This window comes from Theobroma umbraticum, unplaced genomic scaffold, assembly GCF_002168275.2.
Source record: "Theobroma umbraticum cultivar Fairchild unplaced genomic scaffold, ASM216827v3 scaffold_4.1, whole genome shotgun sequence".
In the NCBI taxonomy this organism is placed as follows: Eukaryota; Viridiplantae; Streptophyta; class Magnoliopsida; order Malvales; family Malvaceae; genus Theobroma; species Theobroma umbraticum.
The window spans coordinates 4568830-4637911 of record NW_018397258.1 but is presented as its reverse complement, the minus strand read 5'-3'; the positions used below and the strand labels follow the sequence as shown (position 1 = coordinate 4637911).

General features: G+C 35.3%; 10 protein-coding genes and 1 pseudogene across 15 annotated transcripts in view; 8 read left to right on the top strand and 3 right to left on the bottom strand.

Annotated features, from left to right (window-relative positions):
* Positions 1 to 472: 472 nt before the first annotated feature.
* LOC110413903 (ATP-citrate synthase beta chain protein 2-like) lies at positions 473 to 5270 on the top strand. 2 transcript variants are annotated; one of them, XM_021424927.2, is made up of 17 exons: positions 473 to 686; positions 800 to 916; positions 1023 to 1125; positions 1238 to 1303; positions 1411 to 1534; positions 1767 to 1901; positions 2188 to 2248; positions 2320 to 2396; positions 2820 to 2975; positions 3057 to 3185; positions 3287 to 3419; positions 3510 to 3637; positions 3738 to 3843; positions 3968 to 4044; positions 4142 to 4212; positions 4495 to 4779; positions 5056 to 5270. In XM_021424927.2, exons 2-17 carry the CDS (start codon positions 817 to 819, stop codon positions 5129 to 5131), a joined length of 1827 nt encoding a protein of 608 aa, XP_021280602.1. In that variant the 5' UTR covers positions 473 to 686; positions 800 to 816; the 3' UTR covers positions 5132 to 5270. The 2 variants fall into 2 exon arrangements, with proteins under 2 accessions (XP_021280602.1, XP_021280601.1); XM_021424926.2 differs by having other exon boundaries at positions 474 to 712; positions 5056 to 5269.
* Positions 5271 to 6213: 943 nt separating this feature from the next.
* Positions 6214 to 7926, bottom strand: LOC110414390 (Pectin lyase-like superfamily protein). Its single transcript, XM_021425543.2, has 5 exons — positions 7694 to 7926; positions 7409 to 7568; positions 6877 to 7092; positions 6525 to 6775; positions 6214 to 6379 (listed from the first exon to the last, which is right to left on the bottom strand). The coding sequence occupies exons 1-5, from the start codon at positions 7924 to 7926 to the stop codon at positions 6214 to 6216; spliced, it is 1026 nt and encodes a 341-aa protein (XP_021281218.2).
* Positions 7927 to 12530: 4604 nt separating this feature from the next.
* Positions 12531 to 15429, top strand: STS (stachyose synthase). Its single transcript, XM_021425330.1, has 4 exons — positions 12531 to 14012; positions 14112 to 14289; positions 14388 to 14755; positions 14839 to 15429. Exons 1-4 carry the CDS (start codon positions 12531 to 12533, stop codon positions 15412 to 15414), a joined length of 2604 nt encoding a protein of 867 aa, XP_021281005.1. The 3' UTR covers positions 15415 to 15429.
* Positions 15430 to 30639: 15210 nt separating this feature from the next.
* Positions 30640 to 33255, top strand: LOC110413304 (WRKY transcription factor 68-like). 2 transcript variants are annotated; one of them, XR_002444932.2, is made up of 4 exons: positions 30640 to 31204; positions 31500 to 31643; positions 31770 to 32242; positions 32537 to 33255. XR_002444932.2 is itself a non-coding variant. In XM_021424068.1 (3 exons), exons 1-3 carry the CDS (start codon positions 30825 to 30827, stop codon positions 32161 to 32163), a joined length of 918 nt encoding a protein of 305 aa, XP_021279743.1. In that variant the 5' UTR covers positions 30640 to 30824; the 3' UTR covers positions 32164 to 32377. The 2 variants fall into 2 exon arrangements, 1 of the variants encoding a protein (XP_021279743.1); XM_021424068.1 differs by lacking the exon at positions 32537 to 33255 and having other exon boundaries at positions 31770 to 32377.
* Positions 33256 to 34137: 882 nt separating this feature from the next.
* Positions 34138 to 41003, bottom strand: LOC110413303 (flowering time control protein-related / FCA gamma-like protein). Of its 4 annotated transcripts, none has more exons than XM_021424065.2 (14): positions 40488 to 41003; positions 40241 to 40311; positions 39962 to 40040; positions 39698 to 39780; positions 39542 to 39593; positions 38545 to 38612; positions 37854 to 37920; positions 37181 to 37260; positions 37014 to 37078; positions 36438 to 36497; positions 36006 to 36345; positions 35019 to 35168; positions 34758 to 34928; positions 34138 to 34481 (listed from the first exon to the last, which is right to left on the bottom strand). In XM_021424065.2, the coding sequence occupies exons 1-14, from the start codon at positions 40819 to 40821 to the stop codon at positions 34419 to 34421; spliced, it is 1683 nt and encodes a 560-aa protein (XP_021279740.1). In that variant the 5' UTR covers positions 40822 to 41003; the 3' UTR covers positions 34138 to 34418. The 4 variants fall into 4 exon arrangements, with proteins under 4 accessions (XP_021279740.1, XP_021279742.1, XP_021279741.1 ...); XM_021424067.2 differs by having other exon boundaries at positions 34734 to 34928; positions 35019 to 35177; positions 40488 to 41002; XM_021424066.2 differs by having other exon boundaries at positions 34797 to 34928; positions 35019 to 35177; positions 40488 to 41002.
* A 2013-nt stretch (positions 41004 to 43016) lies between these two features.
* Positions 43017 to 45724, top strand: LOC110413851 (Zinc knuckle (CCHC-type) family protein). The gene is given in 7 exon segments (XM_089783228.1): positions 43017 to 43324; positions 43848 to 44010; positions 44013 to 44231; positions 44234 to 44290; positions 44652 to 44950; positions 45174 to 45210; positions 45213 to 45724. Coding segments are annotated over 7 exon segments (1512 nt in total). The 5' UTR covers positions 43017 to 43021; the 3' UTR covers positions 45647 to 45724.
* Positions 45725 to 46282: 558 nt separating this feature from the next.
* LOC110413852 (Polynucleotidyl transferase, ribonuclease H-like superfamily protein) lies at positions 46283 to 48556 on the top strand. Its single transcript, XM_021424848.2, is given in 3 exon segments — positions 46283 to 47542; positions 47641 to 47870; positions 47872 to 48556. Coding segments are annotated over 3 exon segments (684 nt in total). The 5' UTR covers positions 46283 to 47536; the 3' UTR covers positions 48320 to 48556.
* A 1040-nt stretch (positions 48557 to 49596) lies between these two features.
* Positions 49597 to 50202, top strand: LOC110413853 (3'-5' exonuclease-like). Its single transcript, XM_089783045.1, has 2 exons — positions 49597 to 49701; positions 49846 to 50202. The coding sequence occupies exons 1-2, from the start codon at positions 49597 to 49599 to the stop codon at positions 50200 to 50202; spliced, it is 462 nt and encodes a 153-aa protein (XP_089639171.1).
* A 1427-nt stretch (positions 50203 to 51629) lies between these two features.
* Positions 51630 to 55137, top strand: LOC110414441 (uncharacterized). Its single transcript, XM_021425632.2, is given in 5 exon segments — positions 51630 to 51986; positions 52526 to 53312; positions 54646 to 54784; positions 54896 to 54926; positions 54928 to 55137. Coding segments are annotated over 4 exon segments (774 nt in total). The 5' UTR covers positions 51630 to 51986; positions 52526 to 52753; the 3' UTR covers positions 54973 to 55137.
* A 1462-nt stretch (positions 55138 to 56599) lies between these two features.
* Positions 56600 to 57462, bottom strand: LOC110414462 (pectinesterase/pectinesterase inhibitor PPE8B pseudogene; annotated as a pseudogene).
* A 9536-nt stretch (positions 57463 to 66998) lies between these two features.
* GPAT3 (glycerol-3-phosphate acyltransferase 3) overlaps positions 66999 to 69082 on the top strand; it is a 2234-nt gene continuing 150 nt past the window's right edge. Inside the window, 3 exon segments of the mRNA XM_021424774.1 lie at positions 66999 to 67760; positions 68104 to 68611; positions 68614 to 69082. The exon segment at positions 68614 to 69082 is cut by the window's right edge and continues 150 nt beyond it. Coding sequence (XP_021280449.1) covers positions 67041 to 67760; positions 68104 to 68611; positions 68614 to 68996 — 1611 coding nt within the window. The 5' untranslated portion in view covers positions 66999 to 67040 and the 3' untranslated portion in view covers positions 68997 to 69082.

Sequence of the window (69082 nt, the reverse complement as noted above, 5' to 3'; positions counted from 1 at the left end):
CAGGCTATTTTGCTAAGAAAAGATCTACCTATACCCAAAAAAAAAAAAAAATTACTACGGGGATATTTGATACATATTTAATGAACTTTAAATATAGCTTTCGAGATAAATTTTATTTAAACTAGAAAATTTTCTTTCACATATCCAAATTTTGAAGTTTAGAGATGAAGTCACTGCGGATTAAACAAATGTAAACACTGGACTCCGACTCGTAAGCGTAATGTATGCAAGTCTGTGGGCTTTGGCTAAATGGGCACGTAGCCATGGCCGCAGGTTGGGTTTTGGGCCCTTCCCGTCGGCCCGTTCTGCTCTCTTGGTTCCAGTTATGGCCCATAGAAACACGAAGATTGTCCAACGTTCAAAATTGAAACTGAAATGAAAGGAGTGCGTGCCTAACTACCGCGGGAGAAGAGATCTACCAAAGATGAACCAAACCAACCGACCCTACCCCGCGTAACGGCCATCTTTCCTATTATTCTTGTTTTGGTGCTTCAATATTTCTTCACCTTCCCTTCCCTTCTAAATCAATCAACTAACTACTCATAAACAACCTCTACATTGTTATTTACTTTTATCTCTCTCTGTATTCCAGATTTTCAGTCCACTCTGTTTTAAGTTCCATCTCGGGGTCGATGCTCTTTATTTAATTCTCCTTCCTTCATTTGATTGTTCTAAATTTCTCGCTGGTTGTTCCTTTTACCTTCATGCTAAGGTTGTTGCAAACTGATTTAACCTGAGAGGGGGGTTTCTATGATTTCTTCTAGTCCTGAACATTCCTAGAACATTGTATGATTTGCAGGGATCTGGTCTTAGAATATGGCGACAGGGACACTGTTCACCCGGACTACACAGGCATTGTTCTACAACTACAAGCAGCTTCCAATTCAGCGAATGCTTGATTTTGACTTTCTTTGTGGTGTGTTCGTTTAATCCTTAATCATTGTGGGGTGGTCTGAGTTTTAATATTTGATACTAATGAGCCAGGGAATTAAGTTGTAACTTTCCATTTTTGAATTTTCTAGGTAGGGAAACACCCTCTGTTGCTGGAATTATCAACCCAGGTTCTGAGGGATTCCAAAAGCTCTTTTTTGGTCAGCAAGAAATTGCAATCCCAGTTCATTCAACGTATGTTCCCCTGCTCTCTCTTTCAACCTGTAGTATTTTCTTCAGTTACTCACTTTTTACATTTTCCCCCCTTGGGTTCTATAAATTTCTCAAATTTGACTATTACTTGCAGCATTGAAGCAGCTTGTGCTGCCCACCCTACTGCTGATGTTTTTATCAACTTTGCATCATTCAGAAGGTTGGCCTTCAAACTTCAAATCTTGAATCAGATTGTTTCTTTTTTTTTTCCCGGATAACCAAATAAAAAAATGTTGAGTGTATTTCAAATTTTCAATACATATGCAGTGCTGCAGCTTCATCATTGGCTGCTTTGAAACAGCCGACCATCAGAGTGGTGGCTATAATTGCTGAAGGTGTTCCGGAATCAGATACTAAGCAGTTGGTTGCATATGCTCAAGCAAATAATAAGGTTTTGTCTGAATTGATGTTGGATGGACACGTTAATCATTTAATTTTGTAGAAGCAATCTCTAGGCCCTTGATTTTTAGAAATAACAGTGACTCGAAATTATATGAAGGAATTTAATGAATGTTCCTTATTTGTACACTTTGTACCTTCCCTTCCCTCATTCTTCATTAAACAATGTGAAACTTGACCAAGTAGTTTGTACCTGATCTTGGCAATGGCATATATGGTTTCAGGTTGTTATTGGCCCTGCCACAGTCGGCGGTATCCAAGCAGGAGCTTTTAAGATTGGTGATACGGCGGGAACAATTGACAACATCATCCACTGCAAACTTTACAGACCTGGGTCTGTTGGATTTGTCTCTAAATCAGTATGTTCAGTTTTCTTCTCAAACTTGTGCAAATACTATTTTTTTTTTTGAAAGGCATGCAAATACTATTTTGCATTTGTCATTTTTGAATCTTACCAAATTAAAAATTAGTGTTGCACTTGAACTTTGGCTGCAATGGCAAAATTATAGAGCTCTTTTATTGATTTGTGACTTTGTGCTTAGTTTTTATGCAAGGGCTAAGCATTTAATTCAATTTTAAGGCCTTTTCCACTTAACTGTGGGTAATGTTTCTCCTTGTTCTGAGAATCGTCTTTTCCATGCACAGGGTGGCATGTCTAATGAACTTTACAACACAATTGCTCGTGTTACAGATGGCATCTATGAAGGTAAGTGTTCCTTATCGATCATGTTTTGTTCTGTTTTAATCAGGACTCACAAAAGCTCTGAATTTCTGAAGGGATTGCAATTGGAGGAGATGTCTTTCCTGGCTCAACTCTTTCTGACCACATATTGCGATTCAATAACATCCCACAGGTGTTGTAATCTTCTCAATGCACAAGTCATTTTGGCATATAATTGGAAGAGTTCTACTGACAACAAGATTTCCTGATATTTAACTTTGATTTCTTACAGCATCCTTACCTGGGATCATAGAATTCATCATCTGAATGTATTCAAGGATAGGTCATTAATGGTTCATGACTTGCGCTTTCTTTCCAAAAAATCTATCAGTAATAATAAATACTCCAACAGGGACATTTGCTGATAAGTGCTCAAAGTACCAAAAGACGTCTAATTGTCTAGTTGATATTTACTGTCCAATGCTGTATAGTTGTGTTCTTTAAACAACAGTTATGAGCATTAACTTAACACCCAAAAGATCTTATCTCTATTTTTATCCCTGTATTTTAGATTACAAGTCTAGTTAATGCAAAATTATGACGTGTTTTCTTGCAGGTCAAGATGATGGTTGTTCTTGGGGAACTTGGGGGTCGAGATGAATATTCACTAGTTGAAGCTCTAAAACAGGGGAAAGTAAACAAACCTGTAGTTGCTTGGGTTAGTGGAACATGTGCAAGGCTATTCAAATCAGAAGTGCAGTTTGGTCATGCTGTGAGTTACTATCTCAAAGCTTTGATTTATTGTGTTTAGCCTGAACAGGTTCAATTTACCTCTAAAACTGTCATTTTAAAGGGTGCTAAAAGTGGTGGGGAAATGGAATCAGCACAAGCAAAAAATCAGGCATTGAAAGAGGCCGGTGCTGTTGTTCCCACTTCATATGAAGCATTTGAGACTGCAATTAAGGAGACATTTGAGAAACTTGTACGGGTTGATCACTTGTATTTGTATATCTTGTCTCTATTGTTTCTTCTTGTTATGCTTTTAAACATCCCAAGGAAGTTATATCTGACTCCTATTTTTAGGTTGAAGGGGGGAAAATTACTGCAGCAAAAGAATTCAAGCCTCCCCCGATTCCTGAGGATCTTAATAGCGCAATTAAAAGTGGGAAAGTTCGAGCTCCAACTCATATTATATCTACCATCTCTGATGACAGAGGTTTGAACCTATTTTTCTCTTGTAATACTTTAGTTGCCTTCATTTATGAGCAAGAATACTGGCATCCTCATTTTGTTTCTGGCTATGCAGGTGAGGAGCCATGTTATGCTGGTGTTCCAATGTCCTCCATTATAGAACAAGGTTTAGGAGTAGGTGATGTCATCTCTCTTTTGTGGTTCAAGCGTAGTCTTCCTCATTACTGTACACGTTTTATTGAGGTAGGAGTTTCAAATTACTATTTTTCAAGGAACCCTTTTCCTTCAATTTCTATTCTCACCATCTTTGGAATTTTAGCACATTAATGGTTTCTATGATCAGATCTGCATCATGTTATGTGCTGATCATGGTCCCTGTGTCTCTGGTGCTCACAATGCTATAGTCACTGCAAGGGCTGGAAAGGATCTTGTTTCTAGCCTTGTCTCCGGTATATATCTTTGAACATAAGTGGCTTCTATCCTTGCCTAATTGTCTTTTTTATTTATGCTTGATGTAGTGTTGGCATATTGGTTGCATCTCATGGCTAATATGATTGATTTTTCTGGTAACAGGTTTGCTTACAATTGGTCCCAGATTTGGTGGAGCCATTGATGATGCTGCTCGATATTTCAAGGATGCTTGTGATAGAGTGAGCTATCAATCAAATAATAAACAGTTCATACTTGACAAGTGAGAAAAAATGTAACAATCTTAAGATGTTATCCTTTTCTGTTTCTTGCCCTCAGGGACTTTTGCCATATGAGTTTGTTGAAGGCATGAAAAAGAAGGGTATTCGTGTTCCTGGTATTGGACATAGGTGCAGTATTAATCCATTTTTTTTACAGTCTACTATTTGCTCATAAGGAATTGTTTTACCCCTTCTGTTCAGTCATTTTTCACTTCCTGTGAGATGAAGATTAAGAATTCATGTTTCTTCTCTAAGATACGTGTTCATTGATCAGTGATAATGAAATGATAAGTGGCTGACAATGGATTATTCTAAAATTTTGTGTGCGTGTTTAACATCTCCGGACTCTTTTAACATTCTGTCTAAATTTTACATTTTTGATGGTTTATTCTGTTTGTTGAAAATATGAAGGATCAAGAGAGGAGACAACAGAGATAAGAGAGTGGAGATACTACAACTGTTTGCACGCACCCATTTTCCTTCAGTGAAGTACATGGAGTATGCAGTTCAAGTTGAGACATATACCTTGTCAAAGGCCAACAACCTTGTTCTCAATGTAGATGGTGCTATAGGCTCTCTTTTCTTGGATCTTCTTGTTAGCAGTGGAATGTTCAGTAAACCCGAGATTGATGAGATTGTTGAAATTGGTTATCTGAATGGACTATTTGTACTAGCGCGCTCCATTGGTTTGATTGGGTGAGTCGGAACACATTGTTATATTTTTTGAGTAGCTATATATATGCCAACGCAGTGGTGCTAGAATTAAGACTGTCTATCAGTAATGGTCCAAGTACTTTTTGGTTTAAATCTGACAGGGTTTTAGGTGTAGTTTCTAAGGGACATAATTAGAACTCCACCGGTGTTTTCTAATGTTTTTATTTCACATTAAATACACACATACAATGATAGTATTCCAAAGACCTTTTATGCAGTTATCTGGTTCTTGCCTTGATTTTTCTTTTGAACACCCAGGCACACCTTTGACCAGAAGAGAATGAAGCAGCCGCTGTACCGCCATCCATGGGAGGATGTTCTCTACACAAAGTGATACATAGCTATATTAGCCATTTAAAAATTTAAGATAACTATTTTTTCTTATATATAAAACTAATTATTTTTTTAGTTTATATTTTGTTGTTATATTGTTTCTATTTTATGTAATAGTTGATTTATTGAATTAGAAATTTTGATTATTGATTTATATTAGCCATTTAAAAATATAAGATAATTATAAAAAAATAGCCAATAAGTGTTGTTTTGTTTTTGAAAATTAAAATTAATAAAATCTTATTTAAGATAAAAAAATGTATTAAATCAATTGGTTATATTATCAATTAAAAAAGAAATATTAGAAGAATTTGATTATAAAAGTTTAATTAAAAATTTTATATTTCAAAAAACTTAAAAAAATAAAAAAAATTTAATTTCAATAAAAAAAGTCACATTTAAATAATTAACTTTAAATCTTTAATGATATTGAGCCATACCTGATTCGTTTCTTAGCTGTTACTGCCTACAGTTACTACTTCGTTATTAGCCCTCCTCGTTGGCTCTGTGTTTGTGTCTGTGGTTCCTTCTCATTGGTGGCCCTCTGTTTTTAGGCAGCTAAGCTTTGTTAAATTGTTACTGAGTAGCTTCATTTTGTATGCAGGTGCCCTTAACTTTTAGTCCATGGTTATGGATGAACCCATTGCACTGTTTCTTCTCACTGATTTTAAAGTAAATTCAATTGACTGGCTGAGAGAAAAATGGAAAGAATGTAACTTTCTCATCGAAAGTAGTTTCAACCTGTCATTGTATCTCAAATTCACAATTATTCAATTTATCATGAGTTATATGAGGCTTTTCCTTTGTTTATTATTCTTTGATGCATATACAATACACATGTGAGTTGTGATAACCAAAAGAAAGAATCAATGCAATATGGGCCTTTAAATGTCTCCAAGTGAAACACCTAAAGAAGCAAGAACGAACTTCCATGTTTGCATTTTCTTGGTAATGAAAGAGTAAAAACTAAATAAACTTTCTCCATGTATTTTCTTTGTTTCACCCTATAATAGGCAGAAATATATCACTCATTATATCAGGATACAGTCTTTCACGAAGCTAAAACAATGAATTCATTAGAACTTAGGAGACCTTTGGTAGTTTGGCAATCCATCCTTCTTTGTCAATATATGATATGTTCAGAAATTGATTGAGCTGAGAAGCACTGAGTTTCCTCAGCCAAGGCACACGCTTCGAAGTGTTTGCTCCCGGTCCCTTACAATCAGCCTCCACATAGATCAAATTTTCTCTACAAATATTAGCCAGAGTTGCGCTCTTACTTCCATAGCAAAAGTAACTATTTCAAGAGTAATTTTTAAAGGCGAATATATATATATATATATGTATATGTATGTATGTATGTATGTATGGACTGAGATAATTAAATGTCATACTCATGATGGACATAGTGCCAAGCATCCCAACCAGAAGGAAGAATTGCATCAGATAGCACTGAATTATATATAATTACTCTTGAATAAGCCCCGTAAGCTCTGCCCAGGTAAGTTTTACCAGATCCTGTAAACACACAATATTTAAATACGAAGCCGCTAGGATCAGCTGATGAATTCCTTCCTTGCGCTGTTATGTAACCATTAGGATATGCTGGTGCATATTTTCCTGCTGTAAGATTTATTTCGCATCTCTGCAAATTACAAGAACATTTTCAGTACTTGAAATGAAGTTAAGAATGAGAACTGTATCTCATCTTCTTATGAAATTAGCAAAAGTTATTGTCGCACATACCTCATAGATAGACTGGCCACCGCCAAATATAAAATCGACAGCACCTTCAATATAGCAATTGTAGAAATAGTGGCGGCCTTGTACGTCCCACAAGGTATCTTGCAGCCCAAAGAAAGCACAGTTATAGAAAGCAGATTTATCCCCATATATTCTAACCGCTAGAGCTGGCTCCATCTTTTTCTTCGCATCATGTCCTGGCTGTATGTTATAGATATTCTGATCATGTTCAGAGTGAGGACAGAATTATTCCAAATGATAAACGCTAACCAGCCAAAAAAAATTCACAAAAATGTAATGCATGGTGCTGATTTTATTTCTGATCTGTTATCTTTTTTAAAAGATGCATAGCTTTAAGCACAACGTTACGTAGATTAAACTTGGGAGTCTTTTTGTAGCTGTAACAAGACCTGACGTTGAATCCCATCTTCATTAGGCATGGTGGTGAGGGGAGAGTTACTTCAATTTGTAGCCCAATTATCAGCAAAAGAAAATTTGGGTAATCAAGAAAGCAAAGAGGACCTCCATTTTCTACCTTGAACGTAATGCCTTTCGCAACAATGTTATCAGGAGATGAAGTGAAAGTAGCGCTGTCACAGGTATCCATATGATCCCCCCATTCAATACTGGTTAACTTGGTCCCAGCTCCTCTAAGAAAAATGCAAGGTTTGTTCGCAGGGATTGTAACCTTCTCCCTGGACCGATCCAACAGCAGAAGAGAAAAATCAGAATTTTTAATTATCTCTAATTTCAGGCATAAACCAAACAAATGAGACATGAAATTGTAAACTAGACTGTGTGAGCAGACATATTGTAGTACCTGAAGTTTCCAGGGGAAATAAGGATACGTATCCACTTATCGTTGTTAGATGGGATTGAATCAATAGCATTTTGAATGGTTTTGAAGTCTCCCTTGCCAGACTGATCCACCCTGATGGTATGTGCGACGTTGAATTTATTGGCATTATTCAATTGACATTCCAAAGCTTTAGAGATACTGAAATAAAGCAACACAATAAAAATCAATGCAAGCACATGCTGGAGGAACCGCATTTTCTGTGAATAACGGATCTAATGCTAACTAGCTGCTAGATATTCTCTGGAAGAGTCGCCTCGTTCAGTCTTCATGACTGAATGCTAAGAATCGTGGTGATTATAAAGAAACATATTTGATTAAGTGGTAGCACTAGCACACATGAAAGTTTCCAACGACAATCAAATTTCTGGGTAACTGGCAAAGTTGGTATTATTACCTCATTGTATTGCAATAAATGAATCATTAATCATAATTATGGGCATGAAGGGTGATTTTATTAATTGTCAAACTTAATTAGCTGGCAGTGGCCTGCATGGCGCTTTAATCCCTAATTTAGGCATACTATAGCAGTATACATCTAAATGACAAAACTCTCTGAGACTTTTGAGAGTACCACCTCCAATTCTTTACATAACGGAAAATGCAAAGATTCCACCATAATTAATTAGTGTGACAAATATTGTTCTTTCGTTTATTTTTTTTTCTCTTCTGTTTAATGTTTGAATTTTGTAATAATCTGTTGTTTCTTACTGGGAACTGGGATGTAGCTTATCACAGTACATGACTCCTCTATTTCTTGTTCTCACATCTCTATCTCAAACTTTTACAATATTTACTCAAGTTGATAAATGCAAGGGAGAGGAGTCAGGAGTGTAGTAAAGAAATATATAATATGCAAATAGAATGGAAACTCAGGTTGGTGTACAAGTAAGCTTGACCCGAACAGTTCATCTGAGCTTTTGTTCAGTGAAGCCCATTAGCAACTTGAAATTAGGGTGGTAAGCCCGTCATTTTTTTCCTTATAATCAGACACAAAACGTAGCAGGGAGCCCATCAGTTTTAAAGATCCTCTGGAATTCCCTTTTTTTAAAAAAAATTTCTTAACATCAAGCCATCAACAAAAATATAATGAACATGTTAGTGATTGATGCAAAAGATTAAGGATTAATCTATATAGATAGGACGGTTCTTACAAGATATTGAAATTATATCTCTTACAATAAAGGGGGATGTGACCAATTTATGCCTTTGTTTAAAGAAATGGGAATATCCTGAGACAAATAGCACTTAATCCACCGACATTTTGACGATCAATCTATCCTCGAAAGCTTCTACTTTTGGTAAAAAGTAATACTACACGAATATTAATATTCCACGTACCGCCAAAATATAGCGTGTTGAATCGGTGGTTGATGACCCCACAAAAACTTGGCAGTTTTAACAAGTTTGAATCCTTTTAATTATAAGTGCTCACTTTTCTAGTTATAGTGGGGGATTTGGTTTCTCCATATTTGACGCACTATAATTTTAAATGAGTTATTTGCATCACAAATAAACAAAAAAAAAATTGATAAGTTTTATGACGTCAATGTAACACATAGATGATTGTACTTTTCTTATTTTAAATCCAATACTATGCATGAAAATAAACAAATGTTAAGAGAAAACTAATAAATGAAGACCAATTAATTCGTATTCAAGAGGAAAACAAATATACACATTTAGCACATTTGGTGATCTTTGTGAACAATGTGTGCATATAAAAAGATAATAAAAAGCTTTTTTAAACAATATCAAGAAGGATTTGATTACTTGTTTTGTAACGGAAAGATAAAGTTTCCTCATTTATGTTTCTATTCATGTTATGTTTGTTATTAAAATATATTAATTTCTCAAATTAAATTGAATTCACAAATTTGATGAATAACTTCATCTTAAGTACTGTAGTCACAATGTGATAAAAGGATATTTGATCGAACAATGATGACCAAAAAAAGAAAAAGATATGGGAGGATTCTATATAGAGGAAACCCAAAAAGATGGACAAGATAAAAATCTTAGTCAAACAAGTTGCCTAAACGTTTATTTTTAATATATAGATCTAGTATTATTTACACATATTATCATTATTTCTATCTTAATCCATTTAATACATTTCACTCATAAATTAATTTTTTTTTTTGGCTTAAAACTTTTGTTTAACATGGATACGTCTAATTAAGAATGTTTGTAATAAGAGGCAGTTCAAAGGAGGAAGGAAAGAGTGCCCCCCATGGAGATTATATTCTTGTGATTAGGCGTTAATTAATCTGCTTAAAAGAGGGAAGCACACTCAATTAAACATGCATTTTTTTGGGTCCGTGAAATAGGCGAAGGTAACATAATCTGCTTCCTAACTGATCATTCCAGAATCAATTAAAAAAAATTTTCCTTGCGACTTTTGTGGCACTGGGGAAATCAGTTTGCTTGGAGGGGAAGAAATAAACTGTTTCGAGTCCTCTGTTTTTTTAAAAACAATCTTTTCATCGTGAATGGTGGATTCCAACTTTCAAGCAGCTTTAGGTCACCCAACTTAATTAATTGGGCCCAGATTGATTTCATTTCTGACTTTTTTTAGTAAACCTCAGGCCCAATTATGCAACCAACTTAATGTCGTCGTGGGCCATCATTCCTTTACCCTGTTTAACGAAAATGCCTCGCTAATTCATTTGAGGTTTTGTATTTATGATTTATTTAACAAACTCTGTTTTTTTAATTTAATATGTATTTTTGTTGAACATTATAAAATTCACCTAGATAACTACACTTAATTTTCAGTGTTTTATTTCGTTTTCATTGAGCCGTGTTATTTCTTAAGTTAATCCATTTAACTAAACTTATTCTTCATCAATTACGTGTTATATGGCAATATTCTTGTATTTTTTCATTCCCCTCACATTCTGCTTTCATCACTCTGTTATTGATTCCTTAGACAAGTAAAACTGTCCTAATTCTTAAGCATATTCTTCTTTAAATAACATACTCTCTTTATTCCCCCAACTTTTGCAGTTCAATCTCGGTTCCTACGTTTCAGTAACTAAATAAAGTTAGGAACTTGAGCTTCCCCGATTCCCATTAACCTTATCTTTTCAGCTTTTAGAAAGAATTTCTTCGGCGAAGCTTTGATTCCCTTGCGTGATACTTGGGTCGGGGCTTTATTGCGCGCATTGATCATGCAAAACTCCAAGGACGCTCGCTCATATTATTTATGTTTAATTACCAAGGCAAGGATATAAACAGAAAACAATGAATATAATTAATTAAAAATATATCTGGTTTAAGGAATAAGCAAGAAAATTAATATCGACAAAAAAGGCTTCCAGTTTCATCCGCCAGCAATCTTCAGTGTTCGAGAGAAATCACTGGCCCACAACGTCCAATTTTTCCTTACTTAAATTAGCCCAGAGCTGACAGTGTTAATTTAACAAAAAAAAAAAAGAAATAACACTTTATAGTCATCATATTAATTATTCAACGGGAGGTGCGCATGCCTTGGAAACTTTTTACTGTGTTTTTTACAATTTTAAGCAGTAATTTACGACTGCTAATCAGCATTAGCCAAGGATAAGGTTGGCTTGGAGCCTTGAACCCACAAAAAAAATTGAAAATACCTTGTGCTACAAATTCCCTCGAGATGAATACTGAATAGCGTTGCTATTTGGGATCCTTTTCTCGTGTCATCATTTCCCATGCCAATGACATCATGGCCCATAAGGGCTCCAGGGAAAAATTTTTATTACTATTAAATTTTCTGATTTGGAGCTGAATCAGCTGATACAGCACGTGTCCAGTTCCCACCTACCATTTTCCATTTCTGCATCTCAGGAAGAGGCAGCCCGGTCTAGTCGAGTGCTAAGAGCTAACAGAAGTGCCTAGTTCTCTTAGCAAGAGTCAATGTCAGCATGCATACATTCATACATGGATCATCCTTCAAATTTTAACCTTTTTTGTTCTTTGAGACAAGAACTTTATTGTCGCTTTTAAGTTTCTATGCGTTTCTGGATGTAACTTTTTAGTCATAACTTCCATTCATGGTACAGGGAAGCAATTCCTTGATTTGTTTTTCATATACTAAATGATTTCACTAAAAAGAAGAAAAGCAAAAATGCCAAGGTAACCAATTAGCAGAAACCAGAAAACAACCATCACCAAACCAACCGCCCAAACATTTTTCCATCTAGATAACTTGATCCTATTTTTTATTCAATTTCATTACGCACCCATTTCCTTTATTTCTCTATATATACGCGTGTGCATAGCTGAACAATCTCACCACCATTCTTCTGTGTGCAAGCAAAACATTTCTTCAAGCTCTTTTTAACAGTATTCTTTTGTTAGTTCATCAGCTTTATTGTTCTTCAACTACCATAACTGTTCTTCCTCGTAAATCCTTTCCTAAACCATCTATTTTTGTTAAGTGTATCAAAAATTGGTACATTCAATTCCGCTGTGTTGATTCTCTTGTAAATCTCTCGCTTCCTTATTCGTTTACTCTGTATCATAATAGCAAATTAGCACTTTTAGCTGCTGGGGCTGAGTTAAAGAAGATATCATAATCATAGATAACAGATTTTTAGGCGTAACTAAAATCTCTAGTGATTTAGATTCCAAAAAAGTGATCCTTGGTGCTCATAATAAACCCTGAAGGTTGCTCTCCATTTCCACATTGAGAACTACAACTCAAGTTTCATCTAGCCTTTGAGAGTTTTACGTACTTTGTTCTTTCCTGTGTCTTGTTTTCGCTTTAGTTTGTTTTTTTCCTTCTTTTTTGTTTCTCTGTTTTTCTCCTTTTGACTTGGCCATGGCACCTCCAAACAATCCCGCTAATTCCATTTTCAATCTTCGCCGCTCTAGTAGTTTGGAGAAGTACTTTGATTTGTCTAATGGCAAGTTCAGTGTCAAAGGCTTTCCTTTGCTATATGATGTTCCTAGCAATGTCACTTTCACACCTTTTTCGTCTATCTGTGACTCCTCAGCGTCTGATGCTCCGCTTCCCCTGCTTCAGCGTGTCCAGGCTCTGTCTCACGAAGGCGGGTTCCTAGGATTCAGCAAGGATGAATCCTCTGATGGGATGATGAACTCTTTGGGTAGATTCATTGATAGGAACTTTTTGAGTGTCTTCAGGTTTAAAACGTGGTGGTCTACACAATGGGTGGGAACTTCGGGGTCTGATTTGCAAATGGAAACCCAATGGGTAGTCTTAGATGTCCCTGAAATAAGGTCCTATGTTATAATTATACCCATCATTGAAGGGAGTTTCAGGTCTGCTCTTCGTCCTGGCAATGATGGCCATGTCATGATCTTTGCTGAGAGTGGCTCTACTCAAGTCAAGGCATCTTCTTTCAATTCGATTGCCTATGTTCATGTGTCTGAAAACCCTTTCAACTTGATGAAAGAAGCATTTAGTGCTATTAGGGTTCATCTTAATACCTTTAAGCTCTTGGAAGAGAAAAATGTCCCTTCTATCATTGACAAATTTGGTTGGTGCACTTGGGATGCATTTTACTTGACCGTAGAACCAGCTGGTGTATGGCAGGGTGTGAAAGAATTTGCTGAGGGCGGTGTCTCACCAAGGTTTATCATTATCGATGATGGCTGGCAAAGTATCAATCATGATAGTGATAACCCCAACGAGGATGCGAAAAACCTTGTTCTTGGTGGGGAGCAGATGACTGCCAGGCTTCACAGATTTGTGGAGGGCGAGAAATTCAGAAAATATAAGGGAGGGTCCTTCTTGGGTCCTAATGCTCCTTCATTCAATCCACAGAAGCCCAAGACGCTGATCACAAAGGCCATTGAAATCGAACACGCCACCAAGGCTCGTGACAAGGTCCTTCAGTCTGGTGCCACTGATGTTTCAGAGTTTGAATCCAAGATTAAGAAGCTGAAACAAGAATTGGATGATATGTTTGAAGGAGATGAGAGCAACCTTTCAGGAGGAGGTTGTGGAAGCTGTGGCTGCAAGGCTGGTAACTATGGCATGAAGGCTTTTACAAGGGATTTGAGAACCAAGTTCAAAGGTTTGGATGACATTTGGGTGTGGCATGCTCTTTGTGGTGCCTGGGGTGGTGTTAGACCAGGAGTAGCTCACCTCAATTGCAAGGTGGCCAATTGCAATGTCTCTTCGGGACTCAAGGGGACGATGCCAGATTTGGCTGTTGACAAAATTATTGAAGGTGGGATAGGACTTGTTCACCCAAGTCAAGCTGATGATTTCTACGACTCTATGCATTCTCACCTTGCGAAATCTGGTGTTACGGGAGTAAAAGTGGATGTCATTCACGTAAGTGATTTAAAATTTAAGTACAATATGTAATCTGTTTGTATATTTTATGTTTGATCGAGCAACAGTAATAATTCTTTATGAATATTTTCAATCCAGACTCTTGAATATGTATCTGAAGAATTCGGAGGCAGGGTGGAGCTTGCCAAGGCTTATTACGATGGGTTGTCAAAATCGTTGTCAAAGAACTTCAAAGGAACTGGAATTATCTCCAGCATGCAACAATGCAACGACTTTTTCTTCCTTGGGACAAAGCAGATAGCCGTGGGTAGAGTTGGTAAGAAAGTCAAAACAGATTGTCTTTTTCATCCTAATCTACTTGCGTAAGAGAACATCAATTAATTAACTAACGGAATTTAATTATTGTTTCAACAGGTGATGATTTCTGGTTCCAGGATCCAAATGGGGATCCTAACGGAGCTTTCTGGTTGCAAGGTGTTCACATGATCCACTGTGCTTATAACAGTTTGTGGATGGGTCAGATCATACAACCTGATTGGGATATGTTCCAATCTGACCACGTTTGCGCCAAATATCATGCTGGATCGAGGGCAATTTGTGGTGGACCAGTCTACCTCAGTGACTCCCTTGGCTGTCACGATTTTGATCTGATTAAGAAGCTTGTTTACCCTGATGGCACCATCCCCAAGTGCCTGCGCTATGCCCTTCCAACCAGAGACTGCCTTTTCGTAAACCCTCTGCTTGACAACAAGTCCATTCTCAAGCTATGGAATTTCAATAAGGTACCTCCCGTTGTTATCAAATTTTTTCTTTGTACATGGACTTACTTGGATATGTTGACTAATTGTATTCTTTCTTAATGCAGTATGGAGGTGTTATTGGATCTTTCAACTGCCAAGGAGCCGGCTGGGTTAGTAAGGAGCGGAGGATCAAGGGCTATCCACAGTGCTACAAGCCTGTCTCCGGCACTGTGCATGTCACTGATATTGAATGGGACCAATGCATGGAAGCTGCTGAAATTGGTGAGGCCGAAGAGTATGTGGTCTACCTTGACCAGGCCGAAAAACTGCTCTTTGTGACATCAAAATCTGATCCGATTCAAGTCGCTGTCCAACCATCTTCATTTGAGATTTTCAGCTTTGTGCCCATGAAAAAGCTAGGTCGCATTGCCAAATTCGCCCCTATTGGTCTAACTAACATGTTTAATTCTGGAGGAACAATTCAAGAATTGGATTACAACGAGGTTGGAGCCCGTCCTGCTGCTAGGATCAAAGTTAAAGGTGGTGGGAATTTCTTAGCCTATTCCAACGTTCCTCCAAAGAGCTGTTATACGAATGGTGCTGCGGTGGCTTCTGAGTGGTCAGCCGACGGCAAACTGACGCTGAACCTTCCTTGGATTGAAGAGGCTGGTGGAATTTCTGATGTAGTTTTTGTCTTTTAATCTGCTGATATTAATCCTTTTAAGGGCGTAGAAGCTTTGAACTCAGGAAGGACGTAGATTCATCCATGTATTAATTGGAAGTTGTTTTAAATTTAATGTTTTTTAATTGTCTGTCTCCACTATATATGCACTTTCCGAATTTTTTAATTATTACTGAGAATATACATATAAGAATGAAAAGAAAATATAGATGAATCTTAATGTGAAGGAGAGACAATTATAGAGAAGAGATATTCTTGGATCGTTTTGTTTTAGACCATATTCTTTTAGCCATAGGCTAATAAAGTAGTGAAGCTAAAGCTAAAGCTATGGGCTGTAGGAGGTACAGCAAAGAAATTGTATCCAAGCTTCTTTGAAACAATGATATATTCATGTACAAGGCACAAGCCAGAATCTGCCACCAAGATGCTTCTAACAACCTTTTGATAGCAACTACCACAAAAATCAGCTGTTTCAGTTACAAGCAGGTCTGTAGGTCGTTCATTTGAGGTAAACTTTTAATCCATTTAACCATTTGGCATAACTCTGATTTTCAGTTACTGTTAAACTCCACAGTTAAGTGCTTTTCAAAAAAAAAAAAAAACTCTACAATTAAGTAGTACAACTTTACAAGAAATTGGGCTGACAGTTGAAAAATGTGACGCTGTTCATGTCTTGAAACATAGGCCACTAGCAGGGCCCTAACTAAAGCAAGTTGACGATGGATTGAAAATAATGCTGGTTTTAGAAATAAAGAAAAAGAGAACACCGATTCCTGACCATGAAGCATCGTAACAAAAATTTGAAAGATAACTTGGAATCAGGACAAAGGCCAAAAATTGTCAGGAACAGATGGTTGCTTCCCTGCTTCCTGTTTGCAACACTAACAAAAGTAACTGAAATCAAGTAGCAGACTTTCTTTCTAATCAAGACCATTCACATCATGGACTCCGAATCTTTAACAATGTTGTGAGTGAATTAAGAGGTATTTTAAAATTAAATAAAATTAATCTTCTTGAAGTTAGATTTAAATCAATGTAAAAAAATAGTTTTTTATTTATTTTTTATTTATAACTTTTTGTAAAAGAATAATATTGCTTATCCAATACATTAATAAACTATACACTAAGACTTCTCCCTCATATTTTATATGTAGTTTTAGAAGTAAAATTTACGTGTTCCTCAGCATACTTATAATTTCCATCTCTACTAAAATTTTAATAGGAAGCTACCTGAGAGGTATTTCAGCATTCAACAAAAAAAAGGTTCAAATTTTGCCCAGCGTCAAACTTTCGCTCCCAACACGTGGCTCTAAACATCAGATCAAGACATGGTCTGAATGGGCTGGAAGAAACATCCCAAATTGCAAGAACCCAATGTCTCAGGCAAAGATTTAATTACCCGTCATGTCAAAGGTATCACCACAATTGTGATTCAATGGTCAGTGTTAACAGTGGTTTTCGGCTGGCAAACGATGTGAACTTCCATTTCATCAACACCTGTGCAGGACTGGGCCCAAGGGCCAAGCCAAGCCAGTGTACAAAATCCAAAAACTTTGGATAATTTCAGGCAATATGTGTCGGCAACAGGGGATTTGACACTTATGTAGATTATCTGGTATTCCTGAAAAGGTTAAAACGGTCCAACCAAAACTCAAAAGGCCAAAACATTGAAGTCATGCGAGAGCACGAGTCAGTTGCTTATGAAGACGCGTTTGGGCGAATTTCAATAGGATTATCCACTTCTTTTTGGTCGGTCCAATGTTAACGAAGTTCAGTCCCAACCATACCGATTACGAAAAGAATATCCAAAGATTCTTGAAAAGTGAAAGCCGCATTGGATCACCAACTGCGATTTAGCGAACAATAACTAACCGTTATTCAAAGCTTTGAACAAAGTTTTTTTTTTCCTCCAAATATTTGACCGTTAAAGATTTTATCCTCAATGAGCTATTTTATTATGCCATCATGTTATGCTTTCGGTGCATGCATGGGTCATGGATGCACATCGTAAGCATTCGTCAACCGTCATGTACCATATTTTGGGGATAAAATTTAACAAAGCCCAATCAGCGGTCCACAAACAGCCCAGAGAGCAAGAGGGAAATGAAAAACCAGTTAGTAATGGGCTCTTTGCCAGACAAAAACAATAATTAGGCCTAGGTTTTCAACCCATTGGACTCCATTGAGTTTTCTGAACTCAACTCAAGTTTGAACATCTTGTAGAAAAAAGTCTGAACAAGTTTTTCACCAAACGGTCGATTCATCTATGTTAGAGTTGTACCTTTTTGTGGCAGCCTGATCGGGAAGTTCAATTTTTTCAACGAGTCCACTTTTACTAATGGTTAGAAATCTTTAAGTTTATGATGGCTCTGTGAGAGAGACTATTAGAGATATATTTTCTCCTGTAATATCATATATAATTTAGGATAAAGTATATTGATTCTTTAAAATTTTATTATAATTATGTATACTTTTATTAATTTTTAAAATAAATGTTTTATCTCAAACCTATTAATGTCTAAATATGAAAAATCTAAAATATTTTTTTTACTTTTTGTTTTCTCAAGTCAGCCAATGACACATTTTTATACTTGTGGGTTAACTCCCAACTGAATCTAACTTTCCATGACTAGATCTGACCAAATCTCCTTAGGCTCCCTTGAAGAGCACCACGTGCTCCCCTGAGGAGCCCTAGATCGAGTTCCTTATTTGGTGCTCCTTCGTGGATCTTTGGTGGCAGGTGGAAATTTTTTTTTCTTAGAAAAGTGAAAAAAATTTAAAATAAAAAATTATAATTTATATATTAATAATTTTTAAAATTAATAAAAATAAAATTATTTTATAAATATTATCACGTTATGAAATTAACAAAAATATTAAAAATTGAATAATTACAGAATTTATATATTAGTGAAGGTATTCTTTTAGGATAGAGTATTAATTTTGATACTTAATAGATCTATTTGTAATTATCATCAAAATTTAAAAAATTTAATATATTTTATCTTACAATTTATGTAGGGGCTAGAATACCTAACTTTCTGCCTCCTTAGTTATGTAAATGTACATGTATTTGAGTAAAAGTTAAGCCTTGAAAATCGTAGTATGGCATCAAAGCGTAATGATCCTCTATACACAAACTCTGTTTCAAGATTTAGTTCCCAATGACTGATTTCAAACTCAAAGAATCCGTTGCAACCTCTAACCCAAGATTTTTTCACCTTCTAGTTTTATTTATAGAATTATAGTAAATTTGGACACCAGGAGGGGGAATATCCACTGTAACCTTTCGATTAATTATTATCATACCAAGCCTGGAATTTTGAAATTAAAATTAAAAAGAGTAATACACAAAATTGTCAATATTTCAATCTATCCTAAAACTTTTAGCATTTTTCTCTTTTCCAACTTACTTTATAATAATAATAATTTTGAAGAGTGAAAAGAGAACAAAGACGGTAAGCTAAGGTCATTTCTCACCATAGCTTTTACATGAAATAAAAGGTTTTAATACAAATTTGATATACCAAATTTAATTTAAGTTTCAAAAGATATAAAATAAAATAATAATCCCAACATAAATAAGTTTAACTCAACATAAAAATTAAATGGAGTACAAAAAGAGATTTTCACGGGATTTTGGCATAAATGTATCTTTTTAAAAAATTTTGTATTTCAATATTTGATTTAATAATTAGTACATAATTCTCTATTCAGAGAACAAAGTTCAATTCATCCATCTCCAAGTTAAAAAAATAAAAACTAAAATTCTAGAAAAATAAAATTGGAATTGTTGGACCAAGTGGTCATTGAGCCATTATTTCTTATGTTTGGTGCAATCAGCTAAACAATAAATGGGTTATAAATGGGCTTTCGAACGGAGAATGCAAGCCAACGAGTTTGGACACACCCAAGGCGCGAATTGGACGGAGCCCTCAGAGCAATATATTTTTTTTATTAAAAAAAAAATTTATTACTTGAAATTAATTCTACGTCGCCTACATTGTTTCTATTAAAAATTATTCAATACAATTAGAAATTTTTATTTACGAATTAAATAAATTTTATCAATATTTATAATAAAAAATTATAATAAAAATTTTAAAAACATAATAAATGAATACATTTCAAAAATATCTCATTCAATACAATTAGAACTCTTATTTGGCAGCAACTTAGAACGTCTTAATTTGGGCTTCAATCATTTCCTTTTGATGCTACTGTACACAATTATAAATATAATTTATATAATCACTAAAAATGATTTTAAATGATAAATAAATATTTAAATATATAATAAATAAAAATATTTATTTTGCCAAATTAATTTTTTAATATTCATAATTTCATAAATATTATAAATTATAAAATTATAGACGTTAATTAAAAATATAGATAACAGATAGGGTTTTCTCAACTAATTAAATTAAATTTTTTTTGAATGATATGAATGATAATTCTTACCTTTCAAAAAAATATTAGTATTAGTATTTTTTTTTATAATTAGAGAAAAAGAGATTCGAATGAAAATCATGCAATAACTAATAAACCAAATGCTTTAGTACTTAGTATTAGTACTTTAATATGACAATAGTATATTTTTCTATTGGTATATAATACATGTTTGATCTAGTTTCTTTTCAATTTATCTATCTTTTAAAAGTAAAAATTAAGCCAAACATGATTTTTGATAAGCTCCTAGAAAAAATAACTTAAAAAAAACAAAATTAAAAAATAAACTTAAAGAAAAGCTCTAAAAAGGATATTCTTTTAAAAATACATCAATTTTTCAAGAAATATCCTTTCTCGATCAATCTCCCTCTCCTCCCATTTTTTTTACAAATCACCATTTTTCAATGTAAATCGCAATCTCACTCTTCTTTACTTATCTCTACAAAAATTACTAAGAAAAACAAAAACAAAAACAAACGACTAGTAATACAAGAACAAAATCTAGAATTTTTGTTGTTCTTATAAGGATTTAAAGAAAATAAAATTTAAAATTCAAAATTGCATTAAGATACTATTTAAAGGTTTTTTTTTATAAAAAATTGATTTTAATGTTAAATATTTTTTTTTCTTATTTTTCTTTTATTAGAAATTGAAATATTATGGTTGGATTGCTTAAGATCAACCAAAATATAATACTATTGATACATATAAGTTTGAGAGTTGTTTCGTTTTTTTATTGATTTATTTAATTTTAATATCTAAAATAGTATATAAACTTAAAACATTTTATTATAATTTATTAAATAATTAAAGATAATATAAATATTTTTTATGATATTTTAATTAAAATTAACATTTATATAATTATTTTATTAAATAATTTATCAAGCAATTTTAATTAAAATTTAAAATTATTAATTTTTATAAAAATTTCATAATAAATTTTAAATTAAAAAAAATAGATCAAACGACCTCATTGTAAAAAGCATACAATTCATTCCCGGTAGCATTTTTAGCGGCGGATGGTAAAAAAATAAAATTAAAATAATAGTCTATTTTAAATACCACATTAAATATTAGTATTGTGCATTACTTTAATAATTTTTTCTAGTTTTTACAGTGGGTTACTGTCAAGTGCTTAGTGCCTTGCCTCACGGCCTTACCGCCTTACCGCCCGACGCCAGACTCAGCAGGCTGCAATAAAGTCAAAACTGGTGCAGCTCATCCAACCTTTCAACCGCTTATATAACCTTAACGAATCAGGATACGAATTGGAGGATCCGTCATTCGTCACATCTTAGCCGCTTAAATTAGGGTTCAGCCACCTTTCACCGCTCTAAAACCCTTCGCATAACAATTCTGAACGGTCTCTTATTCTCCATTAAGGAGACCAAGGGAAATTTGAGAAAAGAAAATAAAAAAGAGGAGGCAGATTTCAGGTTTGTGCGTGAATTTAATAAAACCGTAAGCCACAAAAATCTGGAAGGCGGATTTAGTTTCATGTTAGATTCACGCACAAACTCGTAATCTGTCTTTTCAGTCTTGCGTTATCGTTTCTTCAAGTCGCTGTCTGTCCAAAATTTTCTCCTTTCCCCTAAAGGAAATTTGCCATTTTTAATCTCTTAAGTTTGGAGAACAAAAATGAAAAATTTAGCTGCTCATGCCAAGCGTACCTGCTGATCTAAAGAAGCAAGCAGCAACTCTCTAAAGGTTCAAGGTAATGATGTCGTATTTTAGATTAATTATTTGTAATTTTATTTAATCAATAGTGTGTTTGTTTGTTTCCAGGAATTATTTCAGCATTTTGATTTGCTATGTTAGTTAGGAAAAACTTGAATCAAACTATTATTAAAAGGAAAAGGTGAAAACATTACTGAAGAAAAGGAAAAAAAGAGGCAATTAAAAAGGGGATTAGACTTTCCTAGTAGTAGTATGTTGCAGAAAGCCATACCCCCTTACACAGCAGATTAGGTAACTGAACTTGTGGAAAACTTTGATTTTGATGTCGTATTTTAGATTAATTATTTGTAATTTTATTTAATCAAATAGTGTGTTTGTTTTGTTTCCAGGAATTATTTCAGCATTTTGATTTGCTTATGTTAGTTAGGAAAACTTGAATCAAACTATTATTAAAAGCAAAAGGTGAAACATTACTGAAGAAAAGGAAAAAAAGAGGCAATTAAAAAGGGGATTAGACTTTCCTAGTAGTAGTATGTTGCAGAAAGCCATACCCCCATACACAGCAGATTAGGTAACTGAACTTGTGGAAAAACTTTGATTTTTTATTTTCATTCCTTCTAATATTGCTTCATCAACTAGATCTCCGCACTGAATTCCCTTTTCTTCGAAAGCTACGATAAGTCGGAGGAACAATTGCTTCATATAATTGCCTTCGTTCATCTTAGCTTTATAAGTCCTCAGAATCTTGTTGGTCTGCATATGGTAATACTCTGCCACAAAATCTTCAAAATTTTCTGGTGGCCTCTTTAGTATCCAAATCATGGTTGAGTGGTTTGTATGAAAAATTGTTGGTTGTACCTTTAAAATTGTGGCTGCGGGAAAATATAGTAATGGAGCAAACTGCCTTCATTGAAGTAGGGTTGGGCATTTGAAACTAAACCTTGAATGGAAACTAATACTTGCAGTATGTTTGGTCGGTTTGGATCCCACCTCTCTTCTGCCTCTCCCTTCCAAGTGTTTAAGATGCTGAGGCAAATCTTTCCGCTTCTGTAAATGTTCAGGTTCATGTGGTAGTTGTTTCGGAGATAATAAATTACTCTAGGAGGAATATCTGATTAAACGCTTGGAAATTGTATATCGAAGAAGAAGAGGCCATACTGATAAAGGGGGTCGTCAGAGCCTATTATTACTATTCTCATGTTCTCAATTTTAGTATTGCAGTAGAATCTGGCAGACTTGTATCCAGTGTTGTCCATTCTTTGTTTATCCTTCTTGCCTGATGGCTACTAATCGCAACGTGCTGTGAATTGATGAAGTAGTGATCCTACGGTGTATTTGGTAATATTGAAGTTCTTGTACTCTTTCAAGTCCTTCTTCTTGTGCCTCTTCAACTTTGTTAGCCCTATGTTAGACACCATTTATCTTCATTCACAGAAAAAGTTTTTATTTTGAGTTGATAATCCTGATTTTTGAATAGAATTTAATACCAATACATAACTGAAATTTAATGTAATTAGAATGTAGAACTCGATCTGAATTGGTCACTTTACCCTCTTTTCCTTGGCTTGAAGAGACCTGTTGCCCAACGAATATCTTTGAAAGAACTGATGGCTATCCTGAAATTGTAAAGGAAAAGGATTAATTTATTGTTGTTATATTTGGAATTTTTTCTCCTAAAGAATAATAAATAATATATACTAGGAACTCTCTGTTTTCTATTTTGGGTATTTGTCACCCTTTTATGATATGGTAGTGTTTTCTTTTTAATATTATACATGATGTTACACCTATGGTAAGCCTTAGCATCCAAGGCAAAAGTTAGTGCAAGATCTGGCAATGTTTCGTTAATTATACATTTTTGTCTGGGCTTATTGCAATTAGGATGTGCTAGTAACTAAATGCAAGACACCAATAGTGCTGCAAACAACATTAGGAAATTTTCTTCTCATACTATTAATAGACTTGGTATAAATAGCTTAAATATGAACTTTTAGATAGACTTCTATAAAAATAACCAATGCGTTGACTATTATTTGATCTGCTATTCGGTTTCTGCAGTTTGCTTGATGCAGGATTTGCTACAGGCCATAATTTGATGAAGAAAGCAGAAAGGTTAAATGTATCCTCTTGTGGAGGATTTATTGCTACCCTTGAAAACCACATGATTCTCTATTGCTGATCCCTTAACTTGGCATATGAAACAGGGGAATTATACATGTTGCATGGCTGTTATGAATCTGTGATCACCGCACAAACGGCTTCCATAATCAAGGGTGTGAGGTGTTTTGAGACATCATGAGCTCATGGCCTCAGCCACCCAGGTTATCTCTTCTCCTTATGCATAAAGTTTGTTTCATTTATTGGTAACCCTTAATTAATGTTGGTGTCATTCTGAAAATTGACCCTGTCTGTTTGGAAGCAATGCAAATTGAAATATATATTTTACCTGATTGGGGGGATTTTCAACAAAATGGCTGATAGTATATGCTAAATTTTGAAGTTTTTACTTTTGTCAAAATCAATGAAGTCGGTATAAGCTTGTGAGAGAAAAACGCTTGGTTTAGAACATGCCAATTATATCATACCATCAAAACTTCAATGTGTGCATTCATTATGAACCTTTGACTGATCTCTTGACTATTGGAGGGGATTCACTTATCAAATTTTGTTCTCTAATGAATCGGCAGCCACACTGACTAGGCTAGGTACCCTTTTTCCATCCCAAAAGGGTTTTTCAATGCAATACAGAAAGATCGATGGAACTATGGAATAACAGTATGTAATCTAGCCGTAGGATCTTAGTTCAGAAGTACCCAAAAAGAATGAAAATCTATTTCGGCCCCATTGTGTAGTGCCCATTTCCAGATCTGTAAAAATGTCCACCCGATTCTGAAGTTGGCCTGCTTTCCTATCTCTTTAAACCAAGGAAAGCACCCAGGGTAGGATATGAGAAGCGCCAGAAGGGGTTAAGTGGGCCGAGCCTATCTAATCCCAACAACCGGTTATCTATTTACACGTAAGCATGACGCAAGTTATACTTGTTTCTCAGGAGTTGAGACATGGAATTTTGATTAGGTTTTTGTTTATTATAAGCACTCAACCAACGCTAGTTCCTTGGTTTCCGTTCTAACTTTATCAAAAGCAAGTTCATATTCTTATATGCACTACTTGAGTTTCACTGTTACCTGATGTATGAGTGGAAGAACTGAAAGCAAATTCAAAATAAAAAAACTACTAAATCACAAAGAGGAAGTGGGTCAGGGAGACCGACTTGTACCCTAGAAAAGATTTCTTGGCGAGGCAAGACTGAATCATAGTGATAGAGGCATAGACAGGATCGTTCCCTCATGATATCACTGATATCAGCATTGTTTCAAGATTTGAAACATTTCCGATGCCATAACAACGCATCTAAGTGGGGCATTAATAGTAGCTTTAATAGGCAATATCAAGCAAACTAATTTTTAAATGTTAGCTTTTGCCTTTAAAAATCGTATGTGATAATTTGGACGACAGTCTCTCAAAGCTGTGAAAATGGTTTCTTAAGTGAAAGAACTTGAGAGAACGAAGATAATGGAACCAAAAAATTAAAACCTATCATAAAACAAGAGTTGATAATGACTGCTAGAATCGTTGGCAAACTCCATGATGATGATGATGAAGTTGAACACGTTTTGATTCAGAAGCAAAATTGAATGTGGAAAGGCTCAATTCAGACCGACATTCTGGTTTGGACTCTGAGCCAAGATTTTCCAATTTGAGATGCAATGGTGCTAAATGTGTCGGCAACAACAAAGTAGAAAGAGGTAATTACCTGCAATCGGTGTAGAATGGTGTGCTTCAGCAGCAAGTGGACTATGGACCAGTGTCCTTTGACCATCGTTGTGTAATTTTCAGATTTTGCACACATGAATCGTACATTTGGGAATGCTGACAGCGGGTTTGGGACTGGATCCTAAAATATCCTAAGATTCATTTTTTTCAAAAAGAAAAAGTAATAGTCCAAGTATCAGACACGCTAAGCCGATGATTACTGTCGGCAAGTTTGTTTTTATTTTCCTTGTCAAAAAAGTAATTAATATGTTGCAGTCCATTCTCTGGTGGTGATAGATCCTACTGTAAAACGTTGGTGCTCGGCTGCTGGCTGTGTCACACTTCAAGCGTATTGTTACCTGTATAATCCAAAATTTTCCTACATTGCTGGATTCGATGTTTCTTATCTATTGCGCGCATGTTCTGTCACAAATTGATTCATCCTCCGAGCAGTCCTGTCTTTCATATAGACACACATGCAGACAGACAGCAAAGGAGACAGGAGAAGAAGATCAGGTTAATGATATTCTCCATCGGATGCCAATACCATCAACAAGATTTCAGCACCAACATTAAATTTTTGAGATTTTGTCTCTTTCTCTTTGACTCCCTCTCCCTGGGGAGTCCCTTGATACAATTTTATATCATATTAATATTAAAAAACAAAAGAAGGAAATAAAAAATAATCATGTTGAATATGCCAAAACCCTAATGTTTTCACTTTGACTTGCCCATGCCATGTGCAGCTCTCATATCCCTACTTTTGATTTGAAAAATACATATCCCTCTAATGGGGTCAAGATTGATGATTCACAAAAAGATGAAACTAAAAGTTAACTCTCATTCACGAGTCAGATATATCAGTGGAAAGAGCTTCCACAGTTTCGACTGCCTCAATTATGTCAATCTTCTAGAAAGTCTACTCTGAGCTGTGGAGGAAAAGAGAGGGAATTATTCTTAAGGTTTGATTGTTGATTTATTAAATCTAAATCTGATCATGGAAAAAGATAATTAGCTCACGGCTTCGCTTCAAGTTGGTGGCTTTTTTAATTAAAAGCAACTGTTAGGTGGGTTAATTAGAAATCTGTTAAATCTATAAAATATTAATCATGAACAAACATCTATAGGAATTTTTAGCTTATGACCCGCCAATAATGGAGGGTAACGAGCAACTTATTTAATATTATCTGAATATAAATCCGGTACAAGTTGCCTACCTTCTTAATTAAAAAGATTGCCGAATATTTATCTGATAAGGATGGTTAACTATTAGTACTTGATTATTCATTATTTCGGACTCAAGATGAAATTAAGAATGAAATTTATGAGATGGAACTCATGATCATGGATTCGTTACAAACAAGAATAAAAATACAACAATTTTATTATTTTTTGTTATCTCTCCTTTGTAGATTATTTAATATATATATATATATATAGACATAAATAACTTAACCAAGTAACTTACTAGCAGATTATTTAACATATATACATATGTATGACCCTTTCATTGCATGCAAACTGCCATTGATGAATCAGAAAAATTTGTACCATTGGTTGACTCTTCTCATCGTGTCGCACTCCTTACATGCAGGAAAGATGATATATAGAAAACATTACTGAACAAATTCTAACTCAGCAATGTCACTAAAAACCAAAACGAAAAACGAAAAGAAAGGCAATATTCAAAGATTTGACCAAAATGCCGTAAAAAAAAAAAAACAATCTAGAAATGGGATAAGTCTGAATACGTAGCGGAGACTCGTGACCGTAGTCAAATTTGGGCTCCCAGTCCAAAAACTAGGCTGGTAATGGAAGATGGCGACTTGGCAGAACAGAACAAAACGACTTTGTTTAAAAAAGAAATGTAAGAATAGTGTTATATATTTTGTCTCTTTTTTGAGCTCCCAAACGTATCCAAGAAGTAAACACTATTCAAACAGTTTCAAAATAATATTTTAATTGAATAATTTAAGAATAGCCAAAATATTAATCAAAAGAGTGAAACAGCTTTCTTTCCACTAGCATGCATAAATATAGATATCACCTATAGAATAAAGAACACGAGATCTTCAGAGCGTGTATCGAAAGCCAACCACCCTCCCAAGAATATTCCAAAGCCGCGTACAGACCTGGCCCCCCCATCCTCCAATTCTATATAGACTCCACTCTCTACTTATGTTTCCAAAACAGTTTTCTTTTAGAAGAAAAAAAAATAAAAAAAGAAAGATCTAATCACTAATGTCGCAAACCCTTTTCATGTGTTTTCATAAAGTTAAAGCTACGTGCATGTATCATATACTTCAACAAAATTGTTTTAAATTTATTTTTTAAATAAAAAAGAACTAATAAGAGAAATTTGGCATGGTAAAATGTTAACAGATAACCTTTAGAGTATTAATACATAGATTATATTATTATCAGGAAAATTGCAAAAAGAAAGAAAAAGCAGAGGGGAAATTTGCCAAAACATGAGGCTTACGGTCCAATGAAAATGATCCCCAATCTTGCAACTTGATAACGTGATTGGGGAAGGTATGAAAACATAACAATTTTTGGCCCAAAAAGCCAAACTCGCGGCACAATCAAGGGCACGTGCTTCTTGATGTCATCATCTCCACGCAAATCTAGTCCGTCGGATCGACCACGTGGGTGTTGGCGGTGCCCCCTCCCAAAAGTGCGCGGGTCCCAGAAAAGCAAAACCCGTAGCCGAACAACACGTGTGCGAATGAGAAAGGTAGCGAAAGGCTCCAACGGTTGCGCCCCATCGGTGTGCGAGCCCAATGGGGACAAGAGGACCGTGTATCGTGGCCTGCTTTGGTTTAATCTCACTGAATGAAAAGAAAAAGAGTTAGATAAAGTGAACAAGCTCAACATCGATTTTCGGCTTATGATCTTTGGTTTGGATTTTACTTGACAAATCTTGTTCCTAGCCTAAGTTATTGTCTCTTCGGTTTATGAGAAAAACAAAACAAACAGTAAAAGAAAAGAAGATTAGTGTGGATAGAATAAATTAAGTACGTGGTTAATTATGTGGGTATTTGTTTCTCTGGCTGGATTGTGAGAATGGGTTTTTTTTATTATTATTTTAAACTTCAAAATTAAGTTGATTATTATAATATGGTGTTGGATTGGATGACAATTAATGCCGTATCTCTACTGAAAGCTACAGTGGATAAGAGTGTTGTTTGGGGCATTAGGGGGAGAATTTCCATGCAATAATTGGCTAATTATATATTTATATGCTTATTGTTTTTGTATGTATCTCAGTGACCTCGCTAGTCATCTCATACCTTTCACGAGATAGTAGGTGGGAGTAGTTGACATGGAATCAAGTGAATAACAAAGAAAAATGATTCATTATTTTGGGCTTTCTCTTGCATCAAAGAACAGTTCATTTCAGTTGCTAATTTCCTTTTTTCTCTTTAATCAACCAAAAAAGTACCCATCCATGTAACATATGGTCGTAATTAATTTTATGGAAGTTTCACATGTTTGGTGAAATATCCAATTCAGGCTATTGATATATAAAGTTCCTATCTCATTAAAAATCAATCTCTTCAACTTTTAATATTTGAATATTTAACTTATTGATAAATACATTATTTTTGTTTAAAAAAATGATTTAATTTTTAATAAAAATAAAAGGGGCATCTATATTTACCCAAGAAGAAAGAAAAAAAGAAGAGGAAAAATGGCTCTCATCTCCATCCGTCCAACGGAAAACATGGTGAGGAAAAGAAAATCTATTGATTGTGTTAGTAAGGCTTGTAAGAGTAAGAGAGATCAGTACTTTATAGAGTTGTCCGTATTTACTCAAAAAAATGATGTGTGAAAAGAACAATCTTAATTAATCTTTACCCAAAAAAGTTAGGAACCGAATTATTGAAGCATGCAAAGGTAAGTCGAGCTTACACGCAAATTATGTCAGCGTGCGACCACCTTTGTGTCCCCACGGTACACCGCACGTGCATCATCTTGTGTTTTCTTTCTGACATATTTCTTCCCAACCCAAAGATAAAGTGAAAAAAAAAGGAAAAGAAAAGGGGAGGAGAATTGTGATCTTCTTCTTTCTTTCGTTTGCCTTTTTCATGGGGATTTCCGCTGGCTTCGAAAGGAAAGGCAGCCATTATCACCGACTGAATAAGTGAATATTGAGCATATATGCCAAAATATTTATACCCTTATTTCACACCTTTCATGTTGAATCTTTCCTGGTTCAGGTTCTTTGTAAGCGGACAAAACCACTACATATTTCCAGCCGGTTAGCGCCTAATTCCTATTAAGTTCCAAAGAAAGAATTTGTTTCGGCTGCCGCAATTCAATGAGAGAATTATTTCGAATTCTTAGAAAAGGTAGAATCCTCGTGTGAGATAGGGAAAATGTACAAACCATGGATATTTTCTGATAGTAGTAGAGTCATGGTCCAAATCATAAATCATTCAAACAGTAGAATGACCTTACACTAACAATGAAATTAAGATTATTATAATGTTAGTTAGTTTAAATAATAGAACGTAGTCCCTACATTATCTTTTTGCTTATAGGATGAAAGTCCCCTCGCACTTTATTAAGCGAAACATTACATTAATACGTTATCTTATCCTCTTTAACAAAATTCACCACCATACACGTTGCCTTTTAATAAGAAAATACAAGCCTAAAAGATTACAACGTCCACATCATTTTATTAAAACAAGAAGAAAGAGAATATCTTATACAAATTTACTTTAGAATCGTGTGAAATGATTCAAAATTAAAGTAAAAATAATGATATTGTGTGTAAATAATATAAAATTTAAATGTTGAAATTAAAAAATCACAATTTTGAATATTTTAATTTTAGAATATTCTTTGAAATTAGTTAAAATACTATTTATAGTAATGTTTTAATATTAAATATAATAATTAACATTTAATGGGATGATTTTTAATATATTAAAAAGGATATTATTTTCATATATTTTTTTTTTCATTTTATCTATCTTTATTTGATTTACACGTAGACGCAGGGGAGCAAGAATACAGAGGGGACAAACAAGGGGGCCGAGTTTTCCAAAGCCAAAAGGGTTTTACGCCGTTCACGCCATGTGAACCAGTTAACCGGTCAAAATCTACGTATGAAAGGGTCGACCATACAGTAGGACCAACGATGAGCTTATGCGTTGAACGGCTACCGGCACTGTTGAATGCCCGTACAAAAATTTGACCTACAATTGCCAGTCAATTCTTTTGTTGCCATTTTGCCAACCCATTATTATAGCTCTCTCTCTCTCCTTCTCTTCATTTTCCTATAGCTAAAAATCTCACTTTCTTCTAAACCTAAAACTCTCTCTCTTTCACCAACCTTATAAATCAGATCAAACCCTACTCGACTCTTTCTTTCTCTTTCACTGAACAAAGCTTCACTCTCTCTCTTTCTATTCCTTTCTCTTGTGAGTGCAAGTTTTTTGATGAACAGAAAATTGGAGTTTTGATTGATCCATGGAGAGAAAAGAGGGTGTAAAGATGGAAGATGTTGTGGGAAACTCATCACCGTTTTCTGATTATATAGCGAATAGTTTCCCATTACAAAGTATATTTGATTTGAGTGAAGGAGAGAAGATGCCATTAGGGTTTATGGAGTTACTGGGTGTTCAAGACTTGAGTAGTACTCCTTTATTCGATATCGCACAGCAGGTACCATCTCTTGCAACCCAACTTCCGAATCCAACTTCGACGAAGATCGAGTCTCCTTCTGAGGTTTTTAATCAGCCTGCTACTCCAAACTCTTCCTCGATTTCATCAGCATCGAGTGAGGCTGTCAATGATGATCCTGTTAAAGGAGTAGACCAAGAAGAAGACCAGCAAAAAAACAGAAAACAGTGAGTTTCTTGTCTTTTCTATTTTAAAAGATTTTGTTCTCTTTTTATTTCTTTTCTTTTAGGAAAAAAAAAATAAAGCGAGAGAGGAGAAATCCGTGGAAGAAACGACCAAGACATAGATGGGTCTTTGGTGTCTATGTTTGAGTTTGTGTTTTGGTTTACTGCATAACAGAAACCCCATTTGGAAACTAATTTGGAAAAGAAATGAGTTTTTTTGTTTTCCATCAAAGTGATTTGAAGCTGATGAAGAATTGTTGGATTTTTTTGCTTTTGGCGTTTGTGATGGTGGGTCTAGGTTGAAACCCAAGAAGACAAATCAGAAGAGACAGAGAGAGCCGAGATTCGCGTTCATGACAAAGAGCGAGGTTGATCATTTGGAAGATGGGTACAGATGGAGAAAGTACGGCCAAAAAGCTGTAAAAAACAGCCCCTTTCCTAGGTACTAACTTCAATGTTTAACCCATTTTAGTCCCCTCATTCTGTATGCTCTTCTTTTACCACTTTACATAAAATTTCAGACAACAATTTTTGATGGGTTCATTTGTGCTGTTTCTAATTTTCCAAGGAGTTATTATCGTTGCACCACCACCTCATGTAATGTGAAGAAAAGAGTCGAGAGATCTTTCAGTGATCCAAGCATTGTGGTAACCACTTACGAAGGTCAACACACTCATCCCAGCCCAGTCATTCCTCGTCCCAGTCTCGGTGGCTCTCATCTGACTCCAGGTATCTCCGCCGGAGCCGCAGCAACTTTTGGCATGCCAATGCAAAGGACTCCATCTCACTATCAGCAGCCATTTGGCAATGGCTTGTCTCCTTTGAGCTTTGGCCATAATGGTTCCAATATTAATGCCAGTTTTCTTCATGAGAGGCGTTTTTGCACTCCAGGGGCCTCTTTGCTTAAAGACCACGGCCTTCTTCAGGACATTATACCATCCCACATGCTGAAAGAAGAGTAGATTAGAACAATCCATTACCGCTATGTAATTCTCTCTCTGACTTGGGTGAAAGGAGGTGTATATGGAAATCAGTTCACTGGTATGTAATTTTCTTGCTGACAGGTGGCGATTTTTCTTGTAGAAGGAACCCGCTACCCCTTTATACAAACCTTGATGAATATTATTACTGTAACTTGGTTCTACTTTTTGATCCAATGCAAGAATTACTTTCTTATTTGGGATTGGTTTCTTTTCTTTCTTTTTTTTTTTTTTTTCATTTTTGCCTCATATGGTGGTTCTGGATATGTAGAGATTATACGCCACGGAAATTTGGTTCTTTCTTCTTTAATTCTTCTGACTCCTCGTTTGTCCTATATCTTTGTTTTTGTTGTAGAAGGAATGTGCATTGATTCCCCCATTGAAAGTACTGCAGTCGAGATTTTGAGGGGCTGGGGTTTTCTTCAGAGAGCAATTAATGTGGGAGCTGGAAAGCTTTCTATTTGTCTGGGAATCAACGAAATCCAATTTTTTTTTCGTGGCACTGAGGCCTGCAAATTGTAAGGATTTGGTGAGAAAGAAAATTAAATGTGCTGTATCTAAATATGCTCGGGGCAGATGGAACAATAAACTCGACTAGACTACCTTTTAGCCTAAGTTACATAAATAACTCTACTCTTCTTGCGTCCATGCTATGGAACCCATTGCTCATAGATTTGGTTCATTGAATGGTGAGGGTGGGGATTCGGTGTATAGAAGGACGAAGAAATCCATTTACATAGACATGCACTATGGAAGCTTGATTCTTTTATTCTTAATCATGGGGCAGGATTTCACATCGCTATCCACTGTTTCTTTGTGGTTGTATGTCTGCTGGCCATGTGAAATTGTCACTGTTAAGAATATTGCTGCCAGGCTGATGATTGAGAAAAACATGGTGATGGCAAAAGGGCAGATTAGCAGCCTTTCATTTAGCTAATACGATAACCTCGTGCCTGTTAGTCAGATAGTCCATTACGTGATTCCAAGGGCCTACCACCTACTATCGCCACCGGCCGCACAAGACTGTTACTTTATTATTACACCGTAATAATGTAATAATGACCATTTTTATCCTAGTTAAGAAAATTTGTCGCAGCAACAAAAGCAACGTAGGACGATATATCAGGTTCTGAATGGTACACTCTTGAATGGCCCTACCCTAGGCCTTTTGGCTAGCCACGACAAAAGAATAGTTAACCTTAGTCTGCAATTAATTCATAGGTTACCAAAGGGTGAAAGCGTGACGCGAGGCCTAAGGTTCGGCCTACAAATAACCCCCAAGAAAATTCCTATGCAACAAGGACATAAGGAATCTTGGCCTGACAGCAGTTACATTTCCACATGCTTCCCAGAAGATGGTCACCGCAATGGGGTTAACAACATTTACAAACTTCCTTACATAGCTGTAAATTTCCATATTTTCATTCTGTACAATGAACATTAAAAACTGCAACAAAACAACATACATATAGCAATGGATATAATATTTAAAGCAACATATCCAACAATCAATCTCTAAGTGAAAATCTCGTGTACATAAGTTAACGAACACAAATAAAAATCTTTATTTCATTAACAGGGTTGTAATTACATAAGCAGTCTTCAAGTTAACCTACCAACATTTAACCACTGTTAGCCAGGAAAGATGCGACGCAAGGAAGGTGATGAAAAATAAATTAATTATTATAAATAAAAATCAAAACCTATGTAGCCTAATAACAACTAGATGATGTCCCACAAAGAATCACTCAGAAAGCAATGTCAGCAACCTCCCTCCCTCCCTCGAGTCTAATATGCATGCCTTACAAAGCGGCTTCCACTATTCCTAAATTAAATTATCCCGCTTTGTGTGCTTGGTTTTGAGAATAATAACAGCAAATAAACGAAAAACAATGAAAAATGCAGAAAAACATAATCCTTGAAGATTCACTTCGTGGTTCTAAAAGGTTCTCTGCACGGCCAAAATCATCAGATTTCATTTATCAGAATGAAGCCTAAGTTATAGCTACTGTAATTACAATTGAGAGAGAGAGAGAGAGAAGATGGTGTGGTTGAGGAGAGTGACTGTTCTAAAGCATTGCATATGTGCCTAATCTCCATATGTGTTTCATACTATCATCACAAATAGCAAGTTGTTTATAGAATGGAAATAGCATGAGAGGCTTATAGAAAATGGACAACCAATGACCTACAGTTCAATCAGATTAAGTAATTAAGAGGCTCGCACCAGATACAAGTTAAACACAAGTTGGATCAACAATTGGACTTGTTTCTGCCTTGATTTGCAGATGGTCCACTTCCTGAAAAATCAGAAAATACTGAATTTCAGCAAATATACCTTCATTTAGAAAATGCCATAATAAGAGAACAGAGTATGACATAAAGCTTCCACAGATGCAAAACACATCAACAAAAGTTGAGTTTTGTAGAAAATTAAAACATCCATATAGATACTCTTCAGTTACATTTACCTCCATGTCTCCGGGTTGAAGACATGGTGCAATGGGAATAATTAAGATATATGTCAGAAGAAAAAAAGAACAAATCCTGACCAATGTAGACAAAGGTTGTTAGACCTTAAATTTCTGATGCATGAGACAGGTCTGAAGCTGCACCTCTTGATTTTGAATAACTTGTTCTGTAGAAGGAATGGTTGAGTGAGAATGAAGCCGTTGGCCAGGATGTTGCAGCTTTTGCTGCTTCTGCAACAGTTTCTCAAATAACATGAATTCCTCAGGCTTCTTCCACTGCAACATGAATTTTACATAGATTGCTCAAATTGAAAGAAAATCTAAAACTGCAAAATGCAACAATGATATATAAGGCATGAAACTTACTCTGCTTTCACAAGTGACACAATTATAGTAATACTTGTATCCATCTGGGCAGGTGTGTTCGCTCCAGTCGCATTCTAGTGGAGCCACTGTCTCAAGACTTTGGGTTGTGGATGCAACTGAAGTAGCAGCATTTGTCTGGCTACTTCCAGTCTGTGGAGACTGGAGAAATGTGTTACATTGGAGTAGAATATTCAATTAACAGCACACCATCATACGAGGGGAAAATAAACAGAGAAGGAATCTTTTTTTTTTTTTGGGATAAAACAGAGAAGGAAATCAAAAGATAATGCTGTCAACATTTTGAAGTGAATCCTTTTGACAGGCATCTGCATGGGCATTACCTGTCAGGCATCTCAATTCAATAAATCATTATCCCAATAACCAATAATAAGCATGCAAGTGACCTGAGAACTACATCTATTTTCTATTAAATTCAAGAGTTCTTTCTACCGATGCAGCTTGTTAAGGCTCTGAAAATTTGGAAAACTCCTTTTCTTTTATTAGGAAATACAGAAATACCCAGAACAATCTCAGACCTCATGGATTTTTTAATTGTTGTTAATTATATTGCAGCAGTGTATCTATTAGGCTAGTGACTAGCATGGAGCAGTTTCTCTTTTAGACAAGTATGATCCAGGAAGTGCATATCCATCAAAGGGGGCATGGATTCATAAGAAGCATGCAGTATCTTTGACTCATAATGCCATCTATAATGCCTCAGTCAAGCCAAATCTTAGGAGCATTGATGGATAAAAGAGCCAATATTAGATTAGCCTCTCCAGCAACCTCTACTCAGCACTCTAGAATTAACAGTTTATTGATATGAACTTTTCTTTTTTTGAATTTTTAAATTTCTTGAGATCCATAAATGTATAAAGTGATCAACATGAGTTATAACACATGGGTCTAACTGTAAGCAAACCAAGACTTGAAATATTTTTCTAGTAACAAGAAAATAAAATCACATATACTCCATTATCGAATTACCTCTAGCTTGGGTACATATGAATTCTGCTGGCCTACATTTTGTGATGATGGTGGCATCGGAGGTAATTGTTTCTGCTCAGAGACAGATTGGTGAGATGATTGAGAACTTTCCTGAGGAGTTTGTATTTGCTGTAACGGCAAGGAAGTCGCCTGTGATTGTGCTTGCTGTACTGGAGGATAAGATTGATGAGTAACATGAGATGCTGCAACTTCAGGGTTTGCCCAATGAGAAACACTCTGTGGTTGTGAATTTGTCAAAACGTGTTGCACAGGGTATGATGCATTAGGTGGTATACGTCCTGCCATTGGGTCACCAAGATTTGGGCCATTTGGCACAGGTCTGGAGCAAGTAAACAACAAAATGGAAGCTCGATCAAATCTATTGAACAAGAAAATAGTAACAGATAATGGACAAGTAGGGGACAAGGTTACCTCATAGTCAACTCTTGAGGATGGGAGCCAGCATTTATGCTGTTAAACATATAATTTACCCTGGAAAGAAAGCAAGTGCAACAATTTGCTAACATAGTTTAAATATGAATTTGTTTAGTTGTACCAACTTAAACATATCATTAGAGCATGCAGTTGTAAGCCAAATGAGACAATAAATCATGTTTCCATCAACAAAACTCAACATCTGCTTTTGGTTCCAGTTGATTAACAAATACAAACCAATGCTTCTGGGCTTCAAGTACAAGAACCCCAACTTCGAAAGTTATTGCCAAAAATAATTCTGATGTATGCATTACAATCGAAGATAGTAGAACCAAAACTACCAAATTGGTTTTGCTTCATAGCAGGTTGATGCAATCTCCAACTAGCAAGCCTGATATGAATATTCATAAACAGATCTTAAAGTATGTACATTAGACATCCAATCAAATGGCAATCAGTTAAGTCTCTGGCATGACCATAAACGTAATTCATTCATAATCTGATAGTGACACACAAAGCATAAATTAACAATTCTCACAATTATGAAACAAAATAACGTCTCAAGGAGCAAACCTTGGTTCTCCATTCCGGGGTCTCTTCGGATTTGCAAATCGAACAATCAATGGCTGGTCACAACCCTTAAAGAGGGAAGGGGATGAAAACAAGCAACTGAATCAGTAATCTTCATTGGCAGAAGTAAAGTAGGTATACATAACAAAACGATAATCAACATGCATTACTTTCATAGTGAAAATTCCATTTAATCCCTTGATTGCTGCCAGAGCCATTTCTCTACGAGAAAATTGAATAAATCCGCACCCTTCAGAAAAGCATAAACATCTATTTCAGAAGCAGACATATTGAAAGCTTGATAATAGTCACTAACAAATTGCCATGATTCAAAAAGGAGAAAAGGAATTGAAACATGCATAGCTAAAGAAATCAAGAAAAGATGGTCTAGCAATGGGCTTGATGAGTCTTTAATCTTATAACATATTTAACTTTTGATTAAGAGTGTTTTAGGTCTACAGAAGAAGCATATCACAAGAAATCACTAGAAAATTATAATGATGCCTATATTTCTTGACAAAATCATAATTCCACACACTCTTTTACATTAATCAAAGTGGAAAAGAGTTTTTCTTTTATAAAAAAAAATGGCAATGATTATATAGGGGTGAAATTTTTTGTGCCCTAAGTGTATGAAAACCAAATTATTCAAAAGACCTACAAATCCAAACTAAAAGATAAGACAACTAGATATATCATTCAAATTTCAATTTTAAGCCTGGGGTTAATTTATGGAGACTACATTGGCATATAAAGTAAACACGTTTTCCAGTATGTCCATTCTAAGCAAGCAGTTTGGAAATTGACTGTTGAGAAAGAGATATAATAGGGATAAGAACAAACCACGATTTTCCCTGTGCTCATCACGCACGATGTAGATGTCTTGAACATTACCATAAGGAGAAAATATCTGACAGAAGAAATATTCAAAAGATACCTCACAAAAGTCAATTAAGAAAGTACAATATGACAAAAGTTGACTTTGAGAAAAGAACAAAAGAGGTTCATGTTATTTTTTCAGTGAATTATTGACATGTGAATGACAAAAACCAACAAAGAGATAGCAACATTTTGGGAGACAGGTTATGAATCAAATGCAAAATCCTACATAATCTGAGCCAGGCTGGTAAGTATTGACATGCATGCATACACACCCATGCATCCATATAACCTAAGCAGAATAAAGTTAGTCCGTTACCTAAACGAATTATGCAAATAGAAATATCATGCACGTATTCACAGTCATGCAAGCAAGTGCAATTGCAGAATATTCTTGCCCATGGGCTGCTTCATCACATTGCCAGTGCAATGGAATGAAATGCACAGCATATACATTTGGCAATTGCTAAATCCCTGGGCAAAATGTACAGCCACACCCCCCCCGCCCCCCCCCCTCCCTCCATCTTAAACCTCTGTTATTGATTAACCTACAACTCATATTAGACTTAAGAAATCGTATCAAACAGGAGAAATGAAATTATCTTGTAGAGGTGCAACCAACTGAGCATGAGCTCTCAATGGATTCGGAACATACTTCTTCAATATCCCTTTTCGAAGCTTGTTTGTTTAAGCAACCGACATATAATTTGTCTGGAAGTAGCCCTGCCAAGAAACAAATAAAGCACTCAGGATAAATAAAGACAGAGAAGGAAAGCAAAATGTCATCACAATGTTGAAATTATATACTTAGCAAAATATTGAAAAAAGTTACAAAAGCAATATATATGACTAAGTGAAGGCCTAACAGCATGTGCTCATGAAGGTTTCTTTTGCCTTTTTCCTTGTTTTGAAGGGCTTGTGATCCATGAAAAATGTTTTTCACAGCAAGATACCTTATGATCAATAAAATCTAAAAGTATATTACAATAGTTTTATTTGTTCAATCTACAGAAGCAAAAAGAGTAAAGAGGATTTTTCTCACAAAGGATAAAACCTACTCAATCTGTAGAGATAAAGAATGAGTAACAAACTAACATTCTGAAACCCCTCATTTTGGTGACACCAAATTCACCATAGCACTTTAATTCCTTCCTCCTGGATACCATGGAGAGAATCATTACCCCCCAATCAAACAATAGGATACTTCTAATCATTAAAAAGGGAGTGCATCTAAGCTAAACAAAAACTTCATACTCTACACAGACAAAAAGAATAAGATTTTCCACAAAACAAGCACAATTGATACTTAACATGTTCCATAACCATACTTCTACAAATCAAGATGTATTTTGCAGGCAATCCTTTCCAACTAGAGCCAGCAGGATACTATTTCAAGCAACTTAAAGTACATAATCCTAGTAGTTTCGAGATACAAGCAGAAAAACCTTTTATGTTCATTCTGTGATTCTCATTTGCATAATAGGCTCCTCTGAGAACATAATCATATTGTCTATAGCAGAATAAACAGTTAAACATGTAAAAGGATGGCAGGATTTTCATCATGTGAATGAAATAGTAGACATATTGTGCATATGAACAAGAATAAAGGTTCCAAAAGCAATACATGTATGTTCTAAATAGTAAACACTTACCAAGGCGATCTCGTTCAGCATCAGCATATCTGACTTTAACGGTAGTCAGTTCCTGGAAAAAGCATTTACTAAAAAGTGAACCACTACCCATAGAAATTAAAACAGTAACCAACAGCCTTGGAAGACTACTTATTAGATTGCGACAAAAGAACTTACCCCAGGAAAAGTATACTGATTGTGCAAAGCTGTAATAGCTCTGTCAGCTTCCTCAAATGTTGCATATTTTACAAAACAATATCCTGAAACAGCACAATTTACACCCACGTCAATAGAATTACAGAAAAGACTACTGTCTGGTGCCAATTTAGTCTAGGAAAACCAAGTATCTGGATGCAGTTTGTGCACTTTGTATAGAATAAACATCACCAGGTATGCATAAAATTAATCACAATCAATTCTTGAATAATAAAATTTGTATACCATGTCGTTCACCAGTTTTCTTATCCTTTGGTTGAATAACCTGAACAACATTTCCATGTTCTTGAAATAAGGAGCGAATCTAACAAAAACAAGAAAATATCCAATAGTTACTCATGTCACATACTCAAAGAACTCTTATGGGAAAGTTATACTATTAGGAACTAATACTTATAAGAAGCATAATCCACTTCACCCATCACATTTAAGTTATGGATTCAAGGAAGCGGGTGTCGGACATATAGCGAATAAAAAATTGTGAAAAAAATGACAATGCCTTACAGTTTCTTCAGTTGCTATTCTTGGAACCGTTGCAACATAGAGTTTAGCAAGACTGCCTACTTCAGAATGCTCTGATTTAAAATAAAAAAAAATCAAAAACAAATGTTCTTTAGTTACCTCCTCCAATGGATAAAAATGAAAATATAATTGAAAAAGGGGCAATTGGACGCAACCTAAGTGAGCATTAATTCTTAGAGTTGAATAAAAGGGAAAAAAGAAATAAAGCTAAAGAGTAATATAACGGTACCTGGAGAAGCTCCTCGACCGGAATAATGAAACCCTCTCTTTCGACCGGAATTGGGACCGTTGCCACCGTTGGACCAGAACGCTTCGTTTTGTTCACTGCCAGGTTGATGGTGGTCGGGGAATTGTTCAAAGTGGTGGTGTTGGTTAGGCTGTTGGTGTTCGAATTGCTGTTGGTTATGGTGGTGGTTGTAATGGTGATTGTGGTGGTTGTGGTGGTGGTGGTGGTGATGGTGGTCGGAGGAGAAATTAGGTCTGTGGTCATCAGAAAACCAAGGAGTTGGATTTAACGGTTGGTGATCGTTGAACCGTTCTCCGCGGTCTCTGTGCCTCTCCATCTATGCTGACGATTGGTTCGAAACCCTAGAAAAAATTGGCGGAGTAAATACGAGGAAAAACCATGTGCATAAATTCGGAGCCTGAGATTACCGCCCAAAAAAAAAATTATTGAGGAAAAAGGTCGGAAACTTGGAATAGCAGCAGTTCCTCGGTTAGTAGACAAGAAGATGGGGAGAATAAGGTGAATAATTTGAAATGGACCCTCTCTTCCCTTTAGATGGGCTGGGTCCAGAAGCAAGTAGACATTAGTCCATAGGTTTTTTTTTCGGGTACAGAGGAAAAATACATCATATTTATGTATTAGTATTTGCGTGAACAATTCTTATTTTAAAATTTGTATAAAATATAAATATTTTTAATAATAAAATTTGAAGTATAGATGAATCAATTTTTTATATTAATTTATAAAGAATTCAGTGTTATTAAATTTAAGAGAAATATTTTTACTATAAAGTAATTCAATACTATATATAAATTGAATTGATATTATTAATTTTTGTTATAAACAATATTTAACATGACCATGTAGAAATAATATTAGACTTTATCTCAATTATTAAGTGCATTTACTTCTTAATTTGGATTGTAATCCTATTTGATACTACTATGCACAATTGTATATATTTAAACAAAAAATGATAATTTAGACATACAATGAGTAAAAATATCTTTTAAGATAGAAAATTAGAAATTAAATTAGGGTTAGTGGCTACTTTTAAGTTTGAATTTCAATCATTGTCTCGTACTATTATATATAATTGTAAATATTATTTCCATAATAATTAAATATTATTTAAAATGGCAAATCCCAATTTAATAATATAACAAGTAAAAATATTGTTTATGTCTTTGATTTCAATTATTGTCTAATACTATTACATATAATCATAAATATTATTTATATAATAATTTAAAATTTATTAAAAACAGTAAATGAAAATTTAGAAATATAATGAGTATAAAGATCTATTTTTGTCACTAAAAAACTTTCAGCATTCAAACTTTAATATAATAATTAAATTTTATTTAAAATGACAAATGAAAATTTGAAAATATAACAAGCAAAAAGTTATTTTTCATCAATAAATTTTTTTACAAAAAATATACTTTTATATATTGATTAATCGAAACTTGGGCTTTTAAATTTTGTGAATTTTTGGATTGCGTTTTGTGAGTTTAGTTTTTATCTTAATTTGAATATTTGTATTTGAAGATTATCTTGATTGGTTTTGGTATGGAATGAATCTATATATATATATATTTTTTCTCAAATTCTTTTCAATTTTAATCATGATAATTGCATGTTAAATGTTTGTAATTATTTTGTTTATGGTTCTTGCTTTTGGGAGAAGCGTTAGCCTTGAATTGCAACAAGCTCTTCTCATTTTATAGTTAATTTTCCAATTTTTTTTATAAAAAAGTATAAATTTTTATTGGCAAATTTCCACATCAGCATGTTACATGCGGTTTGTTTGACAATTATCAATGATGACGGGGCATGTAAGTACGCGCCGACAATCGTTACGGATATATGCCTGAATTGAAAGAATAGGGAAATTTTGGGTCCCGAATTGGGACAAGTGAAGGATGAGATCCTAAAATTTGAAATTGTATAAAGATAAAAAGGGTAGTTATATAGCCAAAAGAGAAATACTAGGAAAGAGGAAAACGGAAAAAGACGGGTGGGGAACCCGTATTTCAAATAAGCGGGGTTTAAAATGAAAATTCTACAGAAAAAGAGAGGTAGAAATGAAATATTTATAAAAGAAGCGAAGCTATTTCCACATACAGAAGGAAAGGTCCCAGCCCTAGCAGTTTTCTATTCCTCGTCGCAGCACTGTTCGCCGCTCAAAACCTTCGTTTTTCCGGTATGAATCCCCTTTTCTCTTTTGTTTACTGCCTTTTCATTTCCTTGAACTGATTCCAGTTACATGATATTACGATGTCACAGTTATCGTGCCTTCGCTAATTGTTTTTTCTTTTCTTTTTGCTACTTTGAATTAATTTTCTATATCTGTAGTGTTGCGTTTTTATAAATAGATTGTAAGATGGCTATTCAAAAGCTGAAAACAGTTGTTAGAATTGAAAATGTTCCCTATATATTTTGTTCTCCTTAAATGGTTACTTCCAGATAGTGGGTATTGATGGAGAGAATTTGTTACGCAGGAAATTATATATGGTTAGTTTCTTTTAATATCAATGGCAAACAGACCAGACCCGGATATCGATGATGATTTCAGTGAAATTTACAAGGAATACACTGGGCCCCCGGGGTCTACAGTTTCCAAGGCACAAGATAGGGTGAAAGAGAATAAACGTTCTCATGCTGGTTCCGATGAGGAAGAGGAACAGCGTGACCCCAATGCTGTGCCCACTGATTTCACCAGCCGGGAAGCTAAGGTTTGGGAGGCTAAGTCTAAGGCTACTGAGAGGAATTGGAAGAAGAGGAAAGAAGAAGAAATGATTTGCAAAATATGTGGAGAATCAGGCCACTTTACTCAGGTATTACCTACCAAGTTATCCTTATTTCTATACAAATGTATCATTAGTTGTTTCATTAATGGATATCATGAATCATCTGTATGTAATGTGTAAGCGTATTTCCTGCACACATATATGTAAATCCCCCCCAACCAGAAATTTTTGCTTTGTGCCATTGCAGCAGATTTAATTGATGGGTAGCTGTGATTTTCTTTTCTAGTCAGAGGAGCAGGACAGCATGGTTTTGTTCATATTATGTTGTCAAATAGTGGCACCTTTTAATCTTCCTTTATAGCTACTGAGTGGCATTGAGGTCCTCCTAAGCCTTTTACTTGCCAACTTTTACCTGACTTGAGTGAAATCCACTTTGATGCCTGTTTTGAGAGTATTAATTAAATACTTTAGCCATCGGTCTTGATCCCTAGCTCACACTTTCTTATTGAAGTAATGGTAGACATCCCTATTTAAAGGAGGTAGAATATCATTTTTATGATTGTTTAATTTTGCAGAACTTACTTTGCTGTGCTGTTTGACACATTTATAGGGTTGTCCATCCACCCTTGGAGCCAATCGCAAGTCTCAGGATTTCTTTGAAAGGGTACCTGCCAGAGAACCACATGTAAGAGCACTTTTCACGGAGAAAGTTATACAGAGGATTGAAAAGGATATTGGTTGCAAAATCAAAATGGATGAGAAATTTATAACCGTCAGGGCAAGGATAGGTTAATATTGAAAAAGGGTGTGGATGCTGTACACAAAGTAAAGGATGAAGGTGATCAAAGGGGTTCTTCTAGTTCTCACAGGAGCAGATCCAGGTCACCTGAGCGAAGTCCTGTTGGTGCACGGTTGCGACGCCCTGAATCACAGAGGGCTCATTCAGGGCCACATAATTCAGCACACTTTCAACAAAGATTTGGCAGGCAAGATAGACTCTGGAAGATCGTGTCCGTGAGGATCTGCGGAAATTTTCTAGACGTTCTCCACAAGGTAGGGACAGCATACGATATGTTTACGGCATCCATAGAAAGCTGGTAATCCCATGCTCGGGTGTGTTGTAGCATAAATTTTTCCTGATTGTGAATCTTTATAATGCTGCTTATTGGTTATTATTTGTTTGCAGCAAGAGGTAAGTCCTTATGTTCAAGCATTTTGTGTGCGATTCTGAAGTATATGTCAAGAGTTGGTCCGAATTGAATGGATTGTCTCCAAAACAAACTTATTTACTGAAAGCATTTCTGGATTGCAACGGATGGGTTCACTTTGTGAATATAAGATAGTATGCCTAGTTAAACGCTCATCTATGTTAGCATTCGAATCAAGTGCTTACCATACTCTTCATTTCATGAAGCTTATGGTAATGATGGAGCTAGGAGTCGCTCAAGCCACTCTAAATCTCCAGGCCGTTTACCTTATGCTGGCAACTCATATAATTCCTATGATGGTCATAATCAAAACATGGGGCCTTATAGAACTGATGCATGGGATACTGAGAGACGGGGATCTGATTTGCAATCTGGCAATCAGTTTGAATACCCTGCCTTCCCTCAAATGTTAGATGAGTTGGAGTTGGAATATAAGAGAGAGGCAATGGAACTTGGGAGAATTCGTGATAAGGAAGAAGACGAAGAGAATTATAAGCACCGGGAGGTAAGATATTTATCTTGTTTGACTGTGGTGTGTGCTTTTGGTGCTAACTGGCTTATTTGGCAATCCTAGATCTTTCTGGGATTTGCTAAATATTTTGGACTTTCGAGGATCTAAGTTGATTGTAATTTTCTGAGCCATTAATTAACTGCAATGAACGCCATGAAGTTCGAAATTGTAAAAGCCAAAAAGGAGAAGGATTTTGTTCTTTCTTGTTTAGTAGTAGGACATATCTCTGGAGTACTGTATGGATTTCTTCCTCAGTTCTCTTATGTCTATACCCTTCTTATGCATCCTTCTAGGGCTAATCTGTATGCCTTTTAGATTCTTTATGTTCATGGAATGCTGTACACCATTTAGATTGTATATGGGCTTTTATGGTGTGGGTTGAATGTTTGAGATGGCAATATGAGGTATCTATCAGTGTCCGGGTGCTGTCACATTGAATTATCTAACCTCTTTTACAAAGTTAAGTTCATGCTTCTTTACGAACTGCTGTTACACTGGGGAACGAGAAGAAAGAACTGCTATTGTGTGGCCTTCCTCATTAAATCATCTAGGGAGAGCCGTTCTGCTGTTTGCTGTGTCAGTATGGAAATTCTGATTTTATTACTTGTGGTTTTACAAATTTTAGACTATCAAGGAGATGAGAGAGAACTACATCAAGAAACTGGCTATGTTAAGGGGCACACAAAATAAGCAGTGGGAGGAATTTCTTCAATTGGATGCCCAAAGGCGTCAGCAACAGGCCCGGCAACAAATGACTGCTTCAGGCTTTGGTGCTTATAAACAGCAGGCTTATTCTGAATATGATGGCTCAACAGTCAATGCTCCTTATGCTGGAGCTAGTTTACCTATTGATTCAAGGGGCAGGTACCCAAATCCTATGGATAATTATCCCCTTAGGCCTCATGACTCGTATGGTGAGTTTCAACGTCAGAGGCGTGAAGATTTTGGGAAAGCTTACAATCGATACTAAATCAGTATACTGGGCTTGTTTTGGTGAGTTATCTCACTCTTTAGTTAATAAAGGGAAAAGATCATTGATTCTGTTCATTCTTTTCTTGCACAAATCGTTTGTTGTTCTTGATCTTGTCCAAATATATGGCAAGTTTCTTGCTGCATGAGATGTCGCACTTGGGATGTGGATGAGAAAATCCAATTGTTTTAATTCTCTTGTGGTACTTGTTTGAAAGATTATTAGAGGGTTTAGGTTGTTAATTTAGAGTTTTACTTTGTTAGGATGACAGTTAGTGGAGTTGTTTTTGTGGGTATTGCTGATTTTCTTTCCTCTTTTGAATTAGTTTAAAGCTTTTCTCCAAAAATTTTCAGGGTCCACCAAATCTTGGTCGGGTAGGGAGTAATACGATGGTGAGCTCAAATCTAGGTAAGTATGATGGTTCTGTATCAGAGTTAAGAAGGGAACACTGCTACTCCTTTGATGTTTTATTGTAGTTCCAATTTCAATTTGATAACTTGGCTCTGCCCAGGACTTCTTTATTTAAGGAAGTCAGATGCAGTTTTGGGATTTTAGTTAGAGTAGTAATATTTGGAAACAAACCTTGAATGATTGTTGATTTGCATTAAGTAATGGACTCTTCATTTTAGATGGCAGCACCAACACTTCTTCCATTTTGTTTTTTATTATTTGTTTTTGTGTGCTTCTGCTGTGATTGTACCAATAGTGGGTATCACATAATGTGTTATTTGTGGACTATCGGGGTGTCAATTCTCCAGGTAGTTGCCAGGTTTTAATTTCTCTTTCAAGTAATTTGGGTGTTATCACAATTGTTTTGGTTTGAAGAGGTCAGAAAACCTGGACATGAAACATGGAGCTCTTATTAGTTCTCAAGTAATTGGGCGTTTCTGGTATTTGGGTTGGTTGGTTGAAGTCAAGTATTTGCCTGAATTGGTTCACTGCTACTGGAAATTGGAAACCTCTTTTGGCTTTGATGATTAAGGATTTAAGGTTTGTTTACAAGGTACAACGTTTTAAGTTTTACAAGTGCATGCCTGCATAGTATTATCAGGAATTTGTGGTTCCCTAATTTTTTCCATTCAATTATAAAGATAGAGAGCTATCAGTTCTAGATTTTCCAAATGCAGTGCAGAGCTCCCAATATCTCCATCCTTTTTTGATCATTATTGATTTTTTTTCTCTTTAAAAGGAAGGAATGTAATTGTGTGTTAGAATTTGAATAAAAAGAATATTTGTTGACGTTGAATAAACTACTTGTACAATGCTTTCGCCGGCGTTGGAATTATTAGAGCTTTTACTCTAAGCTCGTAGACTAGTGCTGGGCCAAGTCTTACCATGCGGGAAATCGACAATGTACTCAATGAGGGCAAAGCTATCATGTCATTGACCTTGTCTGTTGGGTTTTGGACTCTTTAAAGGTTCGGTTCGAAATTTTAAATGTGGGCGGGTTTGTGAAAATTCCGAAAGGACTATGGTTACGATCACCTGCCCATATTCGAAGACTGGGATGATCATGACCCGTCTTGAGTTCATCAACTTCGTAGCGAGTGGGATTTATGTCCATTCACAAAAATTGGAGAAAAACTTTCAAAATTCCCAATTCCAGCTGAATGCCTGTAAGCGTATTAATTCATCTATATGTAGTGTTTATATTTATGTATACTATGAAGTACCAAATTCAGACTAATCCAGTAGTTCTTGTTCCTTCTCGAAGATGCCAACTCAAATGTCTGTTTGCCTGGGTGACACTACAATTGAAATTACTGTCACGAGAAGGGAATCAGATGCCGATTGCCACATGCGGAACTTCTTGTCCAACAGGGATAATGCGAGGAAAGTGATTGGCCTAGATATTGAACGGACCATGATTGAAGATTCAGAAGAAACTCAAGATTACCACGTAGGCAGTCATGGGGACGGTACAATGAATGAAGAGTCACTGACCTAGACAAAAACGTACCGTGAGAGAAGATTCAGAAATGAAAAGCCTAGTGGCAATTTTGCAACTTTGTGGTGGTGGTGGTGTTACATGTCTTGTAATTCAGCTTCCTTCTCTTGATTCAATGCCCATATCTCTCAATTTTCCTCAACTGCCAGATCTTGCATTTGTGGGCATTGGAATCAAAGAAACTCTTGCCAAGTTAGAGAAAGAATATGGGCTAGGATGCAATAATGCCGGGTTATTGGGACCATTGGCCGCCGGCGGTATGCAAATGCCTCGCTTGGCTGCTTGTGGGGTGGACTTTCTGGGTCATATGGTTGATTCAGTGAAGCTCATCGGCGTAGTTTTTAGTGACGAGGGTAAAATCCGTCTTAACAAGAAGCAGATTAAATATGCTGTGGCTAATCCTTTTGCCTACTTCAAGATTGAGAGCAAGTTATTATCTGGATAGCGCTCAGTCTCATTCCAGCGCAAGCTCTGTGCGGGAGCTGTGGGGAAACTCTCTTTTGTTTTGTAGTTTCTGCAATGAATGTGTGAGTTGCTTAGAAGCAGCTCGAAATTTACTTTTAAAATAGAAGAATACATAGCTTTTTATGAATTAATGATACAGTGAAATGAACTTTGATCTCAAAGTAATTTTATTCACTTTTATATATTTGTTTATGAGATAAATATTATATAATGCTTTAGAAAAGACTTTGCTATCCAATTAAAACAAACGAGACACCTGAGCATTTAGACCAATGACGATGAGTGCCAAAATAACATGGATTATAGGTTTCTTGATGTGGAGCAGGTTAAGTTCGCATGTATTGATGCATACGCTTCATACAGAATTGGTCACAATCTTGTTAGAGAGATGTGAAGGATTTCTTGCTGCGTTTCTACATTTTGTTTGCCTTGACAGAACCTCATGAATAATGCGTTGTAATAGAGGGAATTGACATGTTCCTGCTAGTACCCGATAAATCGTTTGGAGCGTATATTTATATCTTCAAATCGCGTTATAAACTGTACCAAGATCTTAAGTTAGCTTTAATGTTTTGTTTACGGGTTCTTCATGGAGCTACTTCCTCTCAAATTCTACACCTTTCTGGCCAGTATCATTTATCTGCTTAATTAAATCTTACACAGTAAATTAATGATTGGCACTTTTGCAGTAGTGTATACATTTACTTGTTGAATCAACAAAGCAAGTAAATTTGGTCGGTGGAAGTATGGGAGTTTCCCTGTCATTTTTGTCGAAACTCAGAAGTCAAATTATAGCTGCAGATAAGATCAATTCTAACAGGACTTGGTTTTCCAATTATCAGTGCCCTCCTGCATCCAACTCTATATGATTCTCAGTTCCCAGGGAGTCTTTTCCATTGCCCAATGCAGGCAGCTGTGACATTAATTTGGTAGTGAGTCAAGATTCAAAGCTTCTACTAACAACTTATTCATTCTTCCAAAGAAATTATTCACGACAAGGTCGAAACCTAGTTCATGTCTATCAAGTACCTATTCGCAGTTTCCAATGAGTATAGGTGCAGCAATTGTTGCAATTTATTGTTTTCCTATTAAATCTTTTTCTTGGATTATCGAGCAGATGTATGAACCTAAGTTTGAGAGGTATCTGTGAGACTTTTGGTCTTCCCATCTAAGTACACCCAACCTCTTCCGCTTCCCGGCTTTATAGAAAGAACTCCAACGAAGAGAGAAACAGAAGAATCTTAGCACAGGGTAAGAATGGCAAACACATTGGCATTGAACCCAAACACTTACCTTGTTTACTTTTCAGGCAACTTCATTGAGACAACAGTCACAGATAAGGCTTGTGTAGCTGATGCATGGGTATGCAACATCCGTTCCATGTACAATGGACAGCAGATAATCGAGGGATTGGATTCTGAATGGAGGCCTAATACTATATCAACATTGATCAACAAAACAGCTGTTTTGCAGCTATGCATTGAAACCAAGTGCCTCATACTCTAGCTGTTCTATTTGGATTACATTCCCCAATCTCTCAAGAGCTTCCTTCAAGATCCTAATGTTACTTATGTTGGAGTGGAGGTTGAAAGAGATGCAACAAAGCTGAGGGATGAGTATGGGCTTCAATGTGCCCGTATTGCTGATGCTCGCGAGTTGACTATGAACCGCTGGCCATTGTTGTTCTACAGGAAACCAGGCTTAAAAGATATTGCTTATCAAGTGGTGGGGCTTTCAATGCCAAAACCAATGTATGTAAGCCGGAGTGATTGGCAATCAAGGGTTCTTGACTGTTCACAGATAGAATATGCATGTATTGATGCTTATGCTTCTTACAAAATTGGGCACAGGCTACTGAAATAGATCAGACTGTTTTATTTTTAAGATTGGTGTTGTCAGATATTTGTAGCTATGAAGTATGTTGAGTCATACTATGCACATCGTTATGTTTAGCGTTGCAGTGACTTCTGTTGAACTGGTTTGCTGGAACCAAACTGCCCTTTCGTACCTTTATCAGGCTTGATTCCTGTGGTCTTTCCGCTAAACCTTGCCCATCTAAAAGTCTAATGTGGTCCAATATTCCAAGTCATTTTCATGCGCATTTAAATATTGTCTCATTCATAAACTTGACCCTTTCGCTAAAAATCTAAAGATTAGCACATGCAATAGGGGCTCACTTAGCTTTGATTTTTTGTTTCTGCTTATGCTTGAACCCCACAGTTCGATTCTTCTCTTTCACGTTCTTCACGTTGACGCTTGGGCTAGAATCAAGATCAAGATTTATCATCTTTGTTCATTTCTTGGTAGCTAACAGATGACCACCAAGCCCACCTAAACCGTGAAATATTAATTTCTTAGCAGATGCCCTGAATCTTCCTTTTTTTTCTCGCTACCTAGAGTTCACTCTTTATTCTCCTTTTCTCTTTTCTCTCTGGAACATTGGAATTAAGGGATAACGCACCATTTCGGTTTTAAACTAAGAAATTGACGGGATGAAATTGACCGACATTCCATAAGAACGTGATTGCACATCAAGTTTGGATTAGATAGCATAAAACCAAAAAAAAAAAAAAAAAAAAGAAAGATTCCCTTGCATGCCCAACTTGTTCTAAGGAACTATCTCTTTCCTTGTTGCATTGAGGATAAGCTTAGGGATCAAAGGCATTACAAACGTTACGAACTAATTCATTAATTGATTTCATGTGTGTTTAAATTTGTAACAAATTGACATTTGTGTTGATAAATGGTTGTTAAATGGTTGTTAACAAATTAACATTTGTGTTTATCTAGAACTTTGCTTGTTTTTTAAATTATTTGTGTTGAGATGTTGCCAAGTGCTCATTGAGCAGCTGCTACTCTTGTAATTGTTCAGAACAGGCTCTTCTTATGATAGCTTCCAATAGGAGTCTCCAAATCTCAACATTAAAGACTCCTCACGGCATTTCAACTTATGATTAATAAAAACTCATCTTTCAAAAAAAAAAAATTAAATAATTAATTGATGATTTTCTTCTATTTAAATAAAAATAATTTAAAAATATATAAGACCATTTAAACAAAACAATTTGACGGAATCCGGAAATCTTTTTCCTTTTATTCAAACAAAAACCTAGGATACTCAATTATAAGCCAAAGTTTATCTATTCTTAAGTCCTCCTAATCCCTTTTATCTATTCTAAATCCTTTTGGGGCCAATATTTATAATCTAATCTAATCACCGAAACAGAAGTATTCTTTTGTTTCAAAATATTTGAGTACTCGCCGTAGAGTGAGCTGTGCACGTCACTGTTATTGACTGGCACCTGCCCGTAACCATCCCCGTAGAAGCTGACACGTTCAACGTCGACTTTAAGCCATCGGCAAACAAAACCAAAACAAAACAAACCCGACCTTTGCTTTCTTTGTTTTTAGTTTGAGTGCTTTACCATATTTATATATATATATATATATATATATATATATATATATATAAAACCCTTTGTTTTTATAGATATTGAGGCCAGGAATTAATTAATTAATTAATTAATCTGCGTGTGTTGAGATGGTCCAGCTTCGGTTTGGAGATAAAAGATAGACGAAATCAACGATGAGTTCTCAGGTTATGGTCCTTGTAGACATCGATTCAAGCTCATTTTCGTTCACTTGAGGTACATTCCATTTTTTCCTCTAATTTTCTATACTTGTGCCGCTGCGTTTATGTTGAAATGTTTTTTTTTTTTTTGTAGGCGTTGTATTTTTCCCCTGTTTTCTGGGTTTTCATCTTAAAGGTTCTTTCTGCTTAGGTCTTTTTTTTAAAAATAAATATAAATAATAATTTCCTGGTTTTATTCCCCTTACTTTTTATTTTGTTTTTATCTATTTCTGGAGCTGCATTATAACGCAGATGCTGGGAACTGATTGTTATCCCATCTTTGGTTTCCGAGAAAAAGAAAAAAGAAGTTCAAATTTCAAGCTTTATTGGCTTTCTAGGGAGTTAATAGATAATTACTTCCTATTTAAGTCCTTTTCTCTTTTGGTTTGTTCCATCGGGTCTCGGATGGTGAAATTTCGCCATTCAACTCTCAAATTTGCCTTCTCTTTGTCATCCAAGTTCTCTTTTGCATGTGGCTGCTGAAAATTTCAATAGACCTTTTGTTTTTCCTATATTTTCAACTACTAATATGTGATGTTGCATTTACAATTACAGGATCGATTGATTGCTCAAAGTTTAGGGGCTGTGCTTTTGATAGAAAAGAAAGTTTTAAACTTTTCTTGGACTGTGGAGCGAAGAGTTTTGCTTTTAATTTGGTGAGGCCTACCGTGGATGAGATTTATTTGAAAGGAGTTTTTCATGTAGACAAGGACTGAACTTTAGTTTAGCTGTAGAGGAAAATAGGGTTCTTAAGGTTAGGGTGGAATTAGAGGCTTTCTTTGAATGGATCACTTGTTTTCCAGAGAAAGAGATGTTGAAGTGGATCTTGAAAGTGGTGGGACTACCAGTGAAGATGAAAAAATCAAAGATCATGTTTCATCAAATAGCCCTGCAAAGAGAACTTTCAGTAGAGTTTGGAGTGATGTTTTGAGTTTTGATAGAATTGGCAAGGGTGAATGCAGCATAAACTTGTGCAGTAGTTCCCCAAGTTTTGGTGGGGTTGAGGTTGAGAATATGGAGTTCTTGGTAGACAAGAATTCAGAAGGAGAAGAGAGTCATGATCTCGCGGCACTTGCGGAGAAGAACTTTGCAGAAGAGAAGTGTAAGAAGACAAACTCCAGGAAGCCTCCCAAGCCACCAAGGCCTCCAAAAGGTCCATTGTTGGATGCTGCAGACCAGAAGTTGGTGAGGGAGATTGCTGAACTTGCTATGAGAAAACGTGCTAGGATGAAACGAATTAAAGCAATGAAGAAGATGAACGCAGCAAAGGTGTCATCATCAAGCAGTAGCCTTTCTGCTCTGGTCATCACAGTTCTCTTTTGCCTTGTCATACTCTTTCAAGGTATTTGACATCTTTTGAGTTCCAAGAAAGGACCCCTAAATAAAAAATATTCTCTTCCTAACTCAGAAAAATCTTTGGCCTATATCTTAATTGCACGGGTTAAAATATGTTGTCTACTATAAACTTTCATGGACTGCCAGGTATGGTGGAAGTCTGTGTCTGAGGGGTGAAGTATGTTCATTTGGCAAATAGCAAACTTAGTTTATTGTGTTTCATTTGAATAACGTATCATTTCATTTAATCTTTAGACTATCAGCGAAAGATTTAGCTTGCTGAATAAACTTATTTGTGTAATTAAATATTTTTTCATTCTTAAAATTTGTTGATGAGCTTTCTCTGTTTCAACCATGTCAAGTTTAATGACAATATGACTCTTGGTTGTTGTAGTTATAATTGTGCCTTGACGTGCTACTATGGATAAGATGGAACAATTTCAACTCCTCCAAGATTTCCAAAGTATTTGAAAATCATCTGCAAAATAAGGCAATTTCACTTATATGCAATTTTGCACATTTCAAATTCTAAATTTTTATAAGGGACAAGCCTACTCTTAGAAAAGGAAAAACGCAATGGAAAAGAACTATGTCAACTCTCTACTCTCTATTAATTTGTTTGTCTGGAATGTAATATGTTAAATTGTTCACAACATGTCGTAAAGGATTATTTGGGGTGCTATATGAGATTGTTTGCTGTTAGAAGGATGAGATTTTCATTTTATATTTAGAGAATCTTGAGCAGTGAAATGAAGTTTTAATATTTTCCAAGTTAGATTGAGAAGCAACAATGTGTCAGTGAGTTGACATCGCCCAAGGTTGTCTTCACTTAGTTAGAGGGATCTGTATCAGCTTAGCAAATTATCATAATTGGCTTTTCATATTGGGAATTGTTTTGGTCCTTGCTGTATCATTTTTGGTCAACTGGATGTCACCAATTCTTTTAAGCCATTGTCATCGAGCTTGAAAATGTTGATTCATAGACAAAGTATAGTTTCAAAATAACTCTTTTCCAGTTCTTGTCATAAATGTTTCATGATGGCAGTGCTACATCGGCTTGAAAGTTTTGGTTGGCATATTGTCATACAAGGAGAGCATGCTTTAACTCAAATTGTTGCCCCAAACCTTGTTTGCTTCTTGCTCCTGTTCTTCTGTGTCTTCATGTGAATTGTCATAAGCATTATATGTACGTTAGAAGTGCTTTAGCTATCCATTTATGTGCCAGCCAACTGCTACCAAAGTTGTCTTCCACTTCTTTGTGTGGAAAATTTGAGGTTCACGATCCAAAGTTTTCCTTATGTCAAAGAATTTCTGACCTCTCGGTCAAACATTGCGTGCAGGTATATGTTCCAGACGTGGTGCTAGTGTGCTGTTAGAGGGGTCTCCTGCTCCAGCAGTTGGCTCGAGTGAAGGCTTGATTTCTGTTCAATTTTACAAAAGCTTTCCTACAACTGAAAAAGATGACCATGATCCTCCTAGGTATGTATTTTTCTCTCACTATCACTCTTCATTCCCAATATCTCCATGTTTTGTTCATGGTGATCATAAAATGCAAGGAATTTATTTTCTGAATGTTATGTGTTGGTGCAGCTTGGTAGAACAGCAGGTTTCTGGTTCAGTTCTTAGAGAAGAAACTAGGAAAGCTGCCAGATGATGTGGAGAAATAGCTGAAGTTGCCAATGTGGTATCCTTGAATCTTGATCTTATGTAAACAAATTTTGATGCAATACCTGGCTATGCTGATTTCTGTACATATATGAATTGTGGATGCCAATCTCCAGTTATTGTATAGTTTAGTTTGTTTAGCCATTTATTGGAACTTAAGTTTATTACTTAATTCTTCCAAATTGGGATACTCCTGCAGAAAGAGACCGGATATAAAAACCTAATCCAGAATGATGAATCTACAAGCAAATGTGGTTTAGCCTGCCTCCAGTAGAACGTGTTGATTGATTTTCCCCCTATCAGATAGTTAATGTAATGAAAACGAAGTAATCTGGTCACGGAGATGCTCTAGCATTTTCTGATAAGTTGCTGGACAGTGTCCTGAGGAGTCAAGTTTAGGGGAAAAGAGAGCAAAAAAAATTACTCCCCACTCTAATTCATGGAATTTCAGTTTTGTTTGCCCTTTATTATAATCAGTTTTCATTAAATTCGAAAATTAGTTATGGCAAAATTTTAAGATTTCTTGCTATCCCTTTTCATGGTTCAATTCTCTTCATCTCTTGCGTTGCAAGGTAGGTATTAGCGAAACAGCATTAGCTAGGATCTTACAGTTAATACTCCTAATTGAGCAGTCCTCTATAAGTAGGCATCAATGGTCCAATGCTTTTCAATTTCTGGTGTATTTTAAAGAAACGTTGATGGCGTCTTTGAAAGTGGCAGATTTTGTCCTGCTCATAGTTTTGTTATTGTTTTTGATGTCGGTGAGAGCAGATGTGATCGACGACACCTGCAACGGTAGCAACGACACCGAGCTCTGCTTGGTTACTCTAAGATCAGGCCCACGAAGCTCTACCGCAGACGCCAAAGGCCTGCTCATATCGTCCTTCACGCCACGCTGAAAAGGGCCAAGGACACTGTAGCTCAAATAGGCCTATTGCTAAGTCGAACAACAGATCCAGCTCTCAAGGACATTCTCACTATTTGCTCTCAAGATTATGCGGATGCTACAGTTGTTATACTTCCACGAGCCATCCAAAATTTGGAATCAAAGTTTTATGCAGAGGCGACAGGGAACGTAGAGGATTCGGCTGGATGTGCAAAGACTTAGTGAAGAGTCCTTCTCTGACGGACCAAGACCAGAACAAACTGACCATCTCCTTTTACTGATCAAAATAATGCTGTGTTGCATCTTGCTCGTCTCGCTGAAGATATCAATGTTTCATTCGCTCCAGACGTTATTTTTCCAAAGGATGCCTGGAGGCCGTTATACGCTGCCGCCATGACCCCTCCAAAGTTCTTTCCATCTTTTTTATTTTCCATGGTTATATTTGTAAATTGTAATGCCTCTTAGTTTAATTATATGATTATACGGAATTTAAGATCACACTTACAAGCAGAACAGCAAATTTCCTACATGATTTTTACTTTTAATGATGTATTACCAATAACATTATTAGTGCCCTCCAAACCCACTGAACATACAACACAAAACAGATTATGCCCTCCTAGCCGAACGAGAGCGGGAAAGGGTTCTTCTGAGTAAGAAAGGAAGAATCGATTTTAACCAACAATATATAAGTTGCTGTATAATGTTCTACATCCTGAGCATAACGCAACGCTTCATTGATTCTAAATTGCTAGTGTTGCCAGAATGCTGAAAACGAGTGCAAAAACCTTACACTTGGAGAATCTCCGCCTGAGAGAACCAGAGCAGTCTATGAAATCTGAAGTATACGGTACTCCTGTTGCTGGAATCCACATGTCACCATCGACAAATTCCCTGACCGTAAATTGATAAGCTTCTGCGGAGTCGATGACCCTAATACTTTCCATTTCACTCTGTCATATGTTGCTGAACCTGGACCTCTGTTACCATATTCTGCATATTATAACTCCAGGTCTGACCTTCTGCTGTCAAATTCGAGCCAACCTTGAGGATCAATGTTGTTGTCCAGGTGACTTTGCATAACAACAGTTCTAGCAAAGTCTCTCCAAGGCCTGCCCAAGTAGGTTCTTGCAGTATACTCAGATGCAATCAATTCTGAAGTTGCACTTATTATGCAGTTGTGGATCACAAAGCCTCCTTTTCCTGCGGAAACTTCTCGTCCTTGAGCTGTCACGGTGTTTGATTGCCCAGCTAGTGGCTTCCGAGCGGATATGTAGCAAGTCTGGAACACGGCTGTTGCATCACCAAAAATGAAATCCACGGTCCCGGAGATCTCACGCTCTCTGAAAAACTGGTATCCTCTTTCGGCATATAGCGTATCCTGGAACCCAATTATTCTACACTTGTAAAAGGTCAAGAAGCTGGCTTTAGTTAGCAGCGCCACTGCTTGCTGTTTCCCTGGGGCAGCAGTGTTCTGGAAAGTTATACCCGAAGCAACGAAGCCATCGCCATTTATCTCTGATAAATTGATATGTAAATGTTGGCTGTATCTTACATGGTTTGATGTGTCCTTGCATTCATTAGCATGATATTTGATCTCGTTCATATGCTCATGGTTCATGAAAGAAGTTTTGACAAAAAAGAAGTCAAAATATTCTAATACTGTTGTCTTTTGCTTCTCAAGTCTATAACTACGGAACTTTACTTACCCACTGTTGCAGTCTCGAACGTTTTTATGCCATCATCATAACCTCTGCTGCCTGTGATAATAGTTCTTTCCATCCCCTCCCCAATAATTGTCAGATTGGTCTTCTCCTTGTTAATGACAATGTTCTAATTGTAAACACCTTCTGATAATTTTATGTAGAACCGAGTGGAACTGAAGCTCGGAGCAGCCGATGTTCCTTCGGTGATGGTGGTGAAATCTCCTGATCCATCCTGAGCTATGATCATGTCGAAGGGTGGAGTGGACTGACCCTGGGCTTGCCACGATACTGTCAAGATAGCTAGAAACATTGTCTGCTTCATTGCTTTATCATGGTCTTAATTTGTGTGTGGAAGAAGAATTTTTGAAATTGCAACCAAACCAGGCATATGGAAGCAAAGATAAAGACGCCTTTAGATTTTGACATCCTTTTTTTCTTTGTTACGAGATGGAAAAGGATGGACAACAAACTTTAAAGAACTTTCTTCCCAAGGTCAGGCCAAATGTCCGAAATTTTGCTAGTTATGATCACATTTTTCAGTAATTGTTTGTTCAGTTCAGTTTCATATCAATATCAAGACCGTCAGTTGCTACTTTTGCATGGAGAATCTTTCCTGTAAATAGCCATATTCAAGGTTTGTAAGTTACTGCTCCATCATGCGCTAAAACCATATCAAAAAGAAGGGTGAACCGAGCCTCTGCTTGACACCAAACTTTTCAAATGTAAGCTACAGTTATCCCTTATCTTCAAAATGTTAGCTTCTTTTGCCTGTCATTATGTAGAACAAAAACAATATAATGATAAAGCAGTTCATGATTTTTAATCCCCCAACTGAAAGAAAATATATTTGAAGCATTTCTAATCTGAAGTGCTGAGAGGGCATGTATTGGAGAGCCAGGAGCGACGTTAAAGTTCTTTTTAACTGATCAGTGGTTGTAAATTTATGTCTCCCTTAAAGTTGTTGCTAGGATCAAAAAAGGATGTACAGTAAAACAGATTTGAAAGAAACTTATTCCATGGTCAGTTAAAATGACTAGAAATTCAAAGTTTACTTACAGTACAAGTTTATCACTATCTTGCAATTTTCATTGCTATATTAAGTTTAACCCAATTTTTAAGTTGATCATCTCACATGTGTAAATGACTGTAGAGGCAATACCTGGCTACTCTGATTTCTGTATTTACGTATTGACAACAGGCTCCAGTCATTGTTATGCTTGGCTTGGTTGGAATATTTATGGGCTTGGATGATGATTTTTCATGTCAGATGCTGTACTTGTCTACTTGATTCTTGCAAAAATCGGCATGTTACTACCGAGAGTAACATAACATGAAAGTGATATCAAAAATTGACATGTGAATATTTGTTAATGCATCACCTTCCAAATTTAGAAGGTTCTTAAGGAGAGTCTTCCTGGACATATATAGACATATATTATATATAACTTTTATCTTCTTCACGAACGTGGAAACAAGATCAAGTAACATGCTCACGCTCAACCGATTAAATTGACTCAGACAAGTTCATGAACTTTGTGCAGAAAATAAGCCGGGGGTAATTAAAGTTATATATATATATATATATATACATTCATGCAGGGCTAAAGTACAAAGAAATGTGGACTCAAGGTCAAGGGTCAAACTGGAAAAGAGAGAAAATGTGCTTATTCAGTCAGAGTATATGGGACGTGAAGTATATGGCGATGAAATTTGGGATATTTTTATGTTTTAGTGCGTCAGAGTATCCCGTGAGAACCTACTTTGGCAGGTTTTGCCAGAACAGTTGTCATGGATAGCTACCTGGACTATATTATTGATCCTCAAGTTGGCTGGATTGGAACAACAGTGGCTCGAGTTTGGATTTCTACTTTTGAAGAATATGATGAAACCACAGTAAAATGGAAAGGGTTCAGGGTCATTGACTCCATAGAAGCCAATCAAGTTACAAGTTGGCAGATTTATTAATGGTGACATGTGGATTTCAGCAACAGGAGTTCCTTGTAGTCTAGATTTGATAGACTGGTCTACTTCTATCAGGGGAAGAGCCTGGAGGGGTAAGATTATTACAATAGTACTAACCGTTTTCAGCATTCTGGAAAAACTACCATTTTAACAGGAATCATCTGGTATTGAACAGCATATAGAACCAGAAACCATACACCGCACTAAAGCAACTTAACTATTGCCAATTTGTCCATTGAATGGGTTACCCTTTTTCTGTGGATGATGCTGGGTTTATTCTTTCAACTGAATATTTAATGGGATTGGTTTTTTGGGATAGAAAAGTTGGTTACCAGGGGCGGAGCGTCTCTTTGTTTCGGGGCCATGGCCCCCAAAATTTTTATAACTTTTACATATTATATGTTTTTTTAATAACCTTTTAAAAATATTTTTTATTGAAAATTTAATATAAATAATAAAATAATCTGACAAGTTTTATTTAATTTTACTTAAATTTTTAAAATTTTTTTTAACTCTTTAAGTTTCTCTACACATCCTTCCCTCTCTTTCTTTTCCTCTTTCTTTTTTTGTCTTTCTATTATGAAATTACAAAAGATAAATTTTTTTAATTATTATTTATATTATTATTATTTACTTATTTCAATTCTAATTTATTTACTCATATTTTCTAAGTTCTATAAATATTTTTTTCTAAAATTCTATCTTCTATTTTTTATGTTCTTTTTTTTTTCTGTTATGTGAATTCTATTTTTAATGATTTTAATATTTAAAAATTAAAAAAATTATTATATAATTCTTAAATATCAATTATAGCATTGTATTATTAATTATTGTCTAAAATTTCACTAATATATTATTTTTTATTAATCCTAATTATATTAAAAAAATTATCTTGAGTATATTTTTTTAATGCGCTTTGTCTTTTATATTTAGTTGAAAGAAAATTATCTTAAGTATTTAATCTTTAAACAATCCTAATTATATAATTTTTTTTAATTTTGTATATCATATTTAATTATTTATATTTTGTACATTATAATTTAATATTTAGTATTTTAAATTTAAATAGAATAACATAAGAATATTAGATATTGATTACATTAATTTTTTAGTTATTTATATCAAAAAAGACAAAATTCTCAAACAAAATAAATGATAAGTTTGTTACAAATAATTTAATTGTTTATGTTGAAAAAAATATTATAATCATCAATCAAAACTTTTTAAAAGATTCTTATTAATTTTTTTTATTTTAATTTATATACTATATAAAATTATTATTTATTATAAAATATTTAATTATTAATAATTATTTTCAACATATTAATTTTAAAAATTTTTAACTTTATTTTTTCTTCATCTTTAATCCTCAGTAAAAATTAACCAGCTCCCTCCGCCACTACTATTATTACTGCACGAACTAGATAGCATAATCTGTCATCTGCTTTGGGGTTCAAATTAACTGTAGCATATTTGCTAGTGTTCTGTTCTTTCTGCTCAACATAGGTTGAAAAGTGGGCACGGGGCCCATTTTATTGAAATATTTTGCAGAAATAAAGTAGGCTTCGGATCCAGACACTTGACTTTCTTTTCTCTCATTTTGGACGATTGTTCCTCGTTGAAAGAATCAGGTTGAATCTTTAATTACTTGGGCTTGAACAGCCTTTAAAGAGGCTGCCTTAGACTAAACCTTACTGTTTATTTTGATAGTATGGAGTATTTTGTAAGATAATTAAAACAATAATTTAAGTCTTAACATTTGTTTTCAAAAATATTGCCTTATTGAACTACTTGTTTAATTGTTCATGAACAGTTGAGTATACAAGTGGTTTCCTTTTGTTTAATTAATTTATACGCAATATTTATGAAAGGTTTAATGGTAAATTTATTAGTCAATTTAGGTTGGATCATGCAAATCTTTTTTTTTTTTCAAAAGAAAAAGAAAAACATAGATGGCAGATTCTGAGATTCATCTTATTCATGTTATGATACCTTATAAAGTAGGAAAAGGCCAAAAAAATATTTTCTTTTCAAATTCACTTAAAAAATGGTTTCCAGAAACTAAGAGAATCACATAACTAGCATTTCACACTATTGTTGGTACGAATATTCGGTACTCTTTTCCCTCTTTTTATTTTCACAACATCGGTTTGGAAAGAAAAAGAGAGAAAAAAAAAACAATTTGACATCTATTCAAAAGCATAGTTAATTGATAGGTTGGCCGAAAGAATTTACTATCAAATGGTCATGGAGGAATATCTATGTAACCTATTATAGGTTGTTAATATTTTGATAGTCCATTTATTTAGTACATACGGAGATCATAGAATCTTAATTTGAGTTATTCAACTAAAGTTAATACTCTTTCAATCTTAAATATAAATCTATTTCAGACAGAGGGAGTGCTGCAATGGAAAGCTTGGGGAGGCAAAGTGATGACAGGACCTATGGCTACAGATGTTTTTCCTGTTTGTTTGGTTCTTTGGACTCGGCATCTATATCCTGATCAGGATGTGCACAATGGTGATGGTAATGGTTCGGTTCTTTGGCTTCTGCCTCACTTCAGAGATGGGCTGCTGACTGCTGGTTGTCTATGTTTCGGTCAAAGTCTGTTGGCCTCTTAAGTCGACTACGAGGTGTTGTTGGATGCTGTTAATGCTTGTGATGACTTAGGGAAGGCAAAGAAGTTGAAAATCGAAATGGTCAACTCTTTTGGCTGTGCATGCTCCTCTGGTATGTTACTGCTGGATGATGAGGAAGAGAATGCTGTGAACAGTTTCCTGAATGGGTCGACGAGGTGCATCAGTGTTTCAAGGAAGTTGGAATGGTAAAGAATTAGAGGAGGCAATATTTCTGTGTTTAGCTGTAATGTACAGTGAAATCGGGTGGCAGTGGGATGATGCTAAAAAGCCCGAGGATTCTTTTGCTCTTCCCAGGAATAAGTAGGTACTTTGATCCCCTATGCAACCTGATAAGATCTCTTTTTTTGATTTCTTTTTCTCACGCAGGACATCCCATGACAGGGAGCTCTATTCCCTGGCATGTGCCGCCTGCTCTGCTCCCACAAAGGGGTAGTTTTTGTACACATTTACGAGCAATGAAATCATTAATTGCCTTTTAAAAAAAAATCTATTTAAAACAGAACCAATTCCAAAGAAAAGAGAAAAAAAAAAACAAATTGATATCTATTCTAAAGCATAGTTAATTGATAATTTGGCCTAAAAATTTACTATCAAGTGGTCATGAAGGGATAACTATGTAACCTATTATAGGTAGTTTTTTTTTTTTTTTGAAAGGCAGTAGTTAATATTTTATAATCGTTTTATTTAGTACATATGGAGATTATATGTAATAAACAAGACTGAGGAATAAGTCTAGATAGAATCAAGCTTCAATGAAGAACAGCAGAGAAGAGTTCGTACGGTTTCACGCGTGGTTGGTTACACTCGGTTTTGCTCCAGCTTTGAGTTCGTGGTAAGTACTAACAAGAAGAAAACATCTACAAATTCTTAACTCAAAAAAATTACAATATATCATAAAAAAATTAAAATTATAAACAAAAGCACAGTTGGAGTTTATTATTTTGTTCATCTTGCTTCTTCTTGGTGTGTCATGCTCCCTTTCACAGGGATCGTTTCAGCCGTGTTTTCCCATGAAGGTCTGCTCCCTTGCCTTTTTAGGACTGGTGATGCTGGTCTTGTGGTCCTCATGTCGGCTTCCAAAGGACACCACGGTTGCGCCTGTTTTTCTTTGATGTCTAAACCTTCTGCGGAATTGATTTCTTGGACATAATAGGAAGGCTTGGTTCATGTTGTTAGGACAAGGTTTTCTGTTTAGTTTTTGCTTCCCTGCCGTCGTGTTTGACAGGCGTCTTTTTATTTTGTTGCTTACATTCACGGACAAAGGCATAAGCTTCCCTAGCAGTTGATTATATTCTGTATTTTCTTTTGTCAAGACGTATTCCATACCAATGAGAGTCTGAGGTAACAGTTTCAGACTAACATTGTCATATCAGCTGTATGACTACTATAATCTATCTTTAAAATTAAAATAATAACTATCTATATATAAAAAATCAACAACAAAAAGTGAACAAACATTGACTGAAAGCTATTCGTATTTGTTACTGTTAATGAGATATGACGTGAGAGTTAGAGACCTTGAGATATGGGGAAAAGAAAATTTTAGAAGAAAATTAGTATTTTTATTCTATTTAATTAACATGTCAACCATAGCTTTTGACGGTCTTCCAATTTTCTCTAACTTTTTTTTTTTGGGATAAATTGGAATACCTGTAGATTAATTAATAGGCCACGTTTCGGCTTGCCATCAATTGAATTTGTAGGCAACATCCTTTTCGTCCTTTGCATATTGATTCTTGCACACATAACTTTTAGTAAATTTTTTTTAAAGCATATATATGTTATATGAATGAAGTGTCTTTGAAATACATAATAATGAAACAAATCTATTTAACTTTATATTAAACATAACTTGCAAAAAAAAAAACTTTATATTAAACATAAGACACTTTCAAACGACATTCATCAATGATATTCATATATTTTTTGTAAAAAAATAAGTTGACCTCGTCAAACAAAGTCATTAATTACTCGAATTTCGCTTCTGATAGTATCAAACGTCTATCAATTATATTCCCAAAAGTTATCTTTTATTTTCAGCTTAAATAGTCCATGAATTGAATGGTTTACTTTCAATAGTAGATTATTTATATATGGAAAGAGTTCAAATTTCCATAGATTTTCTTTATCTTTCAGAGTTTTGTGATCTAGAGAGTTAATTCAGTTTTGAGACCCAACTGAAGACCTAGATCTCTTGCAAAATATCGTGAACTACTCGTATATATCTCTATATACTCTATTAAGGATTCTAAGTCTAAATTGAGATTGGTTGCTCATCTGCCTCGCATAGCTCTTAACATTTTCCTTTTTCAGCTTTTGTGAGGAAAGTGTAATTGCGTGGTGCATATCAACCGGAAAGCCATAGAAATCAGCTTCTCTAATCCTGACAAGGACAATAATCTATATGATCTGACGCATAATGATAGTTGATCACAGGCTATAGACAGGTGTTATTTGCGACTTTCAATCTCAGAAGCTTAGCTATGGTAAATTGGCACGACATCAGTACTTTCATTTCAATAATCCGTTTGTAGGAGCTTCATCTTTATTAGATAAAGTTAAAAATGAAACAGGTAAACCACTTATTAAGATCATCATGTCAACATTTAATGACAATTTTTAACAGTTAACTACTAAAATTTATATAATTATATCATTATGTGTATATAAAATTTAATATAAATTAGTAATATATATACTTTGATACGTAATTAACAGAAAGTAAATACAAATTTTTATTACAAATTTTTATCATAATACAGATTCTGTATTGAGGAAAAAATTCAAATAAAATTGAACAAAAAATCTTCATTTGTATAAACTTTTGTCGGTGGTGAACTTTACATAGGAAATGTTCATAGTCAGAATAAATGATCGGCATCATATTATTGGTTGTCATTAACTCAAAAATAAATTATAAATCAAGATATATGAAAATTATTAGTTTTTTGGTCTATGATAAATGCAGAATTTTATTTATAATTCAATAGCAACAATTGTCATATAATATAAAAGTCAAGAATGTATCACAAGAAAATTATAAATCAATACATCTATCTCAAAAGTAGTTCAAGTACCTCAATTTCAAAAAAGATTAAATTTTAAATAAAAATTTTCAAATTAAGATTCAATTACCTTCAAACTGATTCAAGTATCTCCCCTTCAAAAGGATTCATGCTTTCTTTCTTTTTTAAGGTTATTTGTTTTTCTCAAAAATTGTTGCTAATTAATATTTTATGGCCAACAAAGTAGCAACCATTTGCTTTTATAAATACACTAATGGATTTAGATCCATTAGACCTAATCATAGTCCAACAAGACATATATATTAAACCCAAAAGAAGAATATGCATAGGTTTCTTACAAAACTCTCTCCGTAGTTATGAGTTCAAGTCCATGTCATCTCATGACTCGTATCCTACTTAGAATTTCATTTAATCTAATATTATCATTTAGTTTCTTAAATTAATTAAAAAAACTTATTTACTCATTAATTGCAATAATGCCCATCAACGCATTGCAATTGGCCTCTGCAGAAAAAAGAATATGAATGAGGTCATTTTTCTTACAATCTTTACTAATCAGTTCTTTCACCATACTACATTCCTTATGAGCTTTATGGATAAATAATTTCTACTATCACATCCAACTTATGTAATATTAATTTATGATTTTCATTCTTATTGGACTTTGAAATATATTTTTCGTCAAAACACTAATACATAATATTAATATAAATAATATAATTCTAAAATATCTTTTGGAAAACACACAAGTTGGATTTCTTGAATCAAACAATTTTATGAAAATTGCTTGAATATCTTTCTTAATAGATAATATTGTATCATTTATTGAGCCTCTAATATAATTTTTGTAGCATGTATAGAACTCAAAATATCAAGGACTTTAAATTCAAAATCACCTATTGGTAACATTAAAGTCATATAGATACTAAATAAATTATATTGACTTCTCAATTCTAAAGACAATTAATAAATTGTAATAGAGCTTTTTAATCAGATCCTATTCGATATATGTATCTCATACATTATATCCACTTGTTTGCTTTAAAGTCACAACCCAATGTTAGAGTTAACATATTCTATCCTTTCTTATAGATGTATAACAAGTGTAGGCTTTAAATAATTTGTTACATTTAACCTAGAACAATTTTGGCAAACAAGGAATTGAAAAACTATAACTCCTTACTTAATAGTTCATCAAATAATAGCATAGTTTTTCTACAATACTATCAAATAATTTATGGTCATATTATATATGTCATAAATAAATAAAATATCTACTAATATAATATATAAAATTAATAATTGATGTAATAATTTATTTATTTAATAAATAGATAATAAAATTGGTTTTTAAAACATATGTATGATAAAAACTTGATTGACTACCATGATCTCAACAAATTGTTCAAGTTGCTCAAAAATTAAAGAACTCAAACATTTGTCCACGTGTTAATGCTGTTGACTTGTTCGGTTGGTCAACATTTTTTTCTCGTACTATTATTAGTGCTGATACTAAGAAAAAGGGAGAAAGTATTCAGTAGCTTACCCTCTCAACGCTGTTGATCCTTTTATTCAAAATTTGCAACTCGGACTCTCCATCAATTACCGTGTTATTTAGCATCAGCTGTGGGCCAAAATTGGAAGCCGCATTGAACTAGCGGCGACTCATCTTTGAAAGTTCAGAGCTGGCCCTGGGCAGACAAAACTTTTACACGCTTAATTTGTGTAATTAAGGGCAACTCTGAGGGCCTTGTGGTACCCCCAAATATATAAAAGCAGCTCTAGGTTCTTGCTTCAAACTATACACAGCTTAATTTCAACCTTCTGATACTTTTTCGAAACTGAAATATGGCTAAACTTTCGGTGGAGTTCTCCTTTTTCCAAACCCTTTTCTTCTTATTCTGTCGAGTTGTCTTTAGACAGTCTAAGAATCACAAATCTTTCCACAGAAATGTCAGCAATATCCATGCAAACGAGGGTAAATATCACAAGTATCCTTCTTTTGTTCATAGATCAAACCTGTCAAACCAAACTCTGGTCTTCAGTGTAGAAGAGGCTTTGTTGAAATCCTCATCATTGTTTCCTTACTTCATGCTTGTGGCCTTTGAAGCTGGAGGGCTCTTGAGGGCTTTTATCCTCTTTGTTTTATACCCAATTCTATGCTTAGTTAGTGAAGAGATGGGGTTGAAGATAATGGTCCTGGTTTGCTTCTTTGGGATAAAGAAAAAGAGCTTCAGAGTTGGAAGTGCTGTTCTGCCGAAGTTCTTCTTGGAGGATGTTGGCTTGGAACCATTTGAGATGTTGAAGAAAGGCGGGAAAAAGGTGGCTGTCAGTAAAATTCCTCAAGTGATGATCGAGAGTTTCTTGAAGGATTACCTGGAAATTGATTTTGTAGTTGGAAGAGAGCTGAAGGTGTTCTGTGGGTACTTTTTGGGAGTCATGGAAGATAAGAAGAGAAGTAAGGCTGCTTTGGAAGAGATAATTGGAAGCGAATGTATGGGCTTTGATGTTATTGGCATCAGTGGCCTCAAGAAATCTCTTGACTATCATTTTTTTTCTCATTGCAAGGTAAGTAGCCAACTTCTTCATTTCCTTCCTTGGAAAATCACTTTGGGTAGCTTTAAGAATTATAACGACTATACCAATCTTTTAGATGGGTGAAAACCGAAAAAAACATGCGCAACACAGTACTTATTTAGACTAGTTTGGACATGTGTGCCCACAACCCTAGGAAGATTCAGGTTTATATTTTTAAAGTCGCAAATACGACTAGCAAATAATTTGAAGAGAATACAAATTAGTTAAAAATATGCATGTTTGCCAATCATGAAGAAACCTTTGTTCAGTTCTCTCACAATTTCTAACCTTCACCGTTCTCCGGTTGCTAATTTATTTCACTTTGTTGCAACAGGAAATATACCTGGTGAGAAAAGCAGACAAAAGAAAGTGGCGACAGGTCCCAAGACAGGAGTATTCCAAACCACTCATTTTCCATGATGGGAGACTAGCTTTCAGGCCAAGTCTGCTGGCCTTCCTGACCATGTTCATGTGGGTTCCCTTCGGCTTGACTCTTTCCATACTCAGAGCTGTTGTTGGCTTAATGCTTCCGTACAAGATTTCCATCCCCCTGTTAGCCTACAGCGGGTTGCACCTGTTTCTTTCAACCCCGGAAAGCCTCCTGCAGCCTCTTTCACTTCCGAACTCGAAGAAACATAAACCGAAAGGCCGCCTTTATGTTTGCAATCATAGAACACTGCTGGATCCCCTCTACCTGTCTTTTGCATTACAGAAAGATCTCACTGCTGTTACTTACAGCTTAAGCAGGATATCAGAGCTGTTAGCTCCAATCAAAACCGTTCGATTAGCAAGGGATCGTTATCAAGATGGTAAAATGATGGAAAAGATGCTAAATTTAGGGGACTAGTCGTATGCCCCGAAGGGACTACGTGTAGGGAGCCCTATCTCTTAAGGTTCAGCCCTTTATTTTCAGAGATGAGCGACGATATAGTCCCTGTTGCTATGGAAAGCCATGTGAGTCTGTTCTATGGTACAACAGCCAGTGGCCTGAAATGTTTGGACCCACTTTTCTTTTTAATGAACCCACGACCAATCTACGCTGTCCAGATCCTTGATGGTGTATCTGGCTTGTACACTTGTCATGATGGTCAAAGATCAAGGTTTGAAGTTGCTAATCATGTTCAGAATGAGATTGGTAAGGCTCTGGGTTTTGAGTGCACCAAGCTTACGAGAAGAGACAAGTACCTAATCTTAGCTGGCAACGAGGGAATAATTAGCAAAACCTAATTAATTGACTTGCCTATGAGTTGAAATTAATTAAGTTGTAAGTTGTAACATATGGTATACTTAATTAGTACAATTTAATTACTCAA

Coding starts and splice junctions, on each gene's coding strand:
- LOC110413903 (XM_021424927.2), top strand. CDS start 817: ATGGCGACAGGGACACTGTTCACCCGGACTACACAGGCATTGTTCTAC. Junction 917..1,022: donor TGATTTTGACTTTCTTTGTG/GTGTGTTCGTTT, acceptor TGAATTTTCTAG/GTAGGGAAACACCCTCTGTT. Junction 1,126..1,237: donor GCAATCCCAGTTCATTCAAC/GTATGTTCCCCT, acceptor TATTACTTGCAG/CATTGAAGCAGCTTGTGCTG.
- LOC110414390 (XM_021425543.2), bottom strand. CDS start 7,926: ATGCGGTTCCTCCAGCATGTGCTTGCATTGATTTTTATTGTGTTGCTT. Junction 6,776..6,876: donor GTGGCCAGTCTATCTATGAG/GTATGTGCGACA, acceptor TGTAATTTGCAG/AGATGCGAAATAAATCTTAC. Junction 6,380..6,524: donor TGGCACTATGTCCATCATGA/GTATGACATTTA, acceptor TAATATTTGTAG/AGAAAATTTGATCTATGTGG.
- STS (XM_021425330.1), top strand. CDS start 12,531: ATGGCACCTCCAAACAATCCCGCTAATTCCATTTTCAATCTTCGCCGC. Junction 14,290..14,387: donor GATAGCCGTGGGTAGAGTTG/GTAAGAAAGTCA, acceptor TTGTTTCAACAG/GTGATGATTTCTGGTTCCAG. Junction 14,756..14,838: donor AGCTATGGAATTTCAATAAG/GTACCTCCCGTT, acceptor TTCTTAATGCAG/TATGGAGGTGTTATTGGATC.
- LOC110413304 (XM_021424068.1), top strand. CDS start 30,825: ATGGAGAGAAAAGAGGGTGTAAAGATGGAAGATGTTGTGGGAAACTCA. Junction 31,205..31,499: donor CAGCAAAAAAACAGAAAACA/GTGAGTTTCTTG, acceptor TGGTGGGTCTAG/GTTGAAACCCAAGAAGACAA. Junction 31,644..31,769: donor AAAAACAGCCCCTTTCCTAG/GTACTAACTTCA, acceptor TAATTTTCCAAG/GAGTTATTATCGTTGCACCA.
- LOC110413303 (XM_021424063.2), bottom strand. CDS start 40,821: ATGGAGAGGCACAGAGACCGCGGAGAACGGTTCAACGATCACCAACCG. Junction 38,613..39,541: donor TGCTGAACGAGATCGCCTTG/GTAAGTGTTTAC, acceptor GTTTCTTGGCAG/GGCTACTTCCAGACAAATTA. Junction 36,346..36,437: donor CCTCAAGAGTTGACTATGAG/GTAACCTTGTCC, acceptor TACTTGCTCCAG/ACCTGTGCCAAATGGCCCAA.
- LOC110413853 (XM_089783045.1), top strand. CDS start 49,597: ATGGCAAACACATTGGCATTGAACCCAAACACTTACCTTGTTTACTTT. Junction 49,702..49,845: donor CTTGTGTAGCTGATGCATGG/GTATGCAACATC, acceptor CTCATACTCTAG/CTGTTCTATTTGGATTACAT.